The 66,218-nt window shown below is 48.2% G+C and overlaps 2 protein-coding genes across 3 annotated transcripts; both read right to left on the bottom strand.

The window, feature by feature from the left end:
* Positions 1-6,406: 6,406 nt before the first annotated feature.
* On the bottom strand, positions 6,407-24,565 carry AXL (AXL receptor tyrosine kinase). 2 transcript variants are annotated; one of them, XM_031963837.1, is made up of 20 exons: positions 24,267-24,565; positions 22,687-22,900; positions 21,974-22,074; positions 20,989-21,159; positions 16,479-16,559; positions 16,211-16,326; positions 14,964-15,174; positions 14,621-14,760; positions 14,376-14,526; positions 14,062-14,088; positions 13,081-13,213; positions 12,675-12,769; positions 12,168-12,263; positions 11,865-11,942; positions 10,356-10,448; positions 9,848-9,969; positions 8,628-8,737; positions 8,109-8,268; positions 7,882-8,018; positions 6,407-7,103 (listed from the first exon to the last, which is right to left on the bottom strand). In XM_031963837.1, the coding sequence occupies exons 1-20, from the start codon at positions 24,346-24,348 to the stop codon at positions 6,758-6,760; spliced, it is 2,664 nt and encodes an 887-aa protein (XP_031819697.1). In that variant the 5' UTR covers positions 24,349-24,565; the 3' UTR covers positions 6,407-6,757. The 2 variants fall into 2 exon arrangements, with proteins under 2 accessions (XP_031819697.1, XP_031819698.1); XM_031963838.1 differs by lacking the exon at positions 14,062-14,088.
* Positions 24,566-30,256: 5,691 nt separating this feature from the next.
* On the bottom strand, positions 30,257-39,833 carry LOC100931836 (cytochrome P450 2S1). Its single transcript, XM_031963881.1, has 9 exons — positions 39,598-39,833; positions 38,190-38,352; positions 36,122-36,271; positions 35,663-35,823; positions 35,273-35,473; positions 34,165-34,300; positions 32,318-32,505; positions 31,851-31,992; positions 30,257-31,267 (listed from the first exon to the last, which is right to left on the bottom strand). The coding sequence occupies exons 1-9, from the start codon at positions 39,772-39,774 to the stop codon at positions 31,086-31,088; spliced, it is 1,500 nt and encodes a 499-aa protein (XP_031819741.1). The 5' UTR covers positions 39,775-39,833; the 3' UTR covers positions 30,257-31,085.
* Between the last annotated feature and the right edge of the window lie 26,385 nt (positions 39,834-66,218).

Genomic DNA, 66,218 nt, shown 5'->3' with positions numbered 1-66,218 from the left:
GAGAGTCAACATATCAAATCTAAGGCATCCATGGGTCATCCATTTGGAGATGTCAGGCAGTCGGAGAAGTACAAGAGAGTTTAGGGCCAAAAAAGCAGATTTGGGAATTATCGGCACAGAGGTGACAACTGAACCATGGCAGCTGATGAACTAAGCAAAATTATCAAAGAGAGGAAAAAGAGAAGAGGGCCCCAAACAAAACCTTGTGAATACCCACAGTTAGTGGGTGTAATTGGGTAAGGATTCATCAAAGGAGACAGAGAAGGAGGAGTTAAGTAGGTATAAGAACCAGGAGAGACATGATCCAACCATTCTGAACAGCCATCTCGCCCAAAGGGTTATAAAACCGTATCCCCTTTACCCAGCAGTGCCATTACTGGGTCTGAATCCCAAAGAAATCATTAAGAAGGGAAAAGGACCCAATGTGCAAAAATGTTTGTAGCAGCTCTTTTTGTGATGGCACAGAATTGGAAAATAAGATGCCCCTCAACTGGGGAATGGCTGATCAAGGTATGGTATATGAAAGTAATGGATTATTATTGCTCTATAAAAAGTGATGAACAAGCTGATTATAGAAAAGCCTGAAAAGATTGACATGAACTGATGCTGAGAGAAACAAGCAAAACCAAGAATACATTGTACACAAAACCAGCAAGAATGTGTAATGATCAGCCATGAAAGACTTGGTTCTTCTCGGTGGTTCAGTGATCCAAAGCAATCGTAATAGACTCTGGGCAGAAAACACCTTCTGCATCCAGAAAAAGATCTAAGGAGACTAATGTGTAAATCAACACATGCTACATTCACTTCTTTTTCTGTTTTTTTTTTTTTTTTAATCTATCCCACGGTTTTTCCCTTTTGCTCTGATTTTTCTCTCCCATCATGATTCATAAAGTGAAGGATATTAAAAAAAAAAGAATCAGGAAAGACTAAGTGTCACAAAAACCCGGAGAGAAGAGAGCATCAAAGAGAAGAGGCTTTAGTGATAGTTTCAAAAGCTATAGGGAGGTCTAGAGAGATGATCAAATGCAACTCTAGAAAGAACAGATTCGGTTGAATGATGAGGTCAGAAGCTAGGGTTTATAGAGAGTTAAGAAGAGAGGAACAGGAGAGGAAATGTAGATCCCCACTGGTAACAACCACAACAGGGAAGACAAATATGGGACCAAAGCTAAGTGGGGACAGACAGATCAAATAAAGGGTTTACAGAAGAGAACTTGTAGACAGGAGAAGATCCATGAGGATTGATATTAGGGCTGATAGAGGAAGCCATCTTCTGCAGAAGACAGGGGGATAGAATGGGATCAATAGTGAAAGGTAGTGTTTGCCCTAGAATAAAGCCAGAAATGTGAGACCAGGCTGATGGAGAAAGGCATGAAGCATCTGGACAAAGTAAGATGAGGAAGAGGGAGCTCATGGTGAGTGATCTTAAATTTTTTCTGCAAAATAGGAGACAAGGTTCTTAGCTAAGAGGGTTGGGAGCTTTTTTTTTGAGGGGGATGAAACGGTTTGGAAGAACCACAGAGTTGAAAATTGAGTTTAAGGAGGTATAGTATATGTATACGTGTATGTATGTGTACACACACACACACACACACACACATACACACACATATATGGCAGTCACAGATCCAGTCGAGGTCATGTAGTAAACCCAGCCAGAAGGATTGTGTGATTTTCTACATCTTCATTTAGTAAAGTGTTTGTAGGAGTGAAGGTGGTGTATTGTGGGGGTGATTCAAGGCTGAGACTTGGCAGGGCTCAATTAGGGATACGATAGGGATGCTAGGGATTCAAGAAAGGACAGTTCAGAGTTAAGAAGCTAAGATGGGGGAAGGAGGAGAGCTCAGTACCGAGCAAATAGTAACTGAACCGGTAATATATGCTTGTTAATCTGTTCATTCATTGGTTAAATTAAGTAACATGCCTGATATTTGTACTCATCTGCAGAACAATCTTGCATCCTTTTAAAAATTCAAACAAGAAGTCGCCAATTATCAAAGGATGGCCTGTAACCTAGGCACACAACATCATCCCTAGAGGCATTTGGAGACACCAAGAATTCACCAATCTTCCTAGTTATAAAATGGCAGCTACACACATCAGTCACATGTGACTACTTTTGCTTCCCTCAGAGATACAATGCAGCTACACAAACATCTGGAAAAGTACAACTCCGATACACAGCATCGATATCCTGAGCAACAAAGATGCACAGCTTGCAGTTAGCTATATCACCAGAAACAGATCAAAGGACTCTGTCTGGTGGTCTTTTCTTATTCCTCATCCTTCCTGAGCTCCCTATGCTCCTCTTCCTTATGTGTGGCTCTGAGTGTGTATGTATACATGTGTATGTATATATATATATATGTGTGTATATATATATATATATATATATATATATATATGTTCCCATTTCTCCATGTGTCTTTACATAGTGTGTTCTTGCCCCTTGTATAGACCTGCCTCTATGTGCATCTGTATAGTTGTCTGCCTCTGAGTATGTGTCCCTAACTCTGTCTCCTCATCTTCCCTACTCTGTACCATTTGACACCCTAGAGCATCCTTTCCTCCTAGATACTTTCTCCTCCTTGGGTTTTCATGGCGCTGCTCCCTCCTGATTATTTCTCAGTCTCCTTTGCATGACAATCATCCATGTTCCATCCCCTAAACTTACCTGTTCCCCAAGGGCTTTATCCTGCTTCCCCCTTTCTCTCTTTATTTTCTTTTGGTGACTTCAGTTCCCATGAGTTCGTTATCTCTATGCAGAAAAACCAAAGACCTAAACACCAATCCCATATCGCTAACTGCTCACGGAACTCGTACACTTCAATATCCTTAGCTATTCCAAACAGAAATCGTTACCTTTCCCCCCCCCAATCTGGCTTTCCTCCCAATTTTGCTACTTCTGCTGAGGATAGCCTCATCCTTTCAAGTCATCTAGCTTTGGAACTTCATCAACCTTGACTTTTCTCTCAGCTTTCTTCTTCACATCCGTTTAGTCGCCAAAATGACTAGATGGTGCAGTGGATAGAGCACTGGATTGGGTGGGAGGAAGATCTGAATTCAAATGCAGCATTCAGCATGTACTCGATGTATGATCATGTGTCACTTAATCTCTGTTCCCTCAACTGGAAAGTGTGGATAATAACAGCACCTAGCTCCCAGGGTTGTTGCACAAGGATCAGAAGAAATCCTATTTGTAGAAATTGCTGATCATTGTGCCTGGTATACAGTAAATACTATATGAATGCATATTCCTTTTCCCTTCCCTGCTTCTCTCCGCTCACAACCACTGCTCTGATGTAGACCTTTATCAGTGCTTGTCTGCTGGCTGCCTCCTCTCTGCTGCCTCCTCACAACTGAACAAATAAATCATTTAACTTTCTTGCTCAATAATCTTTTGTGACTACCTAGGATATAACACGCAGCTTTTTCTGTCTGGCATTCAATGTCCTTTACACTCTGTGTGGCTCCAGGAAACTTATCCAGGCTTCCCTTTCACAAATTCTCTTCTTTCAGGCAAACTGTCCCACTTGGTGTCTTCTGTGCGGAACCTTCCGTCTCCTGCCTACGCCCCTTTGCGCATGCTGTCTCCCATCCTGGGATGCCTTCCCTCCTTCCCTCTATTTCTTGGAATCCCTGGCTTCCTTCCAAGTTCGGCTCAGGGGCCACCTCCTGCAGGAAGCCTTTTTTGGATTCCCCCGATCCTTCTGAAATGACTTTATAAAAAGAGCGAACAGCTTAAGAGAAGACTCCTCATCCATCCCACCCCTTTGCAGAGCTGGGAAGTGCAGACATCGCACATCACTTATGCCGATTCTTCTTTTTAAAAATGTTATCTGTAAAGTGGGATGGCTGCGGGAGGGGAAGGAAGAAATGATGGTGAGGTAACAATAAATGAAAGGATGTCGATGAAAACTTACTAATAAGAAGAGCGCGAATTTGTCCGCTGCTTACGAGTTTGCGAAACACCTTGCAAATAGGACCTCGTGTGAGCCTCAGAACGACCCTCGGTATGGAATTGCTTTTATTTCCATTTTGCAGATGAGTAACCTGAGGAGGTCAGAGCCTCTTTCCGGGGTCACAAAGCCACTAAGTGTCCAAGCTATGATTTGAATTCAGGTCTTCCTGGCTCCAAGGCCAGCGGGTCACCTGGATGCCTTTATTTTAAAATTCCATATATTTCTTCCAAATACACGTAATAATTTGTAACATTCATTGTAAAATTTTTAAAATGCCACATTCTCTCGCTCCCTCCTCTCCCCTTCTATGAGAAGGCAAACAATTTGATATGGATCATAAATGAGCCCCGACTTACTGTGTATGTACATCGTATTTTCTATTCTCTCCCCTCTCGAGCGGAAGCTCCCGGGCCGCAGGGGCTCCTAGAAGCTGGCGGACTGTTCCCATTCGCCGGACAGGGGCACCATGTTGGCTCGGGAAGAGAACGCAGAGAAAACTCGGAGCCACAACACACGCCCGCTGACTTGCACCAACAACGCATCCACGTGCCCCTCCTCCGCGTGGATCCCCGTCAGGTCCACGCCGCGAACCCGCTCAGACGCAGGAAGACGTACCCAGATACGCTTCCGATCCCCGGTGAGCCCAGTTCCCTGGATTAGCGTTCGGAGGCTTTTCTTACCGCAGTGGTTGGAAAGGGGCGGTGGAACTACGTCCCGCATTTACAAATGAAGGAAGAGGGAGGGAAAGAAATGGAGGCGCTGCTGGCAGCGGGGAGCTGGGAAGTGTCGGAGCGGGGATTCGAACTTGTGGCCGTCCTGCCTCCGGAGTCGGCCCTCGCCCCGCTCCGCGGTGGATAAGCCGGGCGCTCTACCAGGGCTCCCCGCGGGCGCGCGCGCTAAGCCAGGCTCCCGGCGTCTCCAGGCACAAGGCCGCCGCGGTCGCGAATCCCGCACCGGAGCCTCCGAGACAAAGAGCGGCTGCATCCATTTGGACGCGGGTTAGCTCAGTCCGTCCCGTGCCCCCGGCAGCCCACCCCCACCTCCCCCCCTCCACCAGGACCTGCCACCAGAGGGCATCCGGGCGCTGGCAATCTGTCCCCCCTGTCGCCGCCTCCGGGGCTGGCCGGCCGGACACGCAGCCGTCCCAGCGCTGCCGCCAGCGCTTCTGGGGGCCCTGCGCGCCGCCTGCTTGTCCCCGAATCTCGGGGTTCCTGGCTCTCCGAGTGGCCGGGCTCCGAGGCCGTCCCCGGCGGGCTGGCAGAGGACGCCCCTCTCGGGGTCTCTACCTCTGTGAGGGTCCCTCTCTCTCAGAGGCCGTTTCACAGTTTGGGTCCCGGCTCTGAAAGCGTCTCCCTGTTTCTCTGCGTGTCTCAGCGTGTATGTCTCTGTAGGTCTCTAGCCTAAATTGTCCCCCATCTCTGAAAATCATCAGTTTCTTTGTTTCTCTCCCTCCCTGCCTTCCCGCCTCCCTGTCTTTGCCTCCCCCCCTTCTGTCTGTCTCTCCCTTTGTCTCCCCTTCTCTCTGCCTCTTTCTCTTCCTTCTTACTCTGTCTTTTTGTTCTCTCTCCTTCCTTTTCTCTTTCTCCCCCTCCTCTCCCCTATCCCCCTCCTCTCTCTCTCCTTCCCTCTCTTTCCCGCGTTTCTGTCTCTTTGTCTTTCTCTCCCCCGCTCTATTTTTTCTCTCTTCCCCCTGTTTCTCCCTCTTTCTCTCACTCCCTCCTTCTCTGTCATTCTTCTTCTTCTCCTTCTCCTCCTCTTCCTCTCTCTGTCTCTTTGTTTATCTCTCTCCTTCCTTTCTGCCTCTCTTTTGGCACAGATGCCTTTCTGTGTTTATCTCTGCATGTGACCTCTTTCCCTCTTTATCTCTGTCTCTGAGTGTTTCTCCATGTTATCTCTGTCTCTGTGTGTGTAGGGAAGACAGGAGGCAGGTACTGGTTGGTACAAAATGTTTATGGGGGTAAACTGGGCCCTGGAAGTGAACGGGGAAGGAAAGGGAAGGGAGACCCAACATTGTACAAATTCTCTGGACGTGGGGGAAGGGACTGGCTCAGGGGGGCAGAATGGCCTTGGGAGGTCATCCCTAATGCATTGCACAGAGCTGGGGTAGCATACCCCAAGGGGGAGTGGAGCTGTGGGGGCCAGGGATAGAGATGGGGAGAAAGGAAGAGGTGGACAAAGAGGGAGGGAGATGGAGAAAAGGGGTGTGGATTTGAGGAGAATGGGAACAGAAATAGCAGGAAGTGGGGAAAGAATAGGAGGGAGAAAATAGGATAGAGATGAGTGGATGGGGGAAAGAGAGGACGAGAGATAGAGGATGGAGTTAGAGAACAAGACAAAGATCGGGAGGAAATGAGGAAAAGGTGGATAGATGGGGGGAGTTAGAAGGATAACAGAAGCCAACAGAAGGATAGAGATGCACAGGGACTGGGGCAGGGAGAGGAAGAGAGATGGGAATGGGGAAAGAAATGGGAAAAGGGAGAGATGGACGATAGGGAGCAAAAAGGGGAACAAAGATGGGGAAAAGGCTGGAATGAGGATGGAGACAGGGAGGGGAAGAAATGGAGAAATGGATGGGCCCAAGGAATAAGGATTTGGGGGCAAGGAAAGAGGAAGAAGAGGGACAACTGGAGAGGTGAGGCAAGGGGCAGAGGTGGAGTCCGGGGAGGGGGTCTGAAGGGCAGGTGTTGGTGGAAGGGCCCAGGGATCAGGGCTGGGTGGGGGAAGCCAGGTGTGGGTTCCCCTGGCCTCCTCAGTGGCAGTGCCTAGCTCAAGGTGGGGTCTGAGGGCCTTACCTAGGCCCCCTCCTCCTGGCCAGGAGGTGCGGGTGGCCCCCTGGCTGTGGGCATTGGGGCCCCGGGTGCTGTGGAGGGGCAGAGGACGTAGCGTCCAGCTGGGTGGACGTCGGCAGAAGTGACGCAGCTACAGTTACAGGAGGCCTTCGGGGCTAGCAGGGGGCTGGCTTGGGGAGTGCCCCCGGCTGCTCCAGCAGGTTCCCCATCCATGTTGACGTAGAGGATTTCTTCGGGGTCCTGGGTGGGGGGAAGGCTCTTCAGCGTCATCTCTAGCTCTTCTCGCAGTTCTGCGAAGGTCGGTCGATCCCTGGGGCTCAGGGACCAGCAGCGGGACATCAGCTCATACCTGGAAGGAGATAGAATGGAGGGCTCAGAGGAAAGGGGCAAGGCAGGGGCAGAGGGGCCTCAATTAGAGATCTGGGGCACAGCGAGAAGTTCTGGGAGATGCAAGCTGGGTCTGGGTTTGGGGGCAATGATGGGATCGGGGCCATCCTCAGAATCACAGGACTTAAAGCCAGCCGGAAACACGATCCAAACTCCTTATTTTATGCAGGGGGAAACTGAGGCCCAGAGAAGAGAAGGAGCTTGTCTAAAGCCACATAGTAAGAAATAATCAGGGTCAAGGGTCCTTCTAGAGCCAGTGCTCTTTCCACAGCACTGTGGTTCAGGGGATTTGAGTCTGGGGCAGAGAGGCTGAGGGGATCTAGGTATCTGGAAGCCTTTAAGGAGTGCTGTAAATGGAGCCTCTCTCCAAGGTTGGCAGGATTTGGGGGTCTCTGGGGAGGCCCTCAAGGCATCTGCCTTGTCTGGAGGCCCAGAGAAATGCATCAACAGCACTTGCTAGGTGTGTGTAGGACTTGGGGGCTTCTCGCTGTGCTGGGATGGTTTTGGGGTCTTCTGGTGGAGGAGGTTCCTGGGACATTCTCGGTGTCCTGGGATGTCTTTGGGGATGCTCAGAGCTGGGGCTCCTTCAGTAGATTTTGGGGGTCTCTGGGGGCAGTGTTCAGGATGTTCTCTATCCCACATTTCAGGATATGGGGTGATAGTCAGGGCTCAGAGTATTTGAGGGTATGGGGAAGACTCCTAGTAGGGGAGTTGGGGGTAGGGGAAGGGCAGGGCCTTACAGTCCATCCAGACAGTCTGCTGGCTGCTTGAGACGGTGGCCTTGTCTCAGATAGTCATAGATCTCGCTGTTCTCGACACCCGGGTAAGGCGTCTGGCCCCGCGTTGCAATCTCCCACATGGTCACCCCGAAGGACCACTGAGGACAAGGAAGGTGGGGATTAGTGAAGGGGGTCCCTCCCTTCTTGGCCACAGCCCTGTACACACCTGGCCCTGCCCTCATACCCACCACATCACTTTTGCTGGTGTAGACACGGTCAGCCAGGCTCTCAATGGCGATCCACTTGACTGGCATCTTGGCGATTCGGCCCTGGCGGTAATAATCCCCATTGTAGATTTTCTTAGAGAGACCAAAGTCTGCCACGCACACGGACATGTTCTCATTCAGCCTGTGGGGATGGAGAGGAGACCACATTTTAAAACCCTACTTTCTGAGCCTCTCCTATTGCCCCATTGATTCCTCTAGACTCCCAGGGGAAGAAACAAATCCACCAGGGTCTAATCAGGGTCATTTCCTCTCTCTTTCCTCCCGACCCAGTCTTCTGAGACTCCTCCTTCCTTCAGAGCTCCTCCAGCCTCCTCGGAAAGGCCCCTACTCTGCTTTTTTTGAGGGTTTTCTGGGATGTACAGATGCTTCTCTCTCTGGCTACCATTTCTCAGCCTTTCCCATAGTCCTGGCTTCTCAATGAGCCTCTGTGCCCATCACTCCTCCCTCCCCCCACCCACACAAACACACGGGAGGGCTCACATGCAGTTCCGGGCAGCCAGGTCCCTGTGAATAAACCTCTTGGTGCTCAGGTAGTCCATGCCGCTGGCAATGTCCGCCATGAACTTCACCAGCGTTTGAGTCGGTAGGAACTGGGCAGGGGTGTTGGGAAGTGGGTGAGTGGGGGGCACTGGCTGTCAAGGTCTCTTTGACTCTGACTCTTCCACTCCCAGAAGCCCTCTTCCTGACTTAATTTCCCCCAACCACACTTTCGTCTTTTTGGTCTTGTCCCAATGCAACCTTGCCCCCAACCCTGTCTTTCCTCAGCTCTGGCTTCCTCAGCTGCATAAAGCCCCTTCCAGCTCCATGTTATGTAGAGATGTAGCCCAGCAAAGCTGCCACCTGGGATTATGGTGCCCGGGCCCGGGGTCACGTGTGCCCCAACTGGAGCTTGAGCGTGAAATGGATCTTAAGGTTCTATGAATTTGTATTGGTTCTAAGATCTATTCTACCCATGATATTCTGCATTTTAATATTCTAGCTTCTGTAGTTCTAGATCCTAAGGTTCTATGTATTTGTATTAGTTCTAAGATCCACTTGGGCCATGATATTCTGCATTCTAATATTCTAGCTTCTGTAATTCTAGAACCTAATGTTCTATGAATTTATATTAGTTCTAAGATCCATTCGAGCCATAATGTTCTGTATTCTAATATTCTAGCTTCTGTAGTTCTAGAAGCTAATGTTCTATGAATTTGTATTAGTTCTAAGATCCACTTGGGCCATGATGTTCTGCATTCTAATATTCTAGCTTCTGTAGTTCTAGATCCTAAGGTTCTATGAATTTATATTAGTTCTAAGATCCATTCGAGCCATAATGTTCTGCATTCTAATATTCTAGCTTCTGTAGTTCTAGATCCTAAGGTTCTATGAATTTATATTAGTTCTAAGATCCATTCAAGCCATAATGTTCTGCATTCTAATATTCTAGCTTCTGTAGTTCTAGATCCTAAGGTTCTATGGATTTGTATTTGAAGCAGCCTTGTTTCTCTGGTTCCCAAGCTCCCTTTCCCTCTCCTCTGTCCCTCCCCTCTGCCCCTCCCTCATCCCAGTCCCTTCCTTGGCTCCCAGAATCTTAGGGGCAACCCCCTCCCCCTTTTCCCCTCTCCCCCCTCCCCGCCACTCTCCAGTGTAGACTTTGAGTAGGTCGCTTAGCCTCTGAGCATGGCCTACTCCCCTTTCCCCCATGCTAGGTCCCTCACCATAGGCTGGTCCCCAAGTCGGGAATAGAGCAGGAAGCTGTGCAGGTCCCCATGCTTCATGAAGGGCAGAATGACCACAGGCGAAGGGAAGCCCTCACACTCAGAGCCCTGGAGGCAGACCCCTGATGCCGCCCCCCACGAGGGAAGCCCCTAAGTCTCTGATGTCGGTGGCTTTCCCCCAGAAGCCCCCCACTAGCTTGTCCCCCCCCCCCCGTCCGCCCGTGCAGGCAGAGGGGAGGGGAGCAGGGAAGCTTGGGCTCGAGGAGGCTGGTTCCCAGGGTTTGTTTCCGGAGCCCAGGGGGTTGGAGGGGAGCAGCTATTTCTGGGAGAGGTCAGGGGTTACATTGCTGCCACATTCCCAGGCTGGGGGGAGGGGCGTGTGGAGAGAGGGGCTGTGGAAGGACCTGGACCAACTTCCCTGCAGGCTGAAGGATAGAGCCGGGCCCTGTCCCCTCCCCTGGATTTGGGGATCTCCCAATTCTCTCCCTTCCCCTGTCTCCCGACTCACCAATGAGCCTCATGACATTGGGATGGTCAAACTCCTTCATACAGACCGCCTCACTCAGGAAGTCCTCCATCTCTGACCGGGTACAGATGGCAACTAAGCAGGAAAGGAGCCAAATGGGCCATTAGAGCAGCGGCTGTTTCGGAGGCCCCTGGGAGGCAGGTATTAGGGGGTGCTGCCCACTAATGGGGGCCGGCCCCTCCTCCCTGGCCACAAGCGCTTTAACAGAAGTAGGAACCGAGATCCAGCGAGGATGTTGTGGGGCCCCACGGGCAGCCCGGAGCCCGTTTGGACCTTGGTCTTTCTGACCCGGACCTGCCGTGCCTTCCAAGCTCCTCGGGGCTCGTACTCAGGAGGGGCTCAACTGTGCTTAGGGCAGTGGGCAGAGCTCTGGCTCGCTTCAGGTCCTGCCTGGGGGAACTTGGGCAAGTTATTCAGACTGCTTGTTCTTCTGTTTGCTCAAGGGTCCAATGTAGGGATGGATCTAGATGGCCCCTTCCACTCTACAGCTCTGAATCTGGGCAAGCACAGGTCTAGCCTAGGTCCCTCTCCTGCTCAAGGAGCTTCAGGGGCTCCCTGCTGCCTCTGGATGCCACCTGACCTCTTGGTGCCCTAATCTGGCTTCTGGCCTCAGCTTTCCAGCTGAACTCGCCTGCTTCCTCCCACTTGATCTCGCTTGGCCTGTCCCAGTGCCTTTGTCCAGGTAGCACCCCTTGCACCCCACTTGGAGAGCTCTGCTTCTTAGAATCTAGGAAGGCTCAAGAGCCGCCAAGACAGGAAACCTCTCTTCCTTTTGCTAGGGCTCTCCCTACTGGAAATCCCCTTGTGTGTAATTCTGTCTCTCTCTCTCTTCTTTCTCTCTTTGTCTCTCTCTCTGTCTCTGTCTTTTTCTCTCTCCCGTCTTTTCTTTAAAAAATTATTTTAAAATATTTTAAATTCTCCCCTTCTTGCGCCTCCACCCATTATATGAGACCGATTTGCCACTGTATATATTTTGTACATATTTTCTATACTTAAGTATATTATATATACTTTGTATATAATTTCTAAACTATGTTTCCTCCCAATAGCATGGAGGCTTGCTGAGATCAGGGACTGTTTTGTCTTTAGCTCCCCAGTTCCCAGCATAAGTCTTGGTACACAGTAGGTACTTAATAAGTGCTTGTTCCCTCTATCAACAAGCATTTATTAAACACCTCCTATATGTCATAAAACCATATATTAAGTATCTCACAAATATTCCACCCTTGCAACAATCTGAGAGGAAGCTACTCCTGTTATCTCCATTGAATAATTGGCAGACCAAGGGGAAGTGATTTGTCCAGTGTCACCCAGCTAGCTCAGGGTCACACTTAAACTCAGGCCCAGGGCCTGGCACTGAAGCACCTAACTGCCTCCGTGAATGGAGAGCTGGGATTTGAAGCCTCACGGTCTGATTCTGGTTGGGGACGGTGTGAGTAGAAAAAGGTGGGGGGTTGGAGGGTGAGGGAGGAGCCATGTCTCTTGACTTACTCTTCATTGTTTTCACAGCCACTTTGAGGATGGAGTCGTCCTGGTTCAACTGCCCTTCCATGACAGAGCCAAATTCCCCTGGCGGTGGAAAAGAGAAAAGGAGGAAGGGACAAGAGTGAGGGAGGGGAAGGAGATGGTGGTGGTGGTGGGGTGTCAGCCTGCATCCTGTATGCTGTGGGCGACCGGTGCCAGCATGCATCATGGGTAACCGCCATGTTCTTACTGAACTCTGGAAAGAGATTGGACCTGGGATGTGGCAGGGAGACGTCAGGATGGGCTTGGCAGCGGACTGGGGCGACTCACCTTCTCCGAGGGTCTTTCCTAGGGCTACCTTGTGCCGGTCCACCATCACGTCTCGGAGTTTCTCCTTTAGCTCCTCACTAATGCCCAGGCTGTTTACTGAGAGCAAAGTTGGGCCAGGGATCAGAGATGGTCTTGGGAGCAATGAGCTCCTCGCTCATTTTTTGCCCCCATTTTTGCCCCAGTGAGCTCCCTGATACCCCACGCCTCTCCCCTTCTCTTCCCCATCCTTCTTCCCTGTTGTATAAAGTCCCTGAGTGCAGGGACCTTTTCTCTGAATCCCCAGTGCTTAGCAAAGCACCATTAATAAATCCTTGCTGATCCAGTATCGTGTCAGGAGATTCTTGCAAATTCCTTCCCCTCACATATTCTAAAGTTGTCTAGAAGGCTCCGGAGCAGTCTACACTAGAACTCTAAGAATCTAAAAAGTTTTGGATCCCTAAGAGTCAAAGATTCTGTGACTATCCCCGGAGGAGGGAGCACCGGGGGGATGGGGGCATTATCCCTTACAGGTAGCTTCAGTGGTTCTCCTGCTATAGGACTTCCGGACCCGGTACCGGACGACGAGTTCTCCTCCACGCTCCGCCGTGGGCTGAAAGACTTCCCTGGGGAGATGGGGGCAGGAGGTGAGGGCAGAGCCCCAGCAGGGACAGTGGAGAAGGAGCTGGACACCTGGGTCCTGTTTAGTCCTTGTGGTCTCCCCACCCCCAAACTCCTCTTCTACCCTACGGATAGAAGGTCTAGATGGGAAGTCAGTGTGCTGAAATGTCAATGCTCCTTCTGCCACTTGGGCAAGTCAGCCGATCCCCGGGCAGTATGGGAGCCCCTGAGGTCCCGGTCACAGCTAGGTCTAAGGCCCGATGGCAGTGCCCTAGGCCTGGGGAGAAGGAGTCGGGGGGCTGTAGGCCCGACTTACCCATAACGTGTCTCCTTCTTTCTCCGGTGGAAGAGGAAGAGAGCAAGAAGGAGGACGCAGGCGGCAGCTGTTACAGCCCCCAGGAGCACGTACCACCAAGGCCAGGAGAAGGCCGGGGCCGGGGGATCCTTCACTGCAGGGTGTTGGGGGGTCATGGAGCAACAAAGCCCTTGTCAGGGAAGAAGCCCTGACCCCGCCACCAGGGACCCATGGGGAGAGGGAAGGGAGGGACCTGGGACGGGCCCAGGGGCTCAGGAGTGTTTGACAGAGGACAGAAATGGAGAGGTGATGAAGGCAGGCTGGGCTGTGTGAGGCAGATGTGTAAGAGGCTGTGTGGTGGTGGGGGGGCGTGAAAGAAGGGAATGCACTGGGTGGTGGGGTGGTGAATGCGGTACAGAGCTCCCAGTGGCTGAGCAGGATGTGCAAGGAGTGCACATTGCAGGGCATGTAGCCTGCAGTGGGAGTGCAAGGACCTGGAGTGAAGAAAGTGTGCAAGGAGTGCAAATTATGGGGCATGTAGCCTGGAGTGGGAGTGCAAGGACCTGGCTGAGCAGGGTGTGCAAGGAGCACTTGATGTTTGTAAGGAATATGGAGTGAGGCCCCAGGCATATGGAACCAGGTGTGAAGAAGGTCCAATGGGGGCATGAAAGAGCTGGGCTGGCCCCCCAGAAGTGGAGAAAGTGTGAGCAATGGGCTCCCAAGGACCCAGAGAGGGGTTGTGCTGCAGGGGTGGTGGGGAGGGTGCATGTGCCCAAGGAGCATGGCATGGGCTCGAGTCCTGAACAAATCTTGCTAAGGATAAGTAAGGGGTCCCCTAAACCTCAGGCCTCAGGCTTGGCATCCAAGGGAGCTTCTCGAGAGGTGCCATGTCAGGCTTTCCAGGAGCACCCTGGGGTGCCCCCAGGCAAGAGGGAGGTTGGTGGGGGGGAGCCAGGGCCATGCAGAGGGGACATGGCACCAGGGCATGCGAGGGGCGCTTACCATGCTGGTGCACTGGATGCCCATCCCCTGTGTGGAGAGAAGAGGGGAGGAGGGGGAGCTCAGTGGGGAAATGGGGAGGAGTGCTGGCAGTCGCAGCAGCAGGGAGGGGTCTGAAGGGTGAATAGGGATGTGGTGGGGGGCGAACAGCGTTCCTCTTGTGTAAGGAGCCTGGAAATGCTCTGGGGTCTCGGGGATAAGAACGTGGTGGCAGGAAATGAGGGTGGATCCTGGGGCCCCATCTGGGGTTTCGATCTTTGTTCAGAAAAGGTCTCTGGGCCAGACCCGGATTTATGGGAGGGGTCCCGGGTGGCTACCTGGTCTCCAGGGCTCCAGCAGCACAGGCAAGCTCCAGGGCCCCTCGCCGGCAGCGGTGTAGGCCGCCACCCGCAGGGTTAAGTTGGGTAGGACCCTTTCTTCCCGAAGCTCCAGAGTCACTTCCTGCCTCAGGCCGGCGTCCATCAGCACCTGGGAGATGGTCAGGGCAGGGAGAGGGTGAGCAAGAAGGTTCAGCGTCCCCTCTCCCTCCGGCTCCCTTCCCCCTCGCCACGTCCACGCCCACCTCGGGGGCATCCTCTTCCCGGTACGCCAGCTTGTACCCGCGGAGCATCCCCTGCAGCGGAGCCCGAGGCGGCTGCCAGCGCACCAGGGCTTGGCTGCCATTTCGGACGGCACTCACATTCTCTGGGGGTCCCATGGGCACTGGGGAGAGAGGGGCAGGGAAGGGAGGCTGAACCCCTCCTCCTCTCTGGCCCCATCCTGGCCCCATGTGGATGACGTGCCTGTTGGAGACCCCCTGTATATAGGGGGTACAAGTGATTGGGGGAGGGAGAGCTGTTTGGGTATTTTGCTAGAGTGGGAGGGGGATGGAGGGTGGGCTAAGGGGGGCCCCAGTGCCATCCTACCTCCCTCAGGCGTCTCCACCAGCACCCAGTGGGTCCAAGGGGAGGGCCCCTGGGAGCTGGCACAGGCCACGCGCATGTGGTAGGTGGTGTGGGGCTGCAGGTTTGCCACGTGCAGGCTGTGGGGAGGTACAGCGGTCTGAAAGGTCAGGGGCTCCTCTGGAGGCTCCATGGCTCCGGGTCCGGCCCCAACCTCATCGTCCGATAGCACAGCCTAGAATAAGAGAGGGGGAGGAGGAGAGAATAGGGCTCAACTCCTTTCCCAAGATGTCAGGGTTCTTTTGGTGGCAGACTATATTTCACAACTCTTTTGTGTAAGGTTCCATGTACCGGGGTCATCATTATAATGATTTTCTTGTCCTCAGGTCCTAATGTCTAAGAATCTGCCAATCATTCCCTCTAATTGAAGGTTCTACAGATTCTAAGGTTCTGTGTTCTATGATTCTTACATTCTAAAGTTCCATGTTCTGCCATTCCCTCGTATTCTAAGGTTCTAAATGCTATAGTTCTGAGGGTTTATATTCTGTAGCTTTAAGATTCTGCATTTCGTGAAGCATTCTAAGGTTCTTAATGCTATGGTTCTGAGGCTCTAAGGTTCTGGATCCTTATGTTCTAAGGTTCTAGGCAGAACTTCTAGGTTCTCTATTCTATGGTTCTAAGATTCTAAATTCTGTGAGGCTTATGTTCTAAGGCTCCACGTTCTGCCATTCCTCTCATTCTAAGTTTCTTCCTGCTCTGCTTGTAAAGTTCTATATTTCATGGTTCTAAGAACCTATATTTTGTGGATCTTATCTGTGTTCCATGTTTCCCTCTGGTTCCTAAGGTTCTGGGGTTTTATATTCTACGGCTCTATGTTCCCTGATGCTTATGGTTTAAGGTTCTTGGCTATTCTGGGCCCCAAGAAGTCCTGGGAATGAGAAAGACGACCGAGAGAGGGGTTCTTAGGAGAGCTCAGCCCCTGCCCCCACTCCTCTCCATGTCTCCTGAGAGGGCGGGGGCAGGCACCTGTCTTGCCCTCTGTCCTTCAGTCACAGAGGGGAAGGGGAAGTGGGATTTGCTGAGGACGGAGGGACAGACATGCCCCCAGCCTGACTCCCACTTCTCCTTTCCCTGGTGTGGTAGTGACCTTTCACCCCCACCCTTGACACTGGCCTTGGATTCAGCCCCAGTGGGAAGTGGGACTTGGCCCCCGGGGGAGACACTTCCCCTTTTGGAGGGGACGGGAAGATGTCACTGGGAGGACCTCTCACCTGCAGGGCACAGTTGGTGATGGGGTAAATCCCACTGGCCCCTGGTGTCCAGCTCACTTCAAGCTCCGTGGGGCCGCTGGACGTGGGCCGGAGATGCCGAGGACGTTGTGGAAGCACTGGGTCACAGACGGGGGATGATGGGAAACCCTCTCCCAGCCCCCTCCCCGGCTCCCCAAATCCTCGCTCCTCCCCCAGCCTCCCAGAGCCCCCCTCCCCCATCCAGCCGGAGCCTTTCCCTCCAAAGATTCCCCCTTTCCTCTGGGCTCACCCGTGACCGTGGCCGTCCGGGACGTGGTGACCCCTTTAGCATTGTGGGCTTCACAGGAGAAGGAGGTTGTCTTATTCAGGCCTGAGGGGGGGGCAGCAGTGGGGGAAGAGGGGAGTTATGAGAATCAGGTGGCTCCCAGCTTCAGGGAACTTTGAGGATTTCAGTTTAAGAAAGGTTCTGGGGACAGCCGGGGTGGTGCAGCAGACAGAGCACCAGTCCTGAAGTTAGGGGGCCCCCAATCCAAATCGTCCCACTGTGTGACCCTTCCAGGTCACTTAACCCCAATGCCCTGGTGGAGGAGAGAATGCTTCTGTCCTCCCACTCGGGGGTCTCCCCATTTCACAAGAGACTGATCCCCAGGGGCCCCCCAAAAGGGACATTAGTAAAGTTAGTGATCACCTCCCTAGAGACTGCACAAGAACGAATCAAGGTTCACTGTGTCAGATCTCTTGGGGCGCAGCTTGTGGCCACGGGGATTGTGGGGATGTGTGGTGGGAGATCTATAAATGGGTATGTGTGGGAGCGGGGGGTGGGAGGCATGAGTGTGTGTGGGGGGTCGGGTGTGTGTGTGTGTGTGTGTATGGGCACAGCCCCTGCAATCCCCTAGGCTGCAGGGGAAATGGGGAGGGGTCAGAGTCGGGGGAGCAAGTTTGTCTGAGGGCCAAGAAGTACTGAGGTAAACAGGCAGATGTACAACACCACACCACCGATATCCAGTCACAGACATAGTCCACCACACAGACGTACACAACCGCAGACACACACACAGCTAGTGTCGGAGACCATCTCTCTCTCTGTCTCTGTCTCTGTCTCTCTCTGTCTCTCTGTCTCTGTCTCTGTCTCTGTCTCTCTCTCTCTGTCTCTCTCTCTCTCTGTCTCTCTCTCTCTCTCTCTGTCTCTGTCTCTCTCTCTCTCTCTCTCTCTCTCTCTCACACACACACACACAAACACACACACACTCACACACACGAGTCACCCACAAAATCCCAGATGCCTTCTCGGGCCCTGAGCGCTTACAACTCTGCAGTGCTCCCGGGACTGCTCCCTCGGTGCTGGAGGAGCCCAGAGTCAGGCAGCGGGACCCCTGGGGGAGTGTGTGCCTGTGTCTGGGGGCTGCCCGGCCTCCTTCCCATCCCACATCACTGGGCCTTCCTCCCCCAGGTCCTCTCCGACTCCCTTAGTGCACACAAGGTTTCTCATCGTCAGCAGGAGTGAGGGGGAAGGGTTGAGGAGGAGGAGGGGGACCCGTGAGGCCGGAAACACACCCTCCTCCCCTGCTCTGCCAAGGTCAGATGCCCAAGCGGCTGCCATCAGTGGGCACGGTGCCAACTGGGGGGAAGGGGCCAGCTTGTACCCAGCGATGGCCTTTCCCAAGGGACAGAGAGGGAGGAGATGCCCTGGCAATTGCTCCTGGCTGGGGGCTAGAGGGAGAGAAAAGAACGGGGAGACAGAGAGGGGACAGGGAACAGGGTACAGGGATAGAGCACAGACACTGGGGGCACAGAGAAGAGAGGGCGATGGGGAGCGAGAAAACATAATGGAGGAAGGAAGGGCATGAGGGCATAGAGAGGAGGCGGAGAGGAGACAGAACAGTAGGGGGCAGAGAAAGGAGAGGAGGGGACAAGAGGAAGCAGGGAAGGGGCCGAGAGAACAGTGGGGGAGCCGGGGGGGGGGGGCAGGGAGATAGACAGGAGTCAGTAAGAGGAGAGAGAGGAAAGAAAATAATGGAATCAGAGAGCAAATAAGCCATAGGGAGAGAGTATAAGCCATAGGGAGAGAGATGGGCTGGGAAGCGGTTGGGGGAGACAGAAAGCAGCCATTGGGGGCAGAGAGGTTACAGTGCAGGAGGAGAGGCCCCCCGGGTCCCTAAGCCAGGGGGCTGAAGCTGCTGCTTGGGCCCTGACCACAGCGCTCCTGATCCCCCCGCCCAGTCCCACCTGGTCCCATCAGCTTGGGGGCAGCTGAGCTGCTTCTGGCCCAGTGGTCCCGATGGCTACTGGGGGCCTCAGAATGCAGGGGGCAGCTTTAGGTGCTGGTCAGCTCTGGGGGTGGTGGGCAGGCCCGGAGTCCCGGCCTTGCTGAGAACCTCGGAAAAAGCCCCTTGGCCTGTGCCGGGACTGGTGCTGGACCTCCTCCAGATGTGCTTCCCAGATGTGAGCCCGGCCTCAGCTCTCCGCCCCCAGCTTTTCCAGGGACTGGGAGGAGGAGTTGTGGAAAGCAAATCTGGGCCCAGTGCTCCGGGGTACGACCTGGGAGACACACATACACACGCCCCAGAAACGATCCGTTCCCACAATCAGATTGTTGACATAGACACACGCAGACACACAGGATCCAGTTCAGGGCACAGACATTTCTCAGCGTGTGTCTGTTGGGGCTGGACAGGGCACTGAGGACAGAGACTGGCAGACTGCCCTCGGGGGGCTTAACTTGAAGGAGGAGAGGGAGGAGGGCAGCAGGGGCCAGACTGGGGCTTGGCACCCATGAGCACACAAGCGGGCACCTTATGGGGGCAAAGCCAGCACGTCAAGGGCACTGAGGGAGGGAAGACTCCACACACGTGGGCACACACACACGCTGATTCACAGACTCCCTGCGCCCTCTCCTTCCCAGGGGGTCCACTCTCTGTCCCCACCCCACCCCCAGCCTGACTCAGCCGCGGTCACCGCCCCTGACTCGCCCCTGACTCACTCTGGGAGGAGAAGGGGGGCCCTCGGGAATGTGGGGAATGTGGACCCCGCCCAAACGGTGCCCCCACTGTCCCGGGGACACTGCATTCCCCGGCCGGGCCCCAGCCCCTCTCTGATGTGGTCACCTAATTTCCCTCTGGCACAGACTCTCAGATGTTCCCTTTTCTCCCCCCAAAACACAACAGCCGGCCTGCTGGACCTCAAAGGGGATTTTGGCGGGGGCAGCCTATTTCCCCCTCCCAGAGAGGGGGAAAGGGCAGGGTTCAAGGCCACCGGCCCGCCCGGCATCCTCTGCCTCTCAGTTGGCAAGAGGGGGTGGATCCCCGAAATCCCAGCCTCTGACTCCCCGGCTAACCCAGGACAACTGGTTTCCCTTTTGGGAATCTGGCTTTCTCCCTCCATACACACACCCTGCGGTAGCAACACACTGTTACTTCTCTCAAGGTCCTCCTTCAGTTCTGTGATTCCTTTTTTCGGTTTCCTTCCTCCGACTCTCTCTCCTATCTTTCTCCTCAGGTTTCTACCAGTTTTTTCATCAGTCTCTGACTCCCAGTTTTTTAATCTGTGTCTTTCTGGGTATTATCTGTCTCTGCTCCTCTCTCATTTCTCTTTCTTTTCCTCCTTCTTTTCCCCTTCTCTTTCTCCCTCTTTTCTTCCACCTGTCTCTCTCTCCCTCACCTGTCGCTCTGTTTTTGTCATCTCTTTTGCTCTCTTTCCCTCCCTTCCCTCTTCTCTCCTTCCTTTCCTATTTCCCCCTCTCTCTTCCTCTTACTTCCATTTCTCCTCTCTTCCTCTATCCCTCCCTCCATCTCTCTCTCCTCTCTGTCTCTGTCTCTTCGCCTCTGTTTCTCTGCCTCTCTCCTTTTCTCTGTGTCTCTCTATCTCCATCTCTTTGTCTCTTTCTCTCCTTTTCTCTGTTTCTGTCTCTCTTCTCTCTCTCTGTCTCCTTTCTTCTTTTCTCTCTCTTTTCCTCTTTTTTTCTCTCTCTCTGTTGCTCTGTCTTCATCTCTCTTTCTCTGTTTTTCTTTGTCTCTGTCCCTCTCTCCATGTCTCTTCCTCTGTTGACTTTCTTATTTGGGAAACACAGTGGGAGAGCTTCTGTTAACCTAGGGTGGCAGAGTCCTGTCGGTGACATGGAGTGGGAGAGGGGCAACAAAGTTTCCGGTAGCCCAGGTCAAGGGCAGGAGATGGGGCATTTGGGACTGTGCTTCCCCTCCTCCCCTCCATGCCCACAGCTTTCCCCTCAGGGTCTAAGACCATGAACTTGGACCACATACAGCCTTCAGATATGAACCCCAAACAAAGGAGGCCATTGAGAGCGAGTTGGGTGGGGGATAGGGGAAAGACAAAGACAGAAAGATTGAGAGACTCAGAGAGAAAGAGAGAGAGAGAAAGAGAGAGAGAGAGAGAGAGAGAGAGAGAGAGAGAGAGAGGAAGGAAGAAGGAGAGAGAGAAGGAGAGGGAAAGAGAAAGAGAGGGAGAGAGAGAAAGAAAGGGGGGGAGAGGGAGAAAGGGAGTGAAGGAGAGAGGGAGGAAGGGAGGGAGAAAGAGAAAGAGCGCTAAGTAGTTTTATGAGTAAGAGACAAAAAGTAGGAAATAAAGACACAGAGATTCAGAGAGGAAGCCACACACACACAAAAGACAAAGATAGAGACAGAGAGATGGGAAGAGACAGGAGGTGCAGAGACCAACAGAAAGGGCCAGGAAGAGAGACAGAGACGAGAGGGCTGAGACTTTGAGACCAAGAGAGACGGAGACACAGGCAGGCAGGGAAGAGACGGGCATGTGAGGCTGACCCTCCAGGTCCTGCAAAGTCTCACCTGGCAGGTGGAGCAGGCCCTGGGGAGCACTGTGTGGGGCCAGGGGGGCCCCGTCGCGGTGCCAGAATAGATGAACAGGTTCGGGGGGCCCCTGGGCTTGGCAGCTGAGGTTGAACGGGGTGTCAGCAGCCACAGTCATGTCTTCTGGCTCCTCCAGGAAATAGGGGAGGCCTAGATGGTGGAGTTGGGGAGGGCCTAGATCAAGAACTTGTGGGACCGCAGCCCCTTTCCCACCCCGTGCCCCAGCACAGCCCTCCAGACCTGTGCTGTACAGTCTGACGTCCCCCACTCTGCCAGACCTTCATCCCCTCGTGTGCTCCCCCACAAGCTGACCTTTCTTTCCCTGCAGGCTCCGGGACCTCCCCAGATGCCCGGCTTCCTCCATATAGGACCCCCAGCCAGGCTCTCGACCCTTCAGTCCCTGACTCTTACCTGTCGTCTCCCATTTGGTTCTAGACCTTCCACAGTCCTTTAGAGCCTCCCCCATCTCAGACCCTCAGACCCCATAGTTCTGTGGATTTCTTATCTCAGAACTTTGGGCCCCAGATAAACCGTAGACTCCCTCTCCTGGGCCCTACAACCCTCTATACCCTCCAATTTCATCCATCTCAGCTACTTTAAGCCCCTTCCATCCCGGGCTCTCTAACTCTCTCTTCACTGGAGAGGTCCCTCCAGATCTCCCTCCTGGACCATCTGAGCCCCCATGAACCCCATACTTGCATTCCAGGTCTTTTCCCAGCATGCACAAGCCCCCTGGATCCCCTGCCCCTCGACAGACCTTTTCATAGCTCCCAAATCCTCTAGCCCCAGCCCTTCATCAGACAATAGTGTCCACTTTAATCTCAGACTTCACATCTGGGACCCTTCGCAGCCTTCCTTGACTCTCCATCCCAGTTCTCTGACCTCCCGTGTTCTAGAGGCCCCTTTTCCAGCTCCCGGAGCCCTTGCTCACCTCCCACTCTCAGGACCCTGCTCTTAAGCTTACCTTCTAGACCCACATAAGCTGGGGGGGACAGGAAGGTCTCCCCCTCCACAGTCACAGAGCACTGGTACCTCCCTGCGTCTGAGAGCTGCAGGGCTGAGATCCTAGGGAGACAGGGCAGGCACCCAGGCAGGGGAAAGGGGACAGGGATCAGGGGGCTGGGCTAGAGTCAGGGGCAGAGGGACAGGGCAGAAGGGAGGCAGGAGCCAGAGTCAGGCCTGGACGCAGATGGGATTCTGGGTCAGGGGAGAGGTGTAGGTGCTAGACCCAGGAAGGGATAGGAAGGCTGGGACTGTTGGACAGTCGTTTTTCAGTCTTGTCCCACTCTTCGTGACCACATTTAGGATTTTCTGGGCAAAGATACTGCAGTGGTTGGCTGTTTCCTTCTCCAGCTCATTTGACAGATGAGGAAACTGAGGCAGACAGATTAAATGACCGGGATCACACAATTAGGAAGTATCTGAGGCAGATTTAAACTCAGGAAGCTCCCAGAGCTATTAGCAAGGTGGACCAAGGCAGAGAGTCCAAGGCAATCTCGTGCCTCCAATATTTCAGTAAATACTAAGGGCCAGGAACAAAAACAGAGACAGTTCCTGCCCTCAAGGAGCTTCCCTTCCTTAGGCTTGTGGGGAAAGGGTTAGGGTTAAGGGCAGGGGAGAGGTTAGACTTGCAGAGGGGGCGGGGTCTAGATTGGCGGGCAGGGGTCCCAGCTGTACCTGAGCTGGCTGACCACCTTCCAGTCATCTTGGTCTTCTTCTCCCAGGGGCACCTGGGTCTGGGTGCTGTCGGCGAGCTCTAAGACCTGCCCGTCCCGGAGCCAGCTCACCTCCGGAGCCTCCCCGGCCACTCGGACCTCACAGCGCAGCACGGCCACTCGCCCCCGGGCCCCCGTCACGTTCCCAGGCCCGGTCACAAATGGGTCCCAAATGCCTGTGCAGGGACACACCGGGAGGGAGACACGTGATGGATGCCAGCGGGGGGAGACAGGGAGATCCGGTAGGAAAAGTGGGGTTTTGGGGGACTCTGGGGGTGTGTGGGCAGAGAAGCTGGAGAGGATGGAGGTGGGCAGGGAGGAGGCAAGGAGGGCAGAGAAGGAGGGGGGCCGGGGCCTTGTCAGCACCCTCCCTTCCTAGGGGTGCCCCCGGGGCAGAGGGCCTCACAGCCTGAGGGAGGATGGAGGGGGAACGAGGGAGAGTACCCTCCAAGCAGCCCCTGACAGCAGCAGGCACTCAGCGGTGGGGGGAGCAAAGGGGAGGGAAGAGGAGGCTTTGATGGGAGCAAGGGCAGTCCCAGGGGACCCAGAGTCCAGAAAGCCGACGGGAACGAGCCCCACGCCCTGGGGTAGCGTCCCACACCCTCCACCAGACCCATCTCCCATCACAGGGCCCGGGTGGATCCACTTACTCAGAGCCAGGCTGGAGGATGAGAGCCAGGGAGAGACCCCAGGAGGGAGAGGGGACAGGAGGGAAGGCTCCGAACAACAGGGATGGGCAGAGAGACAGAAAGAGGGAGAGGGAGGGAGAAGGAGGAAAACAGAGGTGGAGGCGGAAGGAGGCAGAGATGGAGTTACAAAATGGAGAGACTTGGAAGGAGAGGGGGGAAAGGGATGCAGCCAGAGACCCAGAGCAGACCCGACAGGTTCCCCTCTGCCCCCAGTCCACCTTCCCGGCACTCTTAGCCCCTTGCCCGCCCGCCGGGATTTCCTGAGGATTCCCCTGCCGCCCTTCTTCCTCCTGGACCCGACCCAGCAAAAAGGGGGGATCGTCCCCTTACGCCAACTGAGTCACAGGCCCTAACGGTAACGGAAACCAGCATCTCCTCACCAACCCCTTTGGGACTCGGGCCCGGGACCTCAACCCCGCCCCTCCCCACCACCTCCCGTTGGCCCTCCCCCGTTCTCCCTCACTGACTCCCCCAGGATTCCTGGTTTTCCGGCTCTTGATTCCCCCAGATCGGTCTCTGTTTCTCATCCCAGGTTTTTCCCCCTCCACCTTTCCCCCCTTACTCTCCGGGGTGCTAGTCTCCCCCCTCTGTCAGCCCCCGAGCCCCTTCCCCTATTCCTGGATCCCAGGCCTGTTCCAGGTGTCTGTGTGTGAGAGAACCCGGCCGGGCGCTGCCCCCACCTCTCACACTAACTTTCCCTCGGTGGGTGGTCTGAGCCAGGACCCGGGTGGGAGCAAGGAGGGGAGGCGGGAAAAGGGGCCCCCGGTCCGGCACCTGTTCAGCCTGGGCGGGGGGGCACTTAGGTTTCGGACCCGGGGCCCGGGATCCATCCTCCCTCCCTGGACCCACTCACCTTCCTGGGCCCAACTTCCCCAGCACCACAGGGCCAGGCACCACGCCAGCCCCGAGCTGCCCATCCTGGCCGCCCCGAGCATCGGGGCCAAAACTTTCCCTTGGCTCCGGCCTCAGTCCGGCGGGGCGGAGGGGGGAGGGGGGCAGGGCCTGGGTTCTCCCCCTCCCCCCGGCTCTGGCCTGGCCTCGCTGTCTTGGCCCTTCGCGCAGTGCCCACCGCTCCCTGCCCACCACCGGCCGCCGCTGCCTGCCTTCTGCCTCTGGCTCTCAGCCCTGAACTGGACTGGGCAGCCCAAACTCCTCCCGGACAAACTTTCTCTCCTCCCTCTCCCTCCCCCTCCCTCCCTCTCAGCACCCCGGCTGTCCCCGCCCCCAGCCCCCTCCGCTGCCGGGGCCTCCTCCTCCCTCCCCCCTTCCCGCCTCCTACCCCCCTCCTCCCTCTCCTCAGAGGGGGGAAGCAGCCCCAGACCCCAAAGGGTTAAGGAGAGGGGAGGGGGCTGCCCGGCCCCCTTCTTAAAGGAACAGGAACATCCACAGCTGCAGCACCGCAGACTATTCGAGCAATATAGAAACTATACAATCCTCAGGTCCTTCCTCGGCCTCTTACAGATGTGGAAAGGGAGGAGCCGTCCCACAGACGCCCATCGACGACGAAAGGGGAGCCAGGAGAGAGGGGAGGGTCTCCCCCAGTGGCCCCCTAGTGGGCGGGTGAAGAGGGAGGGGATGAGGCCTTTACCCTCCCTCCTTTCTCCTCTTCCCCCCTTTGTCTGTCCCTGAAAGTGAGGTATCAGGAGCCCGGGGCCACTAACTTGGGGGTGCACTGGGAAGAGCCTCCTCTGGAGGGCCCAAGTTCAAATCCCAGCCGATCTCTGGCTTTGAGCGGCACTTGACCATTGGGCCCGAGTCTCCTTATCTGTCATCCCTGGACTAGATAATCTCTTTTCCTGTTCCCGGAAGCCTCCTCCTCCAGGGCAACACTTCTTCCTCAGTCATCCCTCCACAGAAAGGATGGACCCATTTTAAAAGTCCAGATTCTCCCCCTCCCCAAGTCCAGTGTTTTTGTCTCCAACTCACTTTAGGCCCTTAGTCTGTCTCAGTAGCTGCCCATGAAACCTGTGCGCCCCTTTCCCCCCACAAGCCCTCTCCCCAGGACTCTCAGACATGGGTGCTCTGACCCTTCACATACATTCCCCAGGGTCCAGGCCCCGGCCCCCGCCCCAGGACCTCTCCGAGTCCCTCCCTTTACCCCTTGAGAAATTCAAAGGAGATGGCCCAATCCCGGGAAGGGGGAAGTGTGCAGCTATATTTGTCTATCTGTGGGTAGCAGTATTGTCTGAGGTGGTTGGGGGAGAGCGAGTGTGTATGATTGTGTGTGTCTGTGTGTGAGTGTGTGTGTGTGAGTGTGTGTGTGTGTGTGTCTGTCTGGGTGTTCTTGTACGTCCCTGACTGTGCCCTGAGCCTCGTTCCATATGACAGATCACACACTCAGACACCTGGAGGCAGACAAGGTGTTAGGGTCCTTAAGCCTGGCCCTTTTCTTTCATGGGCACCTCGGGGAAGTTGAGCCCCGGACTCCCCCAGTCAGAGCGCCTCCTTTCCCCCCTCCCCTTTCCCACCACCCGCCGCCCTGCCCGCTGTCTGTAACATGTCCGTGGGCCTGGTGTCTGTGGTTTGTAAGGAGCGGCTCCGGGATCTGAGGGTGGATGTCTCGGAGAGGGCGACCTTGTTTGTGCGGGATGGGGGCCGTGCCTCCCTTGTTTTTGTCTCTAACATTGGGGGGAGAGAAGGGGAGACGAGGGGGGTCCTTCCCAGCCCTCTCCCAGCCCCCTTCGCGTTCGCCTGCGGGGACAGCAGAGAAGCTCAGGCATTTGGTGCTCCCCAAGCACTTGGCCCGGCCTGGCTGGGCCTCCAACCAGGCTTTGCACATCTGGCGCTGATGTCAACAGCTTGGGCCAGGGGCGGTGTCGAGGTTTCCGAGGCCGGGGCTGCTCTCCACCCGGCCTCTGGGGGGGGGGCAGAGGGAGCTGGGCAGGGGTACACACCCTTCCCCCCAAGCCGGTTACACAGACTCCAGATAGAGGGATTTCAGAGCTTCAGGCCAACCCAGAGGGACGCACCAAGGACAGAGAAGCACAAACAAAAAGCTACTCGCGCTCACGCAGACATGCAAGGGATTAAAATACTCAGAGGCAGAAAAACATGCACGCGAGGAAACAGACATCCAGAAATTACAGACACTCTGGGAAAAAAGGAGGCGGGCTACCGGCCTCAGGGGCAGTGAAGGGACTTCCGGGGCTCTCTAACACTTTTACAGACATCTACATGGAAAGAGACTGAGAGACAGAGACCGAGAAAAAAAGAGAGACAGACAGAGACGGGGAGAGATAGAGACAGAGACAGAGGGAGACACAGAAAAACAGGACAGAGAAACACAGATATAGAGAGAGACCGAGAGATAGAGACAGAGACAGAGAGACAGAGATGGAGAGACAGAGACAGAGAGACAGAGAAAGAAAGAGACAGAGAGAGATAGAAAGAGACAGAGACAGAGAGAGACACAGAAAAACAGAGACAGAGAAACAGAGAGATAGAGAGAGAGAGTGCTTCAGCTTAGGGCTAAACATTCTGGAAAGATAAAGGATGGGTGGAGTTCTGCTTCATCAATTGTGATACTTGAGAGAGAAATCTGGAGCCCAGAACCCCGGATAATACAATTCATTCACCAATGTCAACAAGTATTTATTAAGAGCCCACAGAGAACCCAGTACTGAGCAGAAAGCTGGGGAAATAAATGAACTGAGGCCTGCCCTCAAGGAACTTACTTCCCCCCGAGGCAATTAGGGTTCAGTCACACAGCTGGGAAATGTTAAATGTCTGAGGTCACATTGGAACTCAGGTCCTCCTGACTTCAGGGCAGGTGCTCTGTCCACTGCGCCACCCAGCTGCCCCAGGAACTTACCTTAAAACAAATTATTTTAGCTGTATATTATTTTTCGGGTTGTGTATGTGTGTCAGAGTGTGTGTGAGTGTGTGTGTGACTGTGTGTGTGTGTCAGAGTGTGTGTGAGTGTGTGTGTGAGTGTGTGTAAGTCAAGATGCTCTTCAACTTTCATTTGTAAGCTTTTGGATTCCAGTTTTTTACTCCCTCCCCCCACGTCCCCCTTCCCCACGCTAGCATGCGTCTGGGAGAGATCATACTTGTAACACATTTTTAACGCATTAAGATGCTTCTGTTGTATTGGGGAAATGTTTGTCGATGATGATGATCAGGTAGGAGGGATGGAGGACACACAGGGAAAGGGACATTTGTTCGTCGTTCTTGCCTCACTCCCTCTCAGATGGACTTTTGAGAGGGGTGGAGGAAGCCCTGGGCTGGGAGCCAGGACAGCTGGGTTAGAGCAGAGGCTGTGAGGTACAGTGGAAACTGTTCTGGTGTCAGGCGACATAGTTTCCAAAGACAATTCTGCTTCTTTTCCTATGTGGTAAATCACTTCAATTCTTTGGGCCTCAGTTTACCTTTTTGTAAAACAGATGTACCAGATTTCTAAGTGTCTTCCCTTCTCTTATAATGCTAAGATGCTGTCTCTGGGTCTGGGTGCCACCCTGGGATCATCTCTCCTGCATACCGCTCTGTCCTGATGGTGGAAGCTTTGGCAGCTTCTGAGGGGCAGGGATGGGAGGCTCTGACCTCTCTCTGGTCTTGGCCTCTATCAGGGTCTTTCTCTTTCAGGTGATCACCCCCCATCTCCACTTGACTCAAGAGGGTGGGTGGAAGCAAGTTCCTTGAGGGCAAGCATCCTTTAATTATAATTTCTTGGTCTTTGCATCCCCAATATTTAATAGTGGGCACGACTATTAATTAGAGCATCCTGGCTAGGGTGCTCATGTAAAGCAAATTAGATAGTCCCAAACTATGGTGCAGCAACTAACAGGTCTTGCCACAAGGAACACTGAAGAAGGGGATGAATTTTTTAATTAGTGTCTTCCCTTTCCTCATTTCTATGAAATTGTCATCTTTTGAGTTACCTGCCATCTTAGGTGTCCACTGATAACTCCAAACTCCTTATCTTGATCTTAATTGTTGAATCGAACTTTCTTGGGGATCAGGATCTCTTCGTGAAGCAAACCCAAATCCAGGAAGACCTGGCTATAGCCTGACTGAGTGGGTGTTGGCTGGATGGGAGGGAGTAAGGGAATTAAAAACTGGACCCCAAGAGAAAGAGAAAGACAGAGAGAGAGAGAGAGAGAGAGAGAGAGAGAGAGAGAGAGACAGAGAGAGACAGAGACAGAGAGACAGAGAGACAGAGACAGAAACAGACAGTGAGAGAGAGAGACAGAAAGAGACAGAGACACACAGAGAAACAGAGATAGAGACAGAGACATAGAGAGGCAGAAACATAGAAACAGAGACAGAGACAGCAAGAGAAAGAGAGACTGAGAAATAGACACACACAGAGAGAGACAGAAAGACAGAGAGACAGACAGACTGAGAAACCTCTAAACCCCTCATTCCCTTTGTGCCTAAGTTCTACCAAGCCCTAGAATTCTTGAGTCAAGGACTGTCAACTAGGAGAGTCTCAGAGACCAGGGAGTCCAACTTTCTTCTTGTGGGGAAGGAGAACCCGAGAGCTGGGTAGTATTTAGTAACTTGCCCAGCGTCATATGCTTTGTGAGGTCTGGGGTCAGGACTCAAAGGGTTTTAGGTCCAGAGGGAAAAGAGACCTCGGGGCTAACCGGTCCAACGCTGCCCAGGAGCAGAGGTCAATCCGCGTGTCCAGGTTATTATGCCCTTAGGAAGCATTCATAGGCAGCTTTTGAACCCAGATCCTCCCAGCTCGGAGGCAGCGTCTTTCCACCGCATCATTTGACCCAGTCATCCTGGCTCCCTGGGGAGCACCTTTGGAATAGAGTCCTTAAACTGCTTTATGAAAGGTGGGGTGGGAGGGGCTTCGGAGACAGGGAACCCAGGAATCTGAGAGCTCCAAAGCCGCAGGGTGCCCTTTACTTGGGGGTGGGGGTGGGGAACACTTCTAATCCTCTCCCCCAAGTCCTTTTTTTTTGCCTTTGAAACCCTGCTGAGTAAACAGTAAGCATTTAATAAATGCTTTTTGAATTGAAAGACCATTTAGAGTGTGGATTAACTTAGAGAGCTTTAGCTCCCTACTCCCGTCAGCATGACTCTGGAAAAGTTATCGGGCCTCAGTTTCCTCATTTGTAAACTGATCTGATGCCCTGGCGCATCCCTTCCACCACCCTAGCAGGAGGAGTTCCGAGGGCGGCACAGGAGTCTCTTCCTCCGTCACCCCGCAAAGCCCGGCTGCCGGGATCCCTCGGGGCAGCGGGGCGGCGCAGGAAACCTCTCGTGGATTGAGCGCCCCCTCTCCCCTCCCCCCGCCCCCCGTTTTCCTCCTCCGCGGCATCCAGCGGGTCGGGCGTTGCACGGGTTCTAGCCCAGGCACCACGGGGAGGCCGGCTCCCCGCTCGTGGCCCCCCAGCTCCCTCTGGCGGCCGCGCCGTCCGTGCGTGGAAGGCCGGGCCGCTCCGCCTCCCGGCGCCTTCTCCCTCGGGACGTTTCACGGACTCCCACGGAGTCAGAATTTCCACGGCGTGGCGGCGGCTGCGGCCCGCGGAGCGCCCGCTCCCTCCCACCCGCGATTCCCGGCCACTGGGGTAGGCGGGGAAAGGGGGTCCCCTTCCATTTCCTGGGGGGCTGTCTGCGGGCTGCCGGCCTCTGGCCCCTCCGCCATCCTTCCCGGGGGGAGACGCTTGCTTAGCTCACGGGGAGCGGAGGGGTGGGGAGGGGGGTCTGGGCGAGGTCGCTTCCCCAGGGGAGCGCCTGGTTCCCAGTCCGTCAGAAAGGAGAATTAGAACAAGTAGCTGCTGCGCTCCATCCCTCCCGGGGCGGTTCCGGGGAAGCACCGGAGAAACGGGGGCAAGTCCCATTTTCCCTGCAGTCATCCCTCGTTCTGTGTGCGCCGCCCCCCAGCTCACTCACAGCATTCTCGCTCTTGGAGGTCAGAGTGTTTATTGGGGGCATGAGGGGAGGGGGAGGGCCACAGCCTCCTTTCCAGGGCCCCGGGGCTTTGGGGAGGACGTTTGCAGGGGGGTCCGACGGCCCAGCCCCCTCGGAGGAACCGCGCAGAGGCTGATGGGTCTGCCCTTTCCCCGGGGAGTGGGGGAGCTGTGGAGATTTGGCCCGTTAGTGCCCTGGGTAAGACTAGCAGAGAGCCAGGGAAGAGAAAGTGGGGCTCTTTCTTCCCCCCAGGAATGGCTTCCCCCTCTCTGGAGCCAGGGTACTCAAACAGCAGAGGAAGCTGTCCAGGATGGGGCCGGCAGAACGCTGGCTCAGTAAGGGTTGGGTGGACTGGGTAGGTCCTTTCCTACTTACTCTGTGCTCCTGAGAAAGTTAGGGGGTGTTTAAGTGTCCCCCGGGGAGACGCACTGGCTTGTGAGCCGTGGATTATGTAAGAATTGTCACCACTCAGAAAAAGGGGTAGTGCCCCGTGACCGAGGGAGGACAGGCAGAATTAGAACCCGGATCCCCAGCTCCAAATTGGCCTTTTCTACGTGTCCCACGTAGGACGAGGCTAAGAAAGGGAGCCTTGAGCTGAATAAATATGGGACGCTGGGGCACCTGCCTTTGTGAGCAAAGCTGGGGGTGCATGTTGGAAGTGAGTCTGGAAGGGATGAATCTGCCCCAAGGTCTCTGCTCTCTGGGAGTCTCAGGGAGCTGCTCTGAACCCCTTGGGTCCATCCCAACCCAAGCACCAGTTCATCAGCTCTGGGGCTTCGGGTCTCCTGCTGCCCTCTCCCCCGGCCAGTCAACGAGGCTTGAATCGGAGCTGGAAGGCCGGGGGGATGTTGGCGAAGCCGCTGATGGCCGGCTGGAGGCTCAGAGCCTCTGGTGGGGAGGGACTCTCCAGGGAGAAATTCTGCAGGATGGTGGTGAAGAAGAGGAAGATTTCGGTTCGGGCCAGGCCTTCTCCGAGGCAAATTCGCTTCCCTGGGGAGAAAAAGAGTTGAGGATGAGGAGACCACAAGACCGAGACATCACAGCACCTTAAGCCGGGAGGAAACTTAGCCCCAACTCTTTCCTTTTACAGATGGGGAGACTGAGTCACAGAGAAGACAACAAGCAGATTGGTCATTAGCATCGGGATGAGATTTGAACCTGGTCTGTTGGCTCTAAACTTGGTGATCTCTACCCTATTCTGTCTTCATAATCTGTGTTCTTGACCCAATCAGTATACAGTACAGAGGAAGGACGTGGCTCTCCTTCCATTTATTTTCCTATGTCCTCCCCACCCCCCAAATCAGCCCAGGGACCTGACGGTGGGGGTCCTACTCTGGACATGGAATGAGGCTTCCTTTTCCCATCCCCTGGGCCTGGGCCTGTGCCTGGCACTATATAAACACTAGCTACTATTCTTACTATTATTATTATTGCTTTACTCCTTCGTACAACAAAGCAGTTGGACTCAACAGCCTCTCCTCACTGCTAGTGAACCTGTGATTCTGGAGGAACATTCGGGGGTGAGGCAACTGTCCCCCGAACCCTTTCCCACGCTTAAGAGTTCAGTAGATACCTAAGGAGAAAGGCAAGAAAGCCTCGTTTTTCTTGAATCGGCCATCGGCATCCAGGAAACGGCTGGGGTCGAATTCCTTTGGCCTCTCAAAGAACTCTGGGTCATGGAGAACGGAGCCCAGGAGCGGGAAGACTTCAATGCCCTAGGAGAGCGGGAAGGGTGTCACGGCTCCTCAGAACCTCTCCTGCCCTGGAGCCCTCATGCCCCCGGCCCCACAAACACCAATCCAAGTGCTGTGCTTGCTCTTCCTTGGGCTGCCATTGGGGATGGGGATGGTGGAGGCTCTGACAGGGCTTAGAGCTGAATTTTAAGGTCTTCATCAGGGTCTGGAGAGGGCAGCTCTGGTTGGGGGTGGGGTGGAGATGGGAATCAGAGCTCCTGGAGCTCCCTCCTAATTGGGTGGGACCTTCCCCCATTACCTCTAGCCTTTGCCTTCACTAGCTTCCTCCCCCACTCTTCATATTTACCTGGGGCAGTGTATAGCCCCGGAAGGTGGTGGGTTTTGTGAGGGCGCGGGGCACCCCCATAGGGATGAGGGCCAGGAACCTCTGAACCTCATGCAGGAAGGCATCAGTGTAGGGAAGACGCCCACGGTCCCCCAGGCTGGGAGGTCTGTCACGGCCCAGCTCTCTGCTCAGCTCCTCCTGGATTCGAGCTGTGGGAGAGAAGGGGGACAAGAGGAGAAAGGCGGACCCACGCCAGAGACCAAGTTCACAGAACGTGGCTCCCCTCATCACTTCTTATCAAACTTCAGGGGCCCTCTGTCCCATTCCACAAAAACGCATTTAGAACCTAAAGGGCACCGAATGTCAGTGAGGCTGAGAGGCGTAAAGGAACTCGGACCGAGTCTCCTAATGCTCAGATGGGTCCCTTCTACTCAACCCATTGTTGACTCTCCTCAGCCCCAGGGGGCATCTTTGTCCATATACAGCCCTTTCTATCTGCTGAGGCTCTGGGCTCCATATCTTTTGTTAGAAGAGTAATGTCCCTGGGGAGAGGGATATAATATCTTAAAGTTTATTCCCTTTTACTCTGGGGAATCTATCCATCTATTCATCTATCTATCCATCCATCCATCCATTCATCCATTGTCTATCATCTATCTATCTATTCAGCTATCTGTCCTGTCTAGCTTTCTCCGGTCTGTGTGTCTGTCTATCTATCCATCCATCTGTCATCTATCCATTCACCCAATTATCTATCTATCCTGTCTGCATGCCTCTCTCTCTCTCTCTCTCTCTCTCTCTCTCTCTCTCTCTCTCTCTCTCTCTTTCTCTCTCTCCTGTCTACCTCTTTATCATCTATCTATCTAGCCATCCATCCATCCATCCAACTATCTATTTTTGCTGACCACTAGGTGGTGCCATCGTGTATAGAGCTCCAGGTCTGGAGTCAGAAAGACTCATCTTCATGAGTTCAAATGCAGCCTTTGACCTGTCCTAGCCATGTTACTCTGGGCAAGTCACTTCACCCAGTTTGCCTCAGTTTCCTCATCTGGAAAATGATCGGAGAAGGAAATGGCCAACCCTCTGCTATCTCTGCCAAGAAACTGAACAACTGAACAACAGTAATAAAAATAAACTTCTGACCTCCATCCCTTACCCTCACTCTTCTCAGAATCCCCATCTTCCTTCAAAGCATGACCCCGGTACCCCTTTCCTCATCCCCTCTGCTGTTATTCCCGTTTCTTTCTTTTAAAATTGCTTTGGAAGGATTTCCCTGTCGTGTCGTATTGACCTGGTAGAAAGGAAGCTTGTTGAAGGCTGAGCTCCCCTGTTTCTGCCTTTGTACCTCTGATGCCTTCCATGCCTTGGTGCTTACTCGATGTGGATGTGTGCTGCCTTGGGCCCCTGTGGGCTCCCTCTGAGGTACCACAGAATATCAGCTTTGCTGGGCCCTCTGGCTTGCTACGGCTGCAGAGATGAGGGTTCATCGATTTCGATTCGTAAGTGACCTGAGGGCTCAGCTGGCTCAACTCTCTCAGTAAGGGCCTTGTTCAAAATCACATGGCTAGCAAGCGGTGTAACCAAGGCTTCTGTGCCCTGTGTAATAATAGCGCTGAAATAACTAGCACCTCAAGGATTGCAAAGCACGTCGTAAGTGATCTTATTTGGTTCTGGAGGGAGGTATTATTATTATTCCCATTTTACAGTTGAGGAGGCTGAGGCAAAGTGACTTGCCTGGCATCACACAGCTAGTAAATATCTGGTGTAGAATTTGAACTCAGATTTTTCTGACTCAAGGCCCAGTGCCCTCTGCTGGGACAGCTCTACGGCACATTCAGGGGTCTTGCCATCTGAGTCTGGGGCTATACCTTGGACCTCTGGGTATTTAAGCAGGAGCAGGAACGCGTATTTGAGCGTGGCACTGACTGTTACCGTCCCCGCAAAGAGCAGGTTCACAGCGGTCAGCAGGAAATCTGTGTGGTCAGAGCCCGGGGCTTTTTCTTCCTGGAGGAGATATTAGGAAACAGGACTCAGGAGGGACACTAGCCTCTAACAAGGGCAATTCCCCAGGGGTGAGAGTCTGAGCAGGGATGGGCCCAGAGCTACCTCTACCTGCCACTGAAAGTGGAAGAGGGAAAGACAGTTGGAGAGAGCCTGAGGCTTGCAAGAGATTGCCGTTCCTCTTTGGGGACCAGGCCAAAAAGGCATTGGTGTAAGGAACTCTCAGCGTGGAGATTCCCTTCACCAAGGCTTGTCTGTCCCTTCTGACTTAGGGGTTGAGTCACTTGTATAGGGCTTAAGAAGTGAGTATGTGTCAGGACTTGAACCCAGAGCTCTGAGTCCCTTCTGTCTTAGAGGTCGAGTCACTTGTGGAGGGGTTAAGTAGTGAGTATATGTTAGGACTTGAACCCAGGGCTCTGAGTCCCTTCCGTCTTAGAGGTCAAGTCACTTGTGAAGGGGTTAAGAAGTGAGTTATGTGTCAGGTCTTGAACCCAGGACTTTGAATCTGAGACCAGCTCTCTATTGTACCATGATGCCCCTGCCCAACTCACTCATGTTAGAGGTAAAGAAAGGGAAAGCTAGAATCACTTTTGTCATGTAACAGAGTGGGGATTTTCACCCTTGGAACTAGTCCTACTAGTAAAAGGGAGGGAGGGGAAGGGAGAGGAAGAGGAAGAAATAGAAGGAGAAAGGGAAATGAGGGAGGCACAGGAGAGGAAGAGAGTCAAGGGAGTTGGAAGGATCCCAGAGATTATTTTGTTTAGTTTTGTAGAGCAGAAAACTGAGGGTCAGAGAGGACCCTTGTCCAAGGTCACACAGGGAGTGGCTAAGCTGAATTTGAACTCAGGCTTTCTTATTTTGGATCTGCCTCTATTTAGAGCCTACATACTGTCCACATGGCCACACAGGCACTGATAGACCTTCCCTCTATGTCCCTCTCCCCGTTCTGTACCCGGTCCCGGCTCCCAGCCATACCTGGCCCATTTTGAGCAGGAAATCATCCACAAAGTCCCTGACTGGGGCCTGAGGTTCCAGCTTCTCCTGGTGCTGCTGAATCTGGCCTGAGACAAAGGTAGCCAGGGTGTTTAGGTGGTCTATGAGCCGGCTATGGGGAGCCGAGAGATAGCGCAGGATGTCCGACAGGTAGTAGAGGGGACCCAAGAACATCTCGCAGAGCTGAGGGAGAGAGGCTGGAGTCAGTGTTGTGGGAACCCCCCATTTGAGAGGGGGGATGACACAGAGACAGGAAGAGAGAAATCCCGATGGACCTCTCGGAGGAGGGAAGAATGGGGCAGCGGCTTGGGAGGGAAGGGTGGGGAGAAGAAACCTCTCAGCCTCTGCTCCCCCCAGTCCCAAGCCGGTCACCTGTCCCCACGGGGTGCTAATCTCCTTTAGGGTGCCTGCAGCAGCAAGGACCAGATCTCGGAACTTCGCATCCTCATAGTCAAAGCGACTTCCAAACAGGAGAACGCAGGTGATGTTGGAGACGGCCTGAGACAGAAGCAGGGAAGGGTCCAACAGAGACCCTGGAGGGACAAACACGGACGCAGCTGGTTACCCACGGATGGCCAGGGCCCAAGAAGCTAAGAGGGGTCTCTAGGACTGGCATGGGGATTCCCCTGGGCTCGGCTTTCCTTGTATTGGGTGTGGGTGACTTCGGGTGTCAGACAAGGGGGATGAGGTAACCCAGCGCAGCAGGAGAAGGGAGGCAGGACCAGACATCTCTGGGGCTAGTCCCCACAATGCAGCTGTGCTCAGCCGGGGTGGCCAGGGGGCCAAGCCTACTGGGCCACAGGGGGACAGCTAGCGTGAACTTCCCCTGACCTTGGGTATTCTGTAACGCTTCCACCAGGTATCTGGCCTCCTCTTGAATTTGTTCTTCTCCTTCTTTCTTCCCCATGCCCAGATTTCTTAGAGAGAGGGTGGTGAACTTCCGAAGGTGTTTCCATTGCTCCCCGTTGGCAAAGAAAATGCCTGGAGAAGAAGAAGGCTGAGTTAGAGGGACTGGAAGCACCACCTCCCTTCCCCCAACCCCCCGGGGGAGTTGGAGGGAAGGGCAGACACAGGCCTGTTCCTGCCAGGATGAGGTTGTTGATGGCTGTCTGCCTGGGACCCCAGCATCCCCACCCCTCCGCTTTCCCAAGAGCACATGACCCTCCAGGGCCGACAAGTCAGGACTTAGGTTTGAGGCTCAATTACCCTCTTCTAGGATTTGCCATGTCTAGACCTGTTCTCCTGCTGCTAGAGCCCTTCTCTGATGCTTCCTTGGGACACAGAGATGTCCCATGTGTCTCAGAGGCTAAGAAAGGTCTGCCTGATCCCAGAAGGCCCAGTGATGGATTAGAGTCCCAATGGCTTCAAGCTGGCTAGCTAGGAGAGGCTCCCTCCCTCATTGGCTGCAGCGGGAAGGCGAGAGGATGATTAAAAATTATTTTGGCCGCAGCGATTCTCAACGACCATCTAACTAAATAACAGTGATCTATAGGAAGAAGACTTGTGACTCTAAGGAAATCCCAATTCTTTAAAGGAATCAAATAAGATGATTTGCTTTTCAAGGGGTGAGGGATAGGGGAAAAAAGGGAAAGGGGTCTTTAGAATACCCACTTCCCCCTTTCTTAGCAGGTGTTGGATTGAAGAGATAAAACTTACTTAAAGAGTGTATTGGTTCTAGGGTTTTTTCCCTTTAATTCTCTATTCTTGGGTGGGATTACACAAGGTTTCAAATTATGCATGTTAAAAATAGCCAGGGTTAAAAAAAATTCTTAACCAAGGTTTTAAAATTACCTGTTTCTTGAGAACCCAGCTTTAAAAAAAAAATTGCAGTTATAAAATTACGGTCTAATAAGCTCACATGATATTGAAAGGGTGAGGTTGGGCTAGGCCACGTTCCCCCAGAGTAACGGAAAGAGACAGGAGTCCTTGCCTCTCCTTGGGCCTCAGTTTCCCCATCTGTCAAATAAGTCCCATAAGGTCTTTGAGACTCCTTGAAATGTGACCATTCAAGATTCTGACAATCTATGGTTCTAGTAACACCTCCTCAGCTGCCACAGTGATTTTCCTGAAGCACAGGTCTAAACAGATCAACCCCTAAAGTGATGCACTCCTCCCATGGTACTGTTTTCTCCAGGTTCAAACCGAAAGGGCAACGTATAGACTCTAGAGCCAGTCCCTGCGACCCTTTCACTCTTCTTGTACTTTTCTCCCTTCCACACACTGTGCGATCCAGCTACACTGGCCTCCTTCTTGTTATTTGAAGATAATACTCCATTTCCTGATGGTGTTTTCACCATCTGTCTCTCACGCCTGGAATTTTCTACCCCCTCATCTCCAACTCAGCATTCCTGGCTTCCCTCAAGCCTCAGCCCAAATCTCATCTGCAGGACTCTTCTGGTCCAGGGCCAAGTAGCACCCTCCTCCCCTCCCAAGCATCTCCCCCTCTCTGTATCTCGTGTACATTAATGACTATTTACATATTCTCTCTCCCATTAGGCTGAGCTCCTTGAGGGCAAGAATCCTTCTTGATATCTGACATCCTCAGCATGATACCTGGCACTTATTGATCCCTTGAAAAATCTGGACAACAAACCCACTGGAGGATTAAGGTTCTAAGAATCCAATCAATATTCTACACCTTTCAATTGTAGCATCCCAGATTTCAGAGCGATTCACGTGGTTCAGCACTGAAAGAGATGCCCTTCCTATCACAGTTGAGAGTTTCCTATCACAAATGAAATGATTTGCCTCAAGAATAGAGCCAGGATTCAAACTAGGAGTTACTCTTCTATCCCATGCTTTCCCTCTCTTCTAGCTCAGAAGTCCTAAGATGGAAATTTCTGCCAATAGCACATTTGGTTTGAGGACCCTCAGTTTCTAAGCCCCGTGAAGTCCATACCATGCTGATTGAAGGTCTTCTCCAATGTGGCCACTTTCCCTCGCCCAGAGAATGCCTCCGCCTGGTCCACCAATGCCTCTTTGACGGCCTCGTATCCACTTAAGATAACTACAGGCCGGGAGCCCAGGTAAACAGTGAACACGGGGCCATACTCGGCACTGAGCTGCAAGGAGAAAGAGAGTTATTGCAGGTTGAGGAGTCCAGCTGTGCCCATGTGTAGGTCTGTCCTCCTAGGGTCTCTGTACTCATCCCTCCTGGGTACCCGGTTATCCCCATTCCCAGGTCTTGGTGACACTTTCCCTTCTTTCCACTGTTCCTCCTCCCCTTCCCACAAATGCAACTTCCTGGCCCATTTACCCTACAAGTCCTCCCACTGCACACCCCATGGTCCAACTGGCTTTCCCTCCCCTTACCCATCCCAACCTTTCAGTCTTTTCCTCCTGGAGCCTTCCCAACTCGGTGATCATTCCCCTCCCCCCTTTAATCCCTCCCCCTTTTAACCCCCCCTCCCCAATTTAATTAATTTCACATAGGAAGTCGAAAATTCACAAGGACGTTTGACTTTTGTGCTAGAGAGAGAAGTGACTTCAAAGATACACTGACAGCAGAAAACAACAAAGTCAAGATGGGAATTCAGATATGTCTCCTCGCCATCCTCCCTTTCTCCCCAAACTGGGCCACACTCCCCAAATTTCAGTTAGCTTCCATTCCCAGATAAATTTCTTCCCTTCCCTCTCCCCCACCCCTCAATCGCTTTACTCCTTTAGGGTCTCCAGCTCTCTCCACTTAGGGACACACAATTTTAGATTTAGAACTGGAAGTAGCCTCGGAGGGCATCTGGTCCAACACTCTCATTTTACAGATAGGGAAACTGAGTCTGGAGATGCCAAGTAATTTGTCTATGGTCATCCAGGTGGAAAATGGCAGGGGTGGGATTTGAACCCGGTTCCTTTGACGTTAGAGCAGGGGGAGGGAGAGCTTCACCTTTTTAATATTAGTTTGGTGAAGCCTAAGGACTCCTTCTCACAATCACGTTTTTCAAATAATTGAAGGAGATGCTAAATTTCACTTGGAGGGACTTGAAAATAAAGATGTAATTTCCCCCCCTTTAAGTACAGGGATCCCCTAAAATCTATCCCCCAGGCTAAGAGCTCCTGCTCTGGAATCAATTCACTTTGCCGCCTTTTGGGGCTCCGGGGCCGGGGAGGTCTCTACGCCCACCCTGATTCTCTTGGGGTTCCTCTCACTCCCCCTTATTCTCCCGAAGCCCCCCTCCCTCCCCCACCCCGGGTCACTGCGCTCTCCAGAGGTGGCGCAGGCAGCCTTGCCGCGGGGTACGTGGATCCCCTTCCCCTCCGCGCCTCCCCCCATCCCACTTCCCAGGTATCTCTGGCCCCGGCCCCGGCACCTGGAGCAGCCCAGGGTACAGCGCCCCCGGCCACAGCTGGCCCAGATTCCCCAGCAGCGGCAGCGGCAGCGGCCCCGGGGGAAGGCGAGAGGAGCGGCGGCCCCGGAGCCCCAGCAGGAGGACGACCAGCAAGAGGAAAAGGAGGAGGAGGGAGACGACCCCCATGGCCAGCGCCATCCCGAGCCCGGAGCTGGGGAGGGCGGGGAGAGGGGCAGAGACGCTTATAAAGACGTCCCCCACTGGGGCCCCGCCTGCCCGCCGCCTCTGGAGGCCACCGGGATTAGGCCCCTCCCCGAACCCGGGTGAACGCGGGTGAAATGGGGCGGAGGGCTCCCGAAGTCGGGGGGGGGGGGGGGGGGGGGGCGCGCGAGGGGGGGGGGCGGCGGAGGGGGCCGGTGCGCCCGGGGGCTGCCCCACAGCCGCTCGACCGAAGGCCGCCACCTGATTTCTGGCCGCCCTGAGCCCTAGTGAGCGCGCTGCCCGCCAGCAGCAGCAGCGCCGGATTTCGTGCCTCCCCGGGGCGCAGCCACGGTCTGCCGCAGCTCCCGGCACCGGCCGCTCCACCCCCGCCCATACCTGCTTTTGTCCGGCTTTCCCTAAAACCTCCAAGCGGGGGACCCAAATCCCTCCCCAACTCTACCTGTAACTCCCGGCGGGAGTCCGGCCAAGTCCCCTCCGGGCCTCAGTTTCCCCATGAGCACCCCGCCAGGGCCGCGGGTTCTGCGGTTTCGTGACCCCGGGCACCCTCTGCCGGAGCCCCACCCGGGCCTGGCCGGACTACAAGCCGGCGACCGCAGGGACTTTGAACACCTGCCGCCTCCGCCCTTACCTGCGAGCCGCGGGGTCAAAACTCCCCGGCCCGGAGCGCGGCTGCCGCGGTGGCGGCATTGCTGGCACTCGGGAGAGGTTTACATGAACAGCCGTGGAAACTGAGGCCGGACTGGGAAGGGCAGGCCGGGCCGAGGTCAGCGGGGCATCTGCTTCTCACAAGGTGCCCGATGCCGGTAGCATCGGAGGGAGCGTCTAATAAACGCTTTTTTGTCTCCTTCTCGTGAGACCGGGTCATTTAATGTTTATGGGTCTGTTTCCTCACGTCCGAGTGGGCTGAAGCTAAGCCATGAGGGGCGTACAGTCTGAGCTCCTTTGACACCAGAGAAAGCTGTTAGAAGTCAAGCCATGTTTTCTTTCTACCTCTTAATGACGTGTGTGAGTGTGAGTGTGTGTGTGTGTGTGTGTGTGTGAGTGTGAGTGTGTGTGTGTGTGTGAGTGTGAGTGTGTGTGTGTGTGTGTGTGTAGGTGTGTACGTGAGTGTGTGAGTGTATGTGTCGGGGTCTAAAGGCACCTTCTGAACTACCCTGAACTTCACCCTCGCCATAAAACCTGGTACACTCCCCCAGCTGGTGAAACTCCTCCCCTCCCGCAAACTCCTCACACATAAACTACTCCTTCCTTCATCCCAAATCTTGGAAAACAGGAAGCGAGAGAAAGCTGTTCTACTTCTCAGCGGGTGATCTCCACCTGAGCCTGAATCACCTTTGGGACAAGAGGAAGTGCAGTAAAAAAAAAACCTCCCGCTTAAAGTGGCTCCTGAAAGTCCCTCCCGACTCTTGAGAATCTGCTTCCAAGAGTCTCTGTTTCCAACATTCGGAATAACTCAGTACCTGTTTCAACAAGCAGGGCGAGCAAGCCTGGAACAACCCCCTAAAGAGGGCAGTCCTCGCGGCATTATCTCTGTTTTATAGAAGAGGGAATTTGCTGGAAGAGGAGGGAATGGCCTTTCCAAGGTCACTAGGAGATCCAGCGGAGTTCTTATCACTTTAAGAATTTATGACTAAGAGCCTAGGATTAGGAAAAAAGTGACTGAGACCAGATGGACCCAGAGGAGATCTTGTCCTGGAAGGGGACACCATTATGAGGGTATTGTGGTAGTTAAAGAAGAGGAAGATCTTAAAGGCATGGAAAAAATGGCAGACTTTATTAATATAGGGAGAAAAAGCACCAAAGTAAAGGTGAAAATGAACTTGTATCCCTCCTTTCCCAAAGGCAGCAGCAGCTCAAAGGGGTGGGAGACTTGAGGTGGAAATCCTGAGTTCCAATGCAGCCTCAGACACCAGCAAGTCACTTTGCTTCTGTCTTCGTTTTCTCTTGTGCAATATGAGGATAATAGCACTTAACCATTTCACATGTATTTCAACAAATTTAACACGTATTGGATTACCTGCCATTTAGGGGAGGGGGGGGGGGGAAGGAGGGGAAAATTTGGAACAAAAGGTTTTGCAAGGGTCAGTGTTGGAAAATTACCCACGCATATGTTTTGTAACTAAAAATAAATAAATAAATAAAATCTACCTTCCAGGATTGTGGTGAGGATCAAATAAAATAACATGTAAAGTTTTATTCTTCCAAACTTAAAGCACGATGAATTATTATGTACATTTAAAAATGAAAATTCTCTACCTATCTATGGAGGGCATCCCATATGAGTGGGAAACAGACTTTTGCAACTTATATTACACAGTGGACCCCAGCTTTACTGGATAGATAATAAAACTGACTGGAAGATAGAGAGAATTTGCAATTCTTCATGTTTAGTTTTGTTGATTTTTTTTAAAAATTAATGATTAGAGTGAAATAGTCTCTCAATAAGATAATTCCTGTGCAGGTATCAGACTCATTCAAGATTTCTTAAAATATGAAGTAGCTTCGACAATCCTCTTAATCACTACATAAAAGGGGAAGACATGTGCTTGACAAATATGTCATGGGGTTGGAGAAATAGCCTTTCATGGGATTATAGTTAGTCTTAGACGAGCATTATTATTATTATGTCTTGGCTGCAGTTATGCAACAAAGTTCCAAAGGATTTATGATGAAAAAATGTTTTTTTTCTTCTTCTTCTTTTTTTAATTTTTAATAGCCTTTTATTTACAGGTTATATGTATGGGTTGCTTTACAGCATTGACAATTGCCAAACCTCTTGTTCCAATTTTCTCCCTCCTTCCTCCCACCCCCTCCCCCAGATGGCAGGATGACCAGTAGATGTTAAATATATTAAAATATAAATTAGATACACAATAAGTATACATGACTAAACTGTTATTTTGCTGTACAAAAAGAATCGGACTCTGAAATAGTGTACAATTAGCCTGTGAAGGAAATCAAAAATGCAGGTGGGCATAAATATAGGGATTGGGAATTCTATGTAGTGTTTTATAGTCATCTCCCAGAGTTCTTTTGCTGAGCGTAGTTGATTCAATTCATTACTGCTCCATTGGAACTGATTTGGTTCATCCTATTGCTGAAGATGGCCAGGTCCATCAGAACTGGTCATCATATAGTATTGTTGTTGAAGTATATAATGATCTCCTGGCCCTGCTCGTTTCACTCAGCATCAGTTCGTGTAAGTCTCCCCAGGCCTTTCTGAAATCATCCTGTTGGTCATTTCTTACAGAACAATAATATTCCATAATATTCATATACCACAATTTATTCAGCCATTCTCCAATTGATGAGCATCCACTCAATTTCCAGTTTCTGGCCACTACAAAGAGGGCTGCCACAAACATTCGTGCACATGTGGGTTCCTTTCCCTTCTTTATGATCTCTTTGGGATATAAGCCCAGTAGTAACACTGCAGGATCAAAGGGTATGCACAGTCTGATAACTTTTTGAGCATAGTTCCAAATTGCTCTCCAGAACAGTTGGATGTATTCACAGTTTCACCAACAATGTATTAGTATCCCTGTTTTCCCACATCCCCTCCAATATTCCACATTATCTTTCCCTGTCATTCTAGCCAGTTTGACAGGTGTGTAGTGGTATGATGAAAAAATGTTACCCACCTCCAGAGAACTGAGCGCAAATTGAAGTATCTCTCTCTCATTTTTTTTTTTTTTTTGCCTTTTTTTCATTATGGCTAATGTGAAAATATGTTTTGCATGATTCCGTATACATAATTGATTTCCTAATGTTTCCCTTCTCAGTATGTGGGAAGGAAGAAGAGAATTTGGAACTCAAAATTAAAAAAAGAAAAAATGTAAAAGAAATAATATATTTTTTTAAAAGAAATGCATTGTTATACCTATAAATATGAAGTTGGGACTTGGTTTTTCCTCCTCAGGGCAGAGTCCAAGTTGAAGAGAGAGATTCCACATGGATAGTGAAGTCCTCTGTGGATGATATGGAGTTGGTTGTCTTGGAACAGTGTAGAGCATCCTGGAAGTAATCTGCCACCATTCAAAAGAGCTTGGTCTAACCAACCACACAGGAAAAACCAATCGGATGAAGAATGTCTGTTGTACAGATGCTGACTTGCAACTTAGGGACAACTGATTATGTACAGGGTATCCTTAGTGAAATTTTAACTTGACAATTTTTTTTTTTTTTTTTGGCTGAGGCAGTTAGGGTTAAGTGACTTGCCCAGGGTCATGTAGCCAGGAAGTATTAAGAATCTGAGGTAACATTTGAACTCAGGTCCTCCTGACTTCAGGGCTGATGCTTTATCCACTACACTAACTAGCTGCCCCAATTTAATAAAACTTTATTCTTAAGCTACCAAAACCTGACTTCATCAGACATTGCTGTTAGATAATAAATTCATGAGATAATGAATTCTAGGAGGAAGAGGGAATATTGGAATGCCTTCAGAAAATTACATGCATAAAAACATCGCTATGGTAGGGATTCCTTTGGGAAGTCACATTCAGGGTTCTGTCCCAATGGGCTCTTTTCCTCAAAGGCTTTAGAAAAATATGGTATAGGGAGAATCATTGCCTAATCAGACAGGATCTTTCCCAAAGCTGGAGGGGGAGGGCGGTTATATGAGGAAATCCAGGGTAGGGATAAAAGAAGCAGAAAACATTTGGGTGAGGATCAATGGACAGGGGAAGAGAAATGATATTGTCATGAGATTATACTAGAGACCACTTGGACAGAGGAAGGTAACAAAACTGAAAAAACAAACCCGGCAAGGATGCATAATGTAATAATGACACGGGTGGGATGGGAGGTAGATACAAGTATCTGAGCTCTTTGTCAAAGCAGAACAATTGATACATTTTTGTTGGGGTTGGTCTTGTCAAGCAATCACTTCATCCCACTTAAAATAACTCACAAAATACTCTAATCTAGTGCCTTAACCAGATGAGAATAATAACTCCATTGAATCAAACTGTCAATTTATCCCCACAGTTAGTGCTTTAAGGATATTTTCATTCTTCAAAAGATAGAAGTGATAGGAACTGTTAATCCAGCTAATTTTTTTTTCTGATTGAAATTAAGCAGGCATCAATCTATTTGCATGTTGTAACAATAACAATAACAAGCTATTATTTGGTTATTATTATTATTTTTTGTCTCTATGTCTCCAGCACTTGGCATAAAAGAGGCAAATGATAAGTCCTTGTAGGCTGGACTGGACTGGATAAATATCCTTTCAGCCCAGTGACCTCTCACCTCATCTTTCAAGGCTGCTGAGACATTTTTGGATCCTTATTCTTCCATCTTAACAACATAGCTCCCCCTGTCATTCGAATATTTGACAGGCTTATGCCTTCATCCAAATAGTTGATATAAATAGCAAGTGACCTTGAATCAAAAACAGAGCCCTGGGGACCTTCTCTGGAGACCACCTCTCTAAGTTAACATTGACCATTTAATGCTTAATCGTCTTCTTCTTCTTCTTCTTCTTCCTCCTCCTCCTCCTCCTCCTCCTTCCTCCTCCTCCTCCTCCTCCTCCTCCTCCTCCTCCTTCTTCCTTCTCCTCCTCCTCTTTCTTCCTCCTCTTCCTCCTCCTTCCTCCTTCTTCTCCTCTTCCTCCTCCTTCTTCCTCCTCCTCCTCCTCCTCCTCCTTCTTCTCCTCTTCCTCCTCCTTCTTCTCCTCTTCCTCCTCCTCCTTCTCCTCTTCCTCCTCCTTCTTCTCCTCTTCCTCCTCCTCCTCCTCCTCCTCCTCTTTTTCCTCCTCCTCCTCCTCCTCCTTCTTTCTTCTTCCTTTTCTTCACTGGGGAAATCAGGGTTAAGTGACTTGCCCAGGGTCACACAGCTAGGAGGTGTTAAGTGATTGAGGCCAGATTTAAACTCAGGTTCTCCTGATTTCAGGGCTGGTACTCTATCCACTGGCCACTTAGCTGCCCCCAATACCTAGTCTTTGGATCCTGTCACTCAACCAAATCCAAAGCAACTAACCTACATGTCTCCATCTTATCCACAAAGATAGCATGAAAAAAAATCGATGAGAGATTTTTTTTTCAAATGCCTAGTTGAAAATAAGATGTTAAGTACTTTGCCGATCTTAAAACACAAAAAACCGTTAGCATTCATCATAGAAATACAGGCTACTGTCTGCCTATAGTCTGCAATATTCCCTTGATCTCCAAATCTAGTAGCTCTGTCAAAAATAGGAATGAGTTTAGTTTTGTATGACTTGTTCTTAATGAGGCCATTCTGGATTTGTCATTTCCACTTCCCTTTCTAAATCCTCATGAACCATCTCTCTAATAATAGATTCTAGCTTTTTTTTTTTTTTTTTCAGCAGGAATCCAAGTCAAGCTTACCAACCCACAATTTGCGGAATCTGCCCTCTTCCCTTTTTTGAAAAATTCTGACTGTTCTGTCCCCAGTCCCATGGTCCCTCTTTCTTTCTCTATGGTTTCTCAAAGGTCACTAGCACTCAGCAATCCTAATCCTGCCGGTTTCGTCAGACTTCTGAGGCGGAGTTCACCTTGGCTCCCACTTGATCTCATCAAAGACATCTAGGTACTTTCTTACCTTTTCCTCACTTATTTTGGGTTTCAATTTCCTGTTACTCATACTTGCCCTATTCTTCCCATTTTAAGAGGTTGATCTTGGACCAAAAAACAGAAGTGATGCCTTCAAGCAAGGATCTGAATCACCCTTTGGACTTCCTCTAAGCTCTCAGACAGAACCTCAAAGACCCTTTGGTTGTCAATGGCACCCAACCTTAGTCTTTCTGGGCTTTTTTCTCCTTAAGAAATTTATCACAGGACCTTGCTAGGCAGAGGTATTGTGCTGTTTCCTGGAAGAATCTCTTTAGAGATTCTTTTTTTCCCTTCCTCCATCTCTCACCTCCTCCACATGGTAACAAATGCTGATTGAAGGCTGATTTCTCACTGAAATGATTTCGATGCATATCATTAACACTTTCTTCTTAGGAGCTTTCTATCTCTCAGGCCAAAGTCCCCTGTAGAATTTTTGGCCATTAAACCCCACTTATCCTTTTTCTGAACCTGTAGAGGGCGGAATTCTGGAGAACTCTATTTGAAGCAAGGATACTTACAACAAGGAGTTAACTCAGTGGAATTGATGAGATGATGATCCTTCAGGATACATATGCTTAGTATTTAGCAGGGTGATGTAATGGTTCACTAATTCATACATACTCAGTATGTTGTAATGATGATGTAATCATGCTAAGGTATTTAAGGGCTGAGAGGACTGGAAATGAGACATTCCATCTTTGACCATCCTCCTGGTGTCTCTCCTGCCTCCTCTACTCCTCCACAAGGCTGGTCCTGAGATTCTCCTGAAAGCTAGTCAAACAATACATGAACTCCTTAAAATATATTTCTCTCCTCTATCCAAAATTTTAAGATAGCATCATGGTCCCTTGTTTCAAAGGTTCCCATCATCCTGTTCTTTCGAAAATTATTATTTAACATTGTTGATAGAGTTGTGAACTGATCCAATCATTTTGGAACTCAATATGGAACCATGTCCAAAGAGCTATCAAACTGCATCCAGCAGTGTCTCTACAGGGTCTGTATCCCAAAGAAATCATAAAAGAAGGGAAAAGGACCCACAGACAAATTAGCATGATGACCTTAGAAAGGTCTGGAAAGACTTAAAGGTACTGATACTAAGTGAAGTGAGTAAAACCAAGAAAACATTTAGACAGCAACAACAAGATGATGTGATTGATTATGATGGCTGTGGCTATTTTCAACAGCAAGATGATTCAGGCCAGTTCCAAGGGTCTTGTGATGGAGAGAACCATCTACACCCAGAGAGAGAACTGTGGGAACTGAGTATGGATCACAACATGGTATTTTTCTTTATTTGGTTGTTGTTTGCTTGCTTTTTGTTTTCTTTCTCATTTTTTCCTTTTTGATCTGATTTTTCTTGTGCAGCATGATAAATGTGAGAATATGTATAGAATAATGCACATGTTTAACATATATTGGATTGCTTATTGTCTAAGGGAGGGGGTGGAGGAAGGGAGGGAGAAAAAATTTGGATTATACAAGGTTTTGCAAGGGGGAATGTTGAAAACTATGTATGTATATATTTTGACAATAAAAAGCTTTAAAAACCAAAAAAAAAAATAAAAATATGTTTTATTTATGTACTTTGTCCTTATATTATTTATGGGATAGGGAAACAAAACCCTACTAATCCTGCCCCCCCCCTTCCTTCAGGCTGAGCTCTTTCTTGTGAGAAAGAATGAAAATTAAGCAACACATTTGAGATAGTGACCACACCTGACTGTATATAACACATTCTGAGGTTGTAGTAACCGGCTTCTCTGCTGTGAGGAAAAGTTTTGTTTTGTTTTCTGTTTTCTTGATCTTCCAATGGTTTTCATTTCTCAGTTAGCAGTTTTTTCTTTTTTGAAATTTGAAAAAAAAAACATAAAGGGAAAACAGAATAGACTAGAACAGACCAGAACAGAACATTGTCATGTGTCCAGCAGAACATCTGGGAGGATTCAAAATATCTAACAATACATTTTCAGTTCAAGAAAGGATATATAATAGCAGAAGAAGTTATATTCATGAGTGTCCATGTTTTCTTTGCTTCCTTGTAGGTTGTTCTTTTGTTCTCTAGCAGTTCTTTTTATTTTTATTTCCTTCCTTTCTTCCTTCCTTCCTTTCTTTCTTTCTTTCTTTCTTTCTTTCTTTCTTTCTTTCTTTCTTTCTTTCTTTCTTTCTTTTTCTTTCTTCTGAATCAGTTGGGGTTAATTGACTTGCCCAGGGTCACAAAAAGTATCTGAGTGTTAAGTGTCTGATACCAGATTTAAATCAGGTCCTCCTGACTTCAGGGCTAGTGCTCTATCTACTACACCAACTAGCTGTTCCCTAGCAGTCTTTTTTTTGGAAGGTTTGAATCAGGAGGACTAGCATCTGTGACATGAGAGCTACCAAGCCCTTTTCAGAACTTCTCATCCACCATCTTTTACCCAACTCTCACCTATCGTTCCAAGAAGCACAGTAGCCACACACACCAGTAAACCAGGTTGAGAGTAATCAAAGAGCCTCCAACATGTTGGTGAGTTAGGGGGTGTCTACCCCTAGCATCTGAAGACTTCCCTTGGGAGAATGAACAGATAAGAACAATTTATTTCAATGGCATGAAGCAGGTGCTGTGGAGGACGAAGGGCTTGGTCAGAAATTGACCTTCCTCTGCATCTTGGACCATCGCCAGTCATCTTGACCCTTGTCTAGCTGTTGGCTTCAATGACTGGAAAAGAGAGTGAAAGTGATGACTTTGTGCAATTCTGCCTCACTTAAATCCAATTCACCCATGAATCAAGACATCTTCGGTCCTCTGAGAACAAGGGACAAGCAACAGCTGTTCTTTCAGTGCTTCCTCTTTCCATTTCCATTATTTCACTCACAATAATCTTACTCTCTTTGTTCTGTTTTTCACATTTGATGTAAGTTCATGTAAATCTAAATCTGCTTCTTCGAATTCCTCCTAGTTGTCATTTCTTGCTACACGGACTACTCCATGACAACTGTATAGGAAAGATTTTTGTCCCCAGTCCCTCGGTTGATGGTTGTCTGCTTTGTTTCCACTTCTTTACTATCACAAAAGTGCTATTGTGATAATTCTGGTATATTTCAGGATATATTGGTAAATGTCTCATAACTGATTCTCAGTGCGTGGTGGGAGAAGATAAAGAAAGAAGGAGCAGGAGGGCATACACAACACACTTTTCAGTTTAATCTGCATCATTACTATTTTCTCCATAACTTTCTTAAGTCTAGATTATTAAAAAGAACAATAACTGAAGGCCTGATGTATGGGGTTTGCCATTTTTCGGAAGTGATTGCTCATTCGTCAAGAGCTGCTTTGATGTGATTCAGACACACCCCAGTACATATTTGACTTTAATCTCTTCTGCTTTTGATTGCCTATATGCACAGTAGTGGCAGGAACTGCAACAGAGTTGATAGCAGAATCAGGATCCAGAAAGATTTTGATACATAAGAGAGCATTGGCTTGAATTTAATTTGATGAAATTCAGTAAAAATAATTGTAAAGTCTTATACTTAGGTTCAAAAAATTAACTTCACAAGTATGAGATGCGGCGGTGTGGCTATATAGAGGTATGACAAAGATCTGGGGGTCTAAGTGGGCAGCAAACTCATTATGAGGAAGTAATTTAAAAACCAGTGCAAGACTAAAGTCAAAAAGAGCCAATACTGGCTCCAAAGGATTTGGGGAAGGGCTAATAAGTGACTCCTCCCTAGACCAAAAGGACTCGGGGACTCCTGACCTTTGGAATTCAGAAGTCTGGACATGTTTGTCTCAGGGTAAAACCTAATTTACCTAAGATCAAGAAAGAACAAAGACAAAATAGGGGGCCCAAACCTAGACTCAGATTCACTGAGATAAAACATGTACTTTAGATGCTGTGTGTTTACGGCTAGATGTAATCTGGGATGGAGAATAAGATTAGGTTGTTCGATTCTTCGCTCCTCATGGAAATTAAACAATATAAGGAAGGAAAGTATACAGAAGAAAACAGGGAGATTGCTTTACCATTTCATCGTGCCATCCCTGAGCCACCCTATGGTCAGAAACACTCCAGAAATTGGGCATTCCCAAGGGACCCAAGTATTAAATCACTATTCCTCTGGAGTTCCCAGAAGTTTCCAAAGGGAATTTCTGAAAACGTGGTCTCTATAACTCAATTCAATTCCACTATATAAATATGGCTGAATTGAGAGGCATTGTTTCCCAAAATAAGAGGGATTAATGACCTTGCTGTACCTTGGTAATCTACATCTGGGGTATTTTGTTCCATTGTAGGAAGTGGGGGTTAAGAAGGATACTGATAGAAAGTTCCAGTTCCCTCCCTTCTCTTCAAGACTGAAAGTATCAAAGTCCTTGGTCAGATTGACTAACGTTGTGTACAGACCTCTGTTCTGCTCCCGACATTTCTCTTGGAGTTGGGCAGCAAACACTATATGGGCTATTTCTCAGCCCCTTTTGAAGCTACACTGGTTCTTCTAGGTTAAGGATCATCCTGTTAAGGAGAACTCTGGCAAGAGTCTTGCCAGCAATGATTAAGAGAGAGGAAACCCCCCTCCTCACCACTACCACCATGATTGTTCCAGGACAATCTATTTTTTTTACCCTTATAGAAATGGACAGTAGAGGCATCCTTGAACTTTTCTTGCCGTATAACCTGGAAAATGTCAGTCATCTTTTGTATGAGCAGTGAACCCCCTGCCTTTTAAATCTCAATTGGAATAGAATTAGCATCAAGTGCTTTGCCACACGAGAGGAACCCAATGGGATTCAAAACTTCTTGAGTTGGAAATTCAATTAGAGAGAGATGGATCTCAACTGGAAATTTATAATCAATGGCTTTATCATTGATTGATAAGGCTGTTGAGAATCCTCTAGAAGTATTCAACACAGCTCTCTGGGATCATGTCCTCATCACTCATCAATGTGGCTCCATCAGCACTGAGTAGTTGAGATGCACCATGCACCAGAGGTTTTTGGTCCATGGATAGCCTTCAGGATATCATAAAAGCGCTTTGGATTGTTACCATCAGTGTAAAACTGAATTTCATCTGCCTTCTTATTGAGTCAAAAATCTTGGATTTCTTTAAGTTTCTCTCACACTTTATTTTTTATTTTAAAATTTTATTTATTTAATATTTCCCCCCAGTTATATTCAAAACAAAAAAATTTGCATTTGTTTTTAAAATTTTTGAGGTTTAGGTTCTTTCTCTTATCCCCACCCCCAATTAAGAATCACATGTGAAATTATGCAAAACATTTCCATAAAAGTCAAGTGGTGTAAGAAAATATCGCTCTTTCACCCTAATAAAAATAAAACTCTCAAGAAAAATTAAGTTAAAAAGAGAGATAGAGAAAGAGAGAATTCTTCAATCTGTATTAAAACACAATCAGTTCTTTCTCTGGATCTGGATAGGATTTTTCATCATAAGTCTCTCGGAGTAGTTGTGGATGACTGCACTACCGAGAGAAGTGAAGTCATTTATAGCTTGTCATTTCAGAATTTTGCTTTTACTTTGTATATAATACATTTCATTTTTCTTGAGTGAGGACTTTCCAGGTTGTTTTTTTCTTAGAGTCTCCTGCTCACCATTTTCCATGGAACAGCAATATTTCCTCACAAACATAGAACACAATTTATTGAGCCATTCCTCAATTGATGATGGGCATCTTCTCAATTTCCTTTTTTTTTTTTTTTTTTTTGCCAGAGAAGAGAGTTGCTATGAATTTTTTGGTATATACATATTTTGGTATATACATATATACATATATATATTTTTTAAATCGAATCTCTTTTTGTATTCATGCCTAGTAATGGTTTTGTTAGGTCAAAGTATAAGCATGAATTTATAGCCCTTTGAGACTAGATCCTATCTTTTCATCATTTATTAATGGGGCATGGCTCTTATTTATTAATAAATTAGACTCAGTTCCTCGTGTGTTCGAGAAATGAGGCCTTATCATTGAAACTTGCTTCAAAAATCTTTTTTACAATTACTTTTGCTAATTGTTTCCCCCCATTTATTCTCTCTTCTTTCACTCTGTCCCTCTTCAAAAATGTTTTGGTACTGACCCCTTCCCCCCCCCCAATATGCCCTCTATTTTTATTACTCTCCCCCCTTCCTATATCTCATTCCCCTCTTATTTTCCTGCAGGATAAGCTAGATTTCTATACCCCTATTGAATATGTATGTTATTTCCTGTTTGAGCCAATTCTGATTAGAGTAAGGTTCACTCACTCCCTGTCCTCTTCCTCTTTCCTTCCACCATAAAAGCTTTTTCTTGCCTCTTTTTTATGGCAGATAATTTCACACTTTATTTTTGATGGAGTTAAACACTGTCTTCTTGGAGATGGATGAATTATTCTGTTGGTAAAACCTGGGGAGTTCTCACTTTTCATTTAGCCCCTTCTGAATTTTCACATCATTTTTGACAAACCAGTCTTTGATGTTCGTGATTGTTCTGGCCCAGATGAGTCAATGCAGGGTTGCACACCAAGTCTCTGAAAGCTGGTGATTCCTTTTCTAGTCTGCTGTTGACAACTTATCTGCAAGAACAAAGAACAGAAAAGAGAAGGGAGCTGGAGAGCAGCAAAACAAAGATCAATGAAAACAAATCACAGAACCTTTTCTGGGGCCCTCAGCCCTCAAGGAAGGAGGGAGGAGCTTCTTAATTCTTCTCTTTTGAGGGTTCTCTTCTTTGGATCTGATCGATATCTTCTATCTCTGGTCCATACATTTCCTAATCATGTCCTTATCCTATTCCTAGGGTCCAAGTTAAAATAGCTAAATCTTTCTGTTGAAAATCACTCTCCATGGCACAGTGACACACTGTGGGCCTAGTACTGAATCTGTCGCCCTCACTTTCCTCATTTATTCAATGGGAATGGGAATGCCTATAGTACCTACAGATCTGTTGTGAAGATCACATGAGATAATGTCTGCAAAGGGTTTTATAAATATAAAAACTATATAAATGTAAATTATAATTGATCTTTAAAAAAAACAAAAACAAAAACAACTCTGCTTCCTTCCTTTTCTCTCCCAGACTATAGCTTGGTTTCTCCTTGCATTTTCTTTCTTACTTAGTCTGAGTCTTTATTTCTTTGTTTTCCCTTGTTCTTCTAATATTGATTTCCCAGCCACAACAATCTCTCCCACCTTTGTGTTTATCTCACAGGCTGAATTCTATTTCACAAATTCTATATCATGAAGAGAGCCGTCTGCATCCAGAAACAGGTCTGTAGGGACTGAATATGGATCACAACATAGTATTTTCATCTTTTTTGTTGTTTGTTTGTCTTTTTTTTTCCCTTTTCGAGCTGATTTTTCTTGTACAGCATGATAAATGTGGAAATAGGGATAGAAGAACCATACATGTTTAACATATATTGAATTACTTGTTTAGGAGAGGGGAAGAGGGGAAGGAAAGGAAGAAAAATTTGGAACACAAGGTTTTTCAAAGTGAATGTTAAGAACTATTTCTGTGTGTATTATGAAAATAAAAAGCTATTATTAAAAAAACAAATTCCATATCATTTGAACAGGGAAAAAAATTCAGCATGTCTAGAGAAAGATAATAATGATGGTGAAGGTTGAGTCTATGTCATCAAGGACATGCATAGGGGCAGTTAGGTGGCACAGTGGAAAGAACTAGTGTCAAGAAATGTAGAAATATGTACACATATATTGGATTTAACATATACTTTAACATATTTAACATGTATGGGACGACCTGCCATCTAGGAGAGAGGGTGGAGGGAAGGAGGGGAAAAGGTGGAACAGAAGTTTTTGCAAGGGTCAATATTGAAAAATTACCCATGCGTATGTTTTGTCAACAAAAAGATATATTTTAAAAAAAAGGAGACCTGGATTTAAATCCAGTCTCAGACTTTAGAAGTTGAATGATCTTGAACAAATCAATTAGGTTCTGTCTGCCTCAGTTTTCTTAACTGTAAAATGGGGAAAATAAGACCTCCTATTTCTGAGAGTTATTCTAAGGATCACATAATATATTTGTTAAATATTTAGCATAGTGGCTGGCACATAGTAGGTGCTATATAAATGCTAGCTCATATCATCAGCTAGCATCTATACTGTTGGATCCAGAAGGCAGAACAGGAGCAAGAGTGGTGGTGGTGGGAAGAACTGCAAAGGGGAAAATTAGGATTTAGCAAGAGGAAAAGTTTCCTAATCATGAGAATTGTCCAGAAGCAAAATGATGCTGCTTTAGGTAGGAGTGGTAGGTTAACCCTCACTGGAGGTCCTTAAGTAAAGGTCGTGGGGCTTCTTTAGGGTATGGCTTAGACTAGGATGACAAGAGAGTTGGTCTCTTCCAACTCTCAGATTTTGTGACTCTCTTCTCCTGTGAGATTACTAGATCAAAGGGTATGTACAAGTGAGTCACTTTTCTTGTGTAATTCCACAGTGATAACCCAGAAGTATGTGGCTTCTTTGGCTCATTCCAAAGTCATATCTGGAAAGGGTAAAAAGGCCCTCAGATCTCATATATCCGCAGGCTAAAAATACATCGAATACAGGATTGGCTTTATTTAATCTTAGAAAAAAATGCAAAGACTCACACCCAAATCCTTAAAACATCCTTCTTTCCTCTACAATGGATCCTGCACTTTCCAGGATCTACCATTTTCACAATATTTATGGTACAGCTCTGTGATCGAGATTTTCCTACCTGGGAAAGCAAGTGGGACCAGTGAAAGATTGGCCCTTTCTCAAGTACCTGTACAGTCCATATAACTCACAATACTTGTAAAAAACAAGAGTTTACTCCTCCACACTCAAGCTCTGACCCTTAGCACTCGTTTGTGTCAAGATTCTCTCAGTGAGTCCAGGAATTCCTCTTCTTGGTCCATAAACTCTTCCATGATCTCACCATTACCACTCCCTGCTTGCCAGCTTGTGTCCTCAGGTCTCCGGGTTAGCCCAGGTCTACCTTATTGCTCTGACACTGCCTTCATCTGTTTCTATGTCAGGGGGAGAGGGAGGAAAGAGAGAACTAGGGAGCTTGTGTTTATTGGATTGGTTTTAACATCGAGACTTCTCTGTCTTTACCCCTTTGTTATTATTGCTGAGTCATTTCAGCCAGGTCTAACTCTTCATAACTCCATTTGGGATTTTCTTAGCAAGGAACCTGAAGTAGTTGCCATTTCCTTCTCCAGCTCATTTTCCAGATGAAGAAACTGGGACAAAGAGAGTGAAATGACTTGCTCGTGAGTGTCTGAGGCTGGTTTTGAATTTAGGTCCTCCTGACTTCGGCCTGATGCTCTATCCACTGCTCCATCTAATTACCTCCACTTTACTCCTCTTAACCTTCTTTTAAAGGCTAAGAGTGTAGACCGGGTGTTCTAAAAGTGATTCTAAACCAACCAGTTATTTTTAACATGTTGTTAAAGGGGCAAAGAGCAAAGCGTAATCTTATCTACAAGGTTTTTGTCAGTTATTAAAGATTTAACAGAAAGATTCAAGGAGGTTCTACCAGGTCCCTCCTGATCCCAACCTCTCCCTTTAGTGTAATTCCCAAACAACCAACTTCCCAAATACAGATGGAAAAAGCCTGTGCATTGATGGGGGCGAGGCAGGGAGAAGTTCCGGGAAAAGTCTTTTCTGGAAAGTAGGATTCGATGGGAGTCTTGAAGGAATATCAGGAGTGATGTCAGAACACTGTACTTGTCAAATCCAGCCCACACCTGTTGAGCTCCAGATGTCACACTCTGGAAAAGAGGCTGATGGATTGGAAAGTGTCCAGAATGGGGTGACCCGGTTGGTGAAGGGACTAGGGAGATTGACTGAATGGAGGACCTTAAGCTTGGAGAAGAGACGTGAGGCAAGGGAAGGAGAGGACAGAGGATGACAGTCTCCAAGGAAAGGAACTAGACATGTTCGGCCTCCGCAGGCAGAACAAGAGGCCATGGGTGGATAGGGCAGAGCAACAGATTTCAACTTGATGCAAGAAGGAGAAAGCTCTTAAAAGCCTGGGCTGTTTCTCAGTGGGGTGTGCTGGCTCAGGAGGCAGTGGGTTCCTGCTCGCTGGAGGCCCACTGGCCCCATAGCAGCCAGCAGTGCTGTGGAAAGAAATCACCAGAGACTTCAACTAAATGTCCCTGCAGGTTCCATCCGACTCCGGCCTAGTGCTGTAGTTCTGAAGTTTTTCTAGCCTTAGATGGTAAGATTCCACTTTCTTATCATGTCAAAGACTGGGCTTCCTTCCTGGACTAAGACCAATACTGAGTCATTCCTAACGATCTCCACCTTCCCCACCCTAATACCACAAATCTCCACAGCCCCCAGGATCAGGGAGAGGAGGGGGAAGGAGGAAGTAACTGTCAAATTTGCATTTTTCTGGGAACAAGCTGGATTCTGCCCGCTCCACCCCAATCCTTCTCCATCAGCACCCGTGTCTGAAGAGACTCACATGTTATTGATGGGAGACCTTCCTAGTGCTGGTCACAGCCTCCACGGGCATTTTATTTGCAAATTGGAAGTGGGGGAAGAGCCTTCCCTGCTAGCCCCTCTTGGCAATATCCAGTTAGTTAGTGAGTAGCTAAGGAGTCAGGGGTATTATGAGATACACATGAGAAAAAAGCACTTTAAAAACCTTTAAAGCCCTATATAAATGTCAGTTATCATCATCATCATCATCATCATCATCATATTACCAGGCCTCCAGTATGGTGACACCTTTACTCCTTGAACTTTCTACTGCATCTTTGCTGGGTGCTCACCATGTTTATAGAGTAAACAGGGATCAGTTGGTAAATATTTAACCACGAGGCTGGACTGGAGATTAAAAGCACACACACTTAAGTTTGTCACATTATTAGCATTTTCTTAAGTCCAGACAATTCACGGGACAATAGATCAAGCCCTGATTCATAGCAATTGTGGATTTCTGGACACTTACACTGCAAGTTTAGAGCTGATCTTGGTACACCCCTGTTAAGAAGCAAATCTAGTGGGAGGCATTCTAAAAACTCAAGGTGGGGCCATCTTGGTTGTCTCCCTGTTTGGTGATTCCAGAGCTCACCATTCCCTTTGTTGGAATCTTCCCTTTTCTTCCTGGCCGGTGGGTCGTGATGGAGCCTGCTGGGTAAGGAGAGTCTATGTCCTGATGCTTGAGTCTGGCTCCTCATTCGGGACTCAGAACCTTTTGGAAGCTTAGGGTTACTGGTCTCTGCCCCATAACCTGTTCTAACTTACATTGCCCCATTCTTGTTGTCGGACACTATGGTCTGAAGTAGAACACGTTAGGGCCAGTTTTTTACTCTAGGAATTTATCTTGCCCCCCCTCCCCCCCGCCCTTTAACATTCCCCTCCCTATTCTCTGTGTCATAACTCTTTTTTCTTCCATGCCTTTATAATCCTCATCTACTTCTTTCTGTCTGATGTGTGTGTGTGTGTGTGTTTTGTGTATAGGAGTAAGGGAGCAGGAAATCTTTTAAATATAATATAATATTTAATAATTAATCATACAACATTTTTATTATATATTATAACATTACATATTAATTATATAATTATATCTTTGTGTATTTTATACATAATAAAACAAATTATAATTATTAGTTATAAAAATTATATATATATATATGTTTCATGTTCCTGGAACATCAGAAGCAGCACCTTCATTGAGAACCAAAGATAATTTAGATACACCGAGGAAAAGCAGCTTTACAAGGAACCCAGCAGAAAAGCTTCCTGAGGCCTAAGGGAACTATGTGAGAATATAATATACAAGCTGAGTCTTTATACTTTCTCAGGAGAGAACAGTCAATCAGCCATGAGTATGAACTAAATAAGAAAAAGGCCAAGTAATTATTATAGCAGTGGTTCTCAAAGTATGGTCGAGAATCCTGGGGATCTCTGAAACCCTTTTAGAGGGTCTACAAATTCAAAAATAGTTTTTATTTCCAATATGGTAAATGTCTATAAATATAATCCAGATAAACAAAAACGCTTTGGAGAGATCCTCGATAATTTTTAATAGGATAAAGATACTGAAAACAAAAGTTTGAGAACCACTGGATTATAGGCTTCAGTGAAAGTTTGAAAAGTCCTCGATCAATTTAGAAGTCCTCAAAAATCAAGAGCCCCTGAGTGGGTCGGTGGCTCGTGCATCAGGTCTGAGGTTCAAGAAGACTCATCTTTCTCAGTTCAAATCTGATTTCAGACACATACTTGCTGTTGACCCTGGGTAAGTCATTTCACCCTGTTTGCCTCAGTTCCCTCATCTGTAAAATTGAGTTGGAGAAGGAAATTGCACATCACGCTAGTGTCTTTGTCAAGAAAACCCCAAATAGGGTCGTGAAGAGTTAGACACAATTGATCAATAGCAATGAAAGCCATTGGATGAATAAAATGATGCCATTTGGGATGTGTTTAGATTAGTTGAGGGCCTTTGGGAGCCTGAATTAAACCAATAAGTCAATTTACAATCAGATACGTAGCATCTACTAATATAGCAGAGAAATGCTTGGGTCAGTTGCCTAAGATGGAATCACTTGGGGACTTGGAAGAGAAGAAAAAGTTGAACTTTGAACTTGTCCCTCTCACCCATCCCCCCATCAAAGGAGGACTTGATGAACTTTGTAGGGTTACTGTCAGTGTCCTAGTCCATGTTCCTGGAACATCAGAAACAGCCCCTGTATTGGGAGCCAAAGACAAACCAGACACACCGAAGAAAAGCAGCTTTGAGGTACTCTACAAGCAAGAAAAGCTGCCTCAGGGCTTAAGGGAACTTAAGAGAATCTCCACAAAGGGGAGAAAAGCTCTTTCAGGAATCAGGAGCTGTGTTTCTCGCCTCTTCTGCATGAGCTCTCAGATAAGTCCACATTTTCCTGCACTCTTTGCATGTAGTTATGGGAGAGAGTTCCATTGACTTGGGTGGGGATTTATAGCACTTGTTCTTATGATATAAAGTAGATGACTTCTAATAAAAGCTATGTGAGTCTTGCTCACTAAGAGATATTAACTGATGATCATGAGGGGAAGAAGGCATGGTTGTGGGGGCTCACAATTTATAGCACTATAATCTAGCTTTCAATTCTAGGGGATCCTTCAGAGTACCCTAGAACTGAGACACATACAGAAAGAGAGAGAGAGAGAGAGAGAGAGAGAGAGAGACACAGAGACACAGAGAGAGACAGAGAGAGAGAGAGAGAAACACACACACACAGAGAAACACACAGAGAGAAAGAGACAGAGAGAGAGAGAGAGAGAGAGAGAGAGAGAGAGAGAGAAGAGAAGAGAAGAGAAGAGAAGAGAAGAGAAGAGAAGAGAAGAGAAGAGAAGAGAAGAGAAGAGAAGAGAAGAGAAGAGAAATTAGACACTTCTTGCCTGGTCCAAGATATTAGAAGCAAAAGTTACAAAGTGAGAAATAGAGGCTTGAAGTAGAAAAGGCTTCCTAATTATGAGAGCTGTTCAAAGATAGAATGTGCTACTGCAAGAGAAATACTAAGTTTTCTTCTCATTGGAGGCTGGAAGTTCACTTGAACTGAATCTTATATAGGAAGTTTTTTTTTTTTTTTTTTTTTTAAATAATTTCTCATTATACTAGACCAGAGATTCTTAGCCTTTTTGTGTCCTGGAATCCCTTGGCAGTCTGTTGAAACCTGTCCACCCCTTCTCAGGATCCTGTTTTGAAATGCATAAAACACACAGTATGACAAAGAAAAACAAGTCCATTGAAATATAAAAGCATTTAGCACAGTGGCTGCACACGGTAGGAGATTGATAAATATTTACTGATTGATGTAAAAATGATATTTTTTCTTTTTACTTTCCGTTCCATAGTTTTTCCATCCTTCTACCTGCCTTCAACCCAATAGGATGGCAAGAAATGTAATACCTTTTATGCATATGAAGTCATGCAAAACATATTTCTACAATAACCATGTTGTTAAAAAAGAAAAAAAGGAAGTTAGAAAATAAATAAGGAAAAAATATGCTTCAATCTGTATTTAGAGTCCAGAACTTCTCTCTCTGGAGCTAACTGACATTTTTTATCATGGTGCTGTTGAGTTGTTTTGGTCACATCCCACTATTTGTGACCCTACTTGGAATTTCCTTGGCAAAGACACTGGAGTGATTTTCCATTTACTTCTTCAGTTCATTTTACAGATGAGCAAACTGAAGCAAAGAGAGTTGAATGTTTGCTTCACGTAAATATCTGAGCAGGTTTCAACTCTGGAAGATGAGTCTTCCTGACTACAGATCTGGTGCTCTATTCACTGCCCCACTTAGCAGCCTTTGGCTTTTGAGGACTTCTAAATGAATCAAGGACTTTTCAGACATTGTCTAAAGCCTATGGATTGCTTAGCCTTTTGCTTATTTAGTTCATGCTTGTGATTGCCTTTTCTCACTTGAGAAATTATAAAGACTCAGCCTGTCAGCCATTTGATTAAGCGGAAGAGTAAAGAGATAGGTTTATAGCCAAGAATCAGTTACCAAGCAAAAGTGAACATAAGCCCTCAGGGGAAAAATGGGCATTTAATGAAATAGAGGGCTTTGAAGCATTCTAGATGAAAAGACCAGAGCTGAATAGAAAATCTGACTTTCAAATGCAAGATGCAAAAGAAGCAGAAAAGAGTAAACAGAAAAGAGAAATCATAAGGGATTGGATAAGATAAAATTTCATATTCCTACATGGGAAAGTGATATTCATAACTCCTAAAAATCTTTCTCATTATTAGGGCACTTAAAAGGAGTATACATAGATTGAAAGCACAGGTGTGAGTTGAATATGATAGTGTGATTATCTAAAAAAAATTAAATTAAGGGTTGAGAAGGAAAAAAAACATGGGGAAAACAGGAAAGAGAGAGGAAGAATGGGACAAATTATTTCACATAAAAGAGGCTTGAAAGAGATTTTACAAGGAAAGGGGAAATGGGGGAAGAAAGGAGGGGAGCACATGAACCTTACTCTTATCAGAATTGGATCAAAGAGGGAATAATATACACACTCAGTTGGGTACTCAACTGGAAAGTAAGAAGGCAAGGAGATAAAAGAAGGTGTGGGGAAAGCTAATAGAAGGGAAAACAGTTTGAGAGGTAAAGTTAGAAGCAAAATACTTTTGAGGATGAACAGGATAGGAGAGTGAGAGCACGAGAGAGAAAGAGAGAGACAGAGACAGAGACATAAAGAGAGAGAGAGAGAGAGAAAGAGAGAGAGAGAGAGAGAGAGAGAGAAACAGAGTAAATAGAATGGATGAAGGGAAATACATAGTTGATAATCACTACTATGAAAAATTTTTTACCATGAGTTTCTATGATAAAACTTCATTTCTCAAATATACCGAAAATGGAGTAAAATTTGTAGAAATAAGAGCTGTACCTTAATTGATAAAATGGTCAAAGAATATGAACAGTTTTCAAACAAAGTAATGATCAAAGCTAACTATACATGAAAAAAAGCTCTGAATCACTTTTGATGAGAGAACTACAAATTAAAATAACATTGAATTATTACCTCACACCTGTGTGATTGGATAATATGACAGAAAACTAAAATGACAAATGTGGGAGGTAACGTGGGAAAATTACTGGTGAAGTTGTATATGGATTCAATCATTCTGGCGAGCAATTTGGAACTGTGCCCAAAGGGCTATAACACCATGCATATCCTTTGATTAAGCAATACCATTACCAGATCTGTATCCTAAAGAAATAATAAAAAATAAAGCAAAAAGGAAAAAGATCACCGCATACAAAAATATTTATAACATCTCTTTTAGTGGTGGCAAAGAATTGGAAATTGAGGAGAGGACCATGAATTGAGGAATAGCTGAACAAGTTGTATACGAATTTGATGGAATATTATTGTGGTTCAAGAAATGATAAGGAGAATGTTCTCAGAAAAACGTGGAAAGACATTAACTGATGCAAAGTGAAATTACCAGAACCAGGAGAACCTTGTCCACCATAATATCAATATCGTGTGATGATCTGCTATGAATAATTTAGCTCTTCTCAGAAATACAATGATCCAAGACAATTCTGTAGGACTTAATGATGAAAGATGCTGTTCATCTCCAAGGGGAAAAACTGATAGAGCCTGAATGCAGATCAAAGATAACTTGTTTCTTTACTTTATCTTTCTTTTTTTTTTTTTTTTTTGGTCAGTGTTTTCTTTCACAGAATGATTTCTATGGAAATGTATTTTGCATGAATATACATATATGATCTAAATCAAATTGATGGACTTTTCAATAAAGGAGAGAATTTAGAGGGAAAAATTTGAAAAAAGTTAATTTTTTTTTTTACATATAATTGGGAAAAGTAAATATTAATAAGACAGAAAACCTAGAAAAGCAACACCTGGAATTGGTTATGGCTCAGATTATAAACTTCTTATTGCAAAATTCAGACTTAAATTGAAGAAACTAAGAAAAACCACCAGCTTGTATAAATATATCCTAGATCATATCCTTTTTGAATATGAAGTGGAAGTGATGAATAGGTTAAAGGTATTAAATCTAGTAGAGTGCCTGAAGAACTATAGACAGAGGTTCACAGTATTGTACATGAGGGAACAACAATAAAACATTCCCAAGAAAAAAGAAGCAAAATGCTGCCTGATGAAACTTTACAAATAGTTAAGGAAAGTGAAAGGGGGAGGAGAAAGGGAAAGATATATGCAAATGAATACAGAATTCTAGAGAATGGTGAGGAGAGAGAGGAGAGTTTTGTTATCTGAGCACTGCAAAGAAATAGAAGCAAATAACAGAATGGGAAAGATAAGAGATCTCTTCAAGACAATTAGAGACATCCAGAGAAAGTTTCATGCAAAAATGCGCATGATAAAAGACAAAAATGATAGGGATTTACCAAAGGTAGAAGAGATTAAGAAGAGGTGGCAAGAATACATAAAAGAAAAAAAGGAGAAAGATCTTAACAGCACCAATTATCAGGATGGTGTGATTACTGGAATAAAACCAGACCTCCAGGAGAAAGAAGTCAAGTGAGTCTCAGCAAGCACAGCTGGCGATAATGCTAATAGAAATGATGGAATCTCAGTTTATCTGTTCAAAATCCTAACAGGATGAGGCTGTTAAGGTGCTGCACTCAATATGCCGGCAGATTTGGAGATCTCAGCAGTAGCCACTGGAGTAGAAAAAACAATCAGTTTTATGTCCCAGTCCTAAAGAAGCGCACTGTTAAGCAATGTTTGCATTCATTTCACAAACACACAAAGTCTTATGCTTAAGATTCTGCAAACTAGTTTTCAGTAATATGAACTGAGAATTATCAGAAGAACAGACAGAGGAACTAAAGATCAAATTGTTAACATTCTCTGGATTAGGGAGAAAGCAAAAGAATTCCAGAAATACATCTGCTTCTTTTTCCTTGATTATACTAAAGCCTTTGATTGGGTGGATGACAATAAAATGTGATAAGTCCACAAGGAGATGGGAATACCAGATCATCTTGTTTCCTGAGGAATGTAGGCCAAGAAGCAACAGTTAGAACCACACAGGGAACAGCTGATTGACTTCAGATTGAAAAAGGAGAATGACACGGTTGTATATTGTCACCTTTTTTATTTAACTTACGGGAAGAATACATTACGTGAAATGCCAGGCTGGATGAATCAAAAGCTGGAATTAAGATTGCCGGGAGAAATAGCAACAATCTCAGATATGGAGATATAATGGAAGGTGAAGAGAAATTAAGAAGTCTCTTAATGAGAATAAAAGAGAATGTAAAATCTGGCTTGAAGCTTAATATCGAAAGATCTTGGCAACTGGTTCCATCACTTCCTGGCAGACAGAGGAGAAGAGATGGATGCAGTGTCAGATTTTATATTCTTGGGATTAAAGATTACTGCAGATGGTGAAAAGTAAACTATGAAAAAGTAAGTTATGAAAGTAAAAGGCACTTGCTCCTTGGGAGGAAAGTGATGGCTAATCTGGACAGAGCCATCACCTGTCTGACAAAGACTCATATTAATCAAAGCTATGGTTTTTCCAGTAGCAACGTATGGCTGTGAGAAATAGAGGATGACAATTCTTCCTGTGCAACAAGTGAACTGTTCGGTTCTGCACACATATATTGTATCTGGGATACACTGTGACATATTTAATTTGTATAGGACTGCTTGCCATCTGGGGTAGGGGGTGAAGGGAGGGAGGGGAGAAGTCGGAACAGAACCGAGTGCAAGGGATAATGTTGTAAAAAAAAACTACCCAGCCATGGGATCTGTCAATAAAAAGTTATAATAAAAAAAAAAAAAGAGAAAAAAAAAAGAGAAATGGAGGATGAGAAAAGCTGAATATTGCAGAATTGACACTTTAAAATTGTTGTGCTGGAGAAGACTTTTCAGAGTCCCTTGGACAGCAAGGAGATCTAATCAGTCGCTATTTAAAGAAATTATTTTCTTTAGGTTATTCACTGGAAAGTCAAATACTGAAGCTGAAGCTTCAAGAAGATGGGACTCATTGAAAAAGACCTTGATGTTGAGGATAGAAGGCAAGAGGAAAAAGGGATAGCAGAGGACGAAATGGATAGATAGAGTCATGGAAGCAATGAACATAATCTTGGATACACTTTGAGATATAGTGGGGAATGGAAGGGCCTAGCAAGCTATGGTCCATGGGGCTGTAAAGAATTGGATGTGACTGAATCATAAAACAACAGTTTCCTGACTCCAGGTCCAGTGCTTTATCCACTGCGCCATCTAGCTGCTCCAATAGCTATAAAGATGTTTTTCATAGTTGATCTTCATTAAAGTATTGCTATTTCCATATATCATGTTCTCCTGGTTCTGCTCCCATTTCTCTATATTAATTAGAAGTCTTCCCAGTTTTTTCTGAATCCACCTTGCTCATCATTTCTAATAGCACAATAGTATTCACAATCATATTTCACAACTTGTTCAGCCATTCTGAATGGGTATTTCTTCAAATTTTCAATTCTATGTTACCAAAAAAAAAAAAAAAAAAAAAGCTAATACAGATCTTTTGTACATATTTGTCCTTTTCCATTTTCTTTAATCTCTTAGGAACATAGACATAGTGGTATCACGGGGTCAAATGATATGTACAGTTTGATATATCTTTGGGCACAGTTCCAAATTTCCTTCAGAATGGTTCAAATAGTCCACAACTCCACCAACAATGCATTAATGTCCCTATTTTCCCATAATTGTAATTTTTCTTTTGATCTTAGTCAATTTGATAGGTATGAGGTGATATTTCAGAATTGTCTTAATTTGCATTTCTCTAATTATTAGCAATAAAAACATTTGAAGGTTCACAGACCCCAAGTTAAGAATCCTGGAAACACTGAAATGATTTTCAATTCTGAAATTTTGTGATTTTCAGTCATATTATCTTGAGTGTGTGCAACCACTGAAAGAAATTCTAGCTCGATGTGATAGAATATAAACCTCTTAAGGGCAGGGACCTCTTCTTTGTCTTTGTCTTTGTCTCTAATACAGTGACTGAAACATAGTAGGTGCTTAATTAATGCCCAATGTATTGACCCTGACAAAAAGGGAGGGTGTATGCCCAACTCCCTATAATACAATACCTCTTTCAGCCACTAGATGACACTCCAAATTACAGCTTCTCTGGCTCAGTTCTGTGCAAATTACATCCTAGTTTCCAGGATTAAATCTGTTTTCTCACTACTAACAAACAGCCTGCTCCAATGGCAGCTCTGCCAGTTACATCAGCTAGGTTTGGGGGTCTATGAAAAATTCCCACCCAGACTCATAATTTGATTTTCTTGTGTTCCCCATTCCACAGGATCTCAATCTTTCCCTGTCCCAAAAGAATGAGCCTCTCTCATATTTAAAATATATGGACTAAACATACAAATGGAAGAGATAAA

The sequence above is a fragment of the Sarcophilus harrisii genome, chromosome 3 (genome assembly GCF_902635505.1).
Source record: "Sarcophilus harrisii chromosome 3, mSarHar1.11, whole genome shotgun sequence".
Lineage (NCBI taxonomy): Eukaryota > Metazoa > Chordata > Mammalia > Dasyuromorphia > Dasyuridae > Sarcophilus > Sarcophilus harrisii.
The sequence above is the reverse complement of the archived record's forward strand: the minus strand, read 5'-3'. Positions and strand labels throughout refer to the sequence as shown.

Bases quoted from the DNA above. Each gene is read 5' to 3' on its own strand.
- AXL (XM_031963837.1), bottom strand. From the start codon at position 24,348: ATGCTCGGGGCGGCCAGGATGGGCAGCTCGGGGCTGGCGTGGTGCCTG. The intron at 16,560-20,988 runs GTGAGACTTTGC...CCCCCCCCTCAG, and splicing joins GGGCCTGCTCCACCTGCCAG to GCCTGAATAAGACAACCTCC. The intron at 8,738-9,847 runs GTGAGGGACCTA...ACCCCTGCCCAG, and splicing joins GACTTGGGGACCAGCCTATG to TTCCTACCGACTCAAACGCT.
- LOC100931836 (XM_031963881.1), bottom strand. From the start codon at position 39,774: ATGGCGCTGGCCATGGGGGTCGTCTCCCTCCTCCTCCTTTTCCTCTTG. The intron at 36,272-38,189 runs GTATGGACTTCA...CTTCTTCTCCAG, and splicing joins GAAGACCTTCAATCAGCATG to GCATTTTCTTTGCCAACGGG. The intron at 31,993-32,317 runs GTAAATATGAAG...CCGCTCTCCTAG, and splicing joins GGGGCTATACACTGCCCCAG to GGCATTGAAGTCTTCCCGCT.